General features: G+C 37.9%; 3 protein-coding genes across 3 annotated transcripts in view; 1 reads left to right on the top strand and 2 right to left on the bottom strand.

The window, feature by feature from the left end:
- The window catches only part of LOC137397956 (uncharacterized), a 17,186-nt gene extending 7,454 nt beyond the window's left edge, over nt 1–9,732 (top strand). The window contains 7 exon segments of the mRNA XM_068084051.1: nt 310–485; nt 1,412–1,572; nt 2,975–3,132; nt 3,963–4,105; nt 4,448–4,621; nt 7,560–7,718; nt 9,258–9,732. Of these exon segments, the coding sequence (XP_067940152.1) occupies nt 310–485; nt 1,412–1,572; nt 2,975–3,132; nt 3,963–4,105; nt 4,448–4,621; nt 7,560–7,718; nt 9,258–9,452 (1,166 nt within the window). The 3' untranslated portion in view covers nt 9,453–9,732.
- An 868-nt stretch (nt 9,733–10,600) lies between these two features.
- Nucleotides 10,601–21,282, bottom strand: LOC137398595 (putative peptidyl-prolyl cis-trans isomerase dodo). The gene is made up of 5 exons (XM_068084755.1): nt 21,058–21,282; nt 20,258–20,340; nt 17,699–17,807; nt 12,469–12,623; nt 10,601–10,841 (listed from the first exon to the last, which is right to left on the bottom strand). The coding sequence occupies exons 1-5, from the start codon at nt 21,215–21,217 to the stop codon at nt 10,776–10,778; spliced, it is 573 nt and encodes a 190-aa protein (XP_067940856.1). The 5' UTR covers nt 21,218–21,282; the 3' UTR covers nt 10,601–10,775.
- Nucleotides 21,283–28,203: 6,921 nt separating this feature from the next.
- LOC137398590 (nuclear receptor subfamily 5 group A member 2-like) lies at nt 28,204–71,057 on the bottom strand. The gene is made up of 12 exons (XM_068084751.1): nt 70,978–71,057; nt 65,263–65,462; nt 46,267–46,364; nt 42,223–42,352; nt 40,402–40,523; nt 37,816–38,437; nt 36,737–36,861; nt 35,425–35,568; nt 34,497–34,619; nt 33,628–33,784; nt 29,809–29,922; nt 28,204–28,999 (listed from the first exon to the last, which is right to left on the bottom strand). The coding sequence occupies exons 2-12, from the start codon at nt 65,441–65,443 to the stop codon at nt 28,851–28,853; spliced, it is 1,965 nt and encodes a 654-aa protein (XP_067940852.1). The 5' UTR covers nt 65,444–65,462; nt 70,978–71,057; the 3' UTR covers nt 28,204–28,850.
- Nucleotides 71,058–72,089: the final 1,032 nt, after the last annotated feature.

Below are 72,089 nucleotides of genomic sequence, written 5' to 3'. Positions count from 1 at the left end.
AAAGCCTCAGCAGAAGAAACAACTGCTTAGCTTGCCACAATATGGAAAACTGTTTGTACATCACAAAAGTGTTAGCACTTGTTGGTCATGCCATTATAGAGTAAGCACCTGCCTAACATGCCATAGAAAGTTCAATCATATCTTCAGTTCTAACAATGCCATTCGTAGCAGTTGCTTCTTGTCCTATGTATGATCATCAGCCAAACCATCTTTTTGTGTTTTCATTGCTTATGCTATTTATCTTTTTGCACATTCTATCAGGTTTGATGCTCTTACTTAGAGGTCACCTCTTTCTGACTCTATTCTTAGGCACATGCTCAGAGTTTGGATCACACATCAGTTTGGCCAGTGGAGATAGTGGAATGTCACGAGCTGGGAGTTTTCCTCTCCTAACAATGTCAGATGGCTCAAAGAAAGACTTTAAGATTACCTTCAATGAAACCGATACAGAAGATATGGGAAATCTCTTTAGAGTTGTGCGAAAAGTGAGAGCATTTTCCTTTTTAGTTACAAGTGAAATTGGGCTTTAGCTAATTTTAGATTAGCTGGAAATACAACTGTTCACTTCGCCATCCTTGCATTAAACCTTTGGTAGAAAATTTATAATCAGACTTTGTTTCTGAGTAAACAAACTAGTTTTTAAAAATTATCAATTCATTTTATGTTTACTATTTTGGAAAAAATAAAAAGCGCCCTGTTTTATCTCTATGAATTCTCATCCATCAAAGATTCTTTACAAAATGACTAGATTACATCAATAACAATTAATTTTTTGCTGTTGGCGTTGTGGTTGCCATGGTTTTAGTGATGGTGTACCTGAGTGTTAGATCGATAGTTGAAATCATAAGAACTACACTCTGATTCGAAGTCACTAAGGTCGAAATTCGACCGATTTTTTTCCGATTCGTCAATACAGTGGTTTACAACTTGATCTGAAAGTTTTTTGCAAATGTTTTCATAGATGATTAGAAAGATTTTCAAGAGCATCATAAAATGTATGAGATGCTATTGCTACGGCGTTTCGAAGTCTGTTTTCCAATTTTAAAGTTTTTCGGTTTCTTCTCCAAACTTTAAGAGCAGCACAATTGAAATAAACAATACATGTAACTTTATTAGTCTAATGTGTTTTCCTCAAAGTAGTCTTTTGCTTAATTTCCTCTAATACTTAATTTTTAGAGTAGCCAAACTAACGACTGCCTGTCCTGACATATTTGTGTTAAACCATCAAGGTTGTCCTTTTGTAAGCTCACCCTTTATAGAGAGAATTGGCTTAACAAAATCTTAGACTAAGATCCTAGAAAATCGTTGATTAGGATTTCAGTGCTCTGTGTTTTATAGACTTAGAGATTGGAGTCAGTTTTTTTTTGTGAACCATTTAAAGTCACCTGATCTGCAAAAGTGTAAATTACAGGCGAGGTCAGAAGGTGCTGCCAGTGAACCTGAGTCAACAGATAGCGATAGTGATGACGATGCCACCCCTATTGCTTGCAAGAACTGTCAGCTAAAGCAGCCATTGTTCAAAGCCAGACTCATCTATAAGATGTGCCATGGCTGTTACACCTATTACTGCAGGTGAGTTGTCAGCCCTTGCCTCTAGAAGAGTTCACTGTTTACTTTTTATGAATCAGCATAGCTAAGAGTTGCTTGCCCATGCATATGACCTTTTACTTGAGTAGTCCATTATACATGTATATGGAGGTGTCTATTATTAGCAATATTGTGGATATATAAAAGTTGTGCTCTTACTGAGCAGTGGAGAGGATTTAGGAATATAGTTGACAACTTGCGTCATAGAGTATTTGTCTACACTTGAACCTTCTAAAGGCTGGTTCTAAAGGCTGTATGTTGGGGTTGTCCTCTCTGTGGTTATTCATCAACTATGTGCACTGTAAACCAATGATATATACCAACCCGGGTATGTCAAGAAATGTCGCAGCTGTCAAAATTTCCCGATAGTTCACCGAGCGACCACAACAGGCTGTGCACAACATCAGCAATGATGATTGGCTTTCCCAGATTGCCCTATCTATATTTTCCTCCGTGATAGTTTCTGCGCGACTACCAGTTCATCGTTTCAGCGACCACATAGCGCAATGAGAGCCCTGTCGACTCTTCACCGATGCAAACACGGATGGGCCGGTGATGGCGTAAACATCGTTATCACTGACAATCAACAGAATATCGAGGAATTGACACAGACATCCGGTGGTATACTGTGATCCAGCCTCTGGTGAATGCGCACTATTCGTTCGATGCTACTATTGGACAAAGCATGTTAGAGCCGGAGTTGGTTGGTTGGTGCTGGTTGAGCTGGCACATAAACTATCCAATGACTCTAAAAATGGCCGATTAGTGTTTGCAAACAGATCGCGACCGTCAAAACTATACACAGGCTTTAAAGCAATCAGTTTTATTGCTAACGCGATAACACTTTATGCTATTTGTTAAAATGTAAAACTTGAGTTAGTATTTATTTCAACTTGCAACGTAATCTCCAGCCGCGCATAGTATTTATATAATAATGCTGTTTTATAAATCAGTAGATATGAATGCAGCTTTTTTTCAGATAGTTTAGTTCTACAATGTGGGTATAATATTAAACAATACTTCATATCTTCGTTGTTAATTTTGAAAAAGTTTTAAAAGTAGACTCCAAAATATCTGGTGCGACTGGTAATAGTAGTGAAAAATAAAATAAACAGTCTTTTTTAATTAAAGCAAGAAAATATATACAATATGAGCGAACATTTTTAACAATACAAGAGTTATGCAGTTTAGCATTTATAGTTTTAGCCCACTAGTTGGCCATCACGTCATCCATATAAAGATATGTATAGATGGCATCTGTGAAGTTACTACTAGCCCCCTTTAAACCACAGAGCTTCACTCTGCAGACGGTGCCATCTAGTTTCTACAACAGTGCGTTGTTAGAGATTTTAGAATATCTCTTGTCATTCTCAGCTCTATATTTTAGCTCGGACTGCCGGAGAGAAGATTGGACAGCGCACAAGCCTCTCTGTATTGTCAGCCGACTGAGTTCTCTGGCTAGGAAGATATTCAAGTGCATTATGACAGACCAGGAGTTGCTTCACCACTGCTCACGTTTCGCCAGAACTGGGTATCTCTGTGAAGGTTTGTGGAACAGAGAAATATGAAGTTAACAACCTTGTCAGATTTTTTATATCGTTTCTTTGACCAGAAAAAAAATGTATTTTATTCAAACTCTTTTTAAATAGTAATGAATACGAGTCAACTTCTGCTTGCTATCGCTTCTAAATACGAGGTCTAATTTCCGGCATCTGTCTGTCAAGGTTTTATAAAGCCTGGCAGTTTTATAAGTAAAAACAATGAAAGTGAAACAACAACAAAAATTTATAAAATTGCAAGTTAATAAAATTAGTTAATAATATATAAGGCAAGTTAGTTTAAATTCTACCAAGGCTAAAATAAAAGGAGTTTCACTGAGTACTTACATTATGTCTCAACTTCTACTTCAAAGTCTAAATTTGGTTCTAAGTCTAAGTTCACACATGTAAGATATAAAATAACAAAACTAATTTATTATTATTATTTATTATTTGTATTTTTATTATTTGTATTGCAATGTGTTTGTGTTGCTGCTAATGGTATTCAATTTTATAATGTACTAAAAACTTGTTATAGGTTTTTTGACTTTGAAACAAATTAAATAAATTTCCATGTATTCTTATGAAAATATTTGATCTAACATAAAGCTGTTTTAACATGAAGGATGCCCTGGAGAAACTTTATTTCATATGTAGGGGTTTGATGTATTGTAACTCATTTAAATGAGAATTCATTGTTCAAAAAGGTATTATGGATAAAGGTTCAATGACATCTTGTTGACCTCTCGATGACCTCTCAATAGCTTTTATATAGCCAAAGTATTGACATTTAATCTTGTTAGTCCGAGGTCATCCCGACTGTGTTTTGCTGCACAGGTAGGGGCGCCGTAGTACTTTCCTTCTCATCTCCCCGCAAGGCTCAGCTTTTCTTAAGCAATGCTAAACAGGCTAAGGAATCAGCACTCTATCTATGTGTCAAGGACTTGCAGAAGTTTAGCTTTGACGATAAGAGAGACAAGGTATTATCATTGTTGTTATTATTTATTATTGTCATTCATTGTATTATCTGACGAGAGACAAAGTAACTCTTTTACTAAACCAAGCTATGATTGGCTATCGACACATTCACTAAACCAAGCTATGATTGGTTATCGACAAATTCGCTAAACTATTCTATAATTGTCATAGCCCATTTTTAGCTGCCTACCACTCACATAGTATCTAGCGAAAATAGGCTCTTGCGGCACTACATCTAAACAGTAAATGTTAATTTTGGAGTTGCACTCTTCTTGTTTGTTGAGAGTTATTTGAGCAAGTGTACAAACTATATAAATGTATTGTAATTTGTAATTTTCCCTTAGGATCAACTCATCTCAAACTGTAAACACTACAATCCAGACGAAAAGTTTGTCCTCCATCTTGCAATTAAAATGACAAGAAGTCTTTCCGGCCAGGCTGTGGAGCCTCGCATCAAGGGGAGAGAATTCCACAAGTGGGCCAGACTACGGCTGAGTGAGCGACACAATGTCGTGCAGGTAAAAAATAAATGTAGTGCAGGTATAAATAGGCATCATAGAAACTTCATAGAGTTCAGTAATAACAGAAGGCTCACTGAATACTTAAGTTTTTATTTAATGAAAATTTACAACTCAAGATTTAAAAAAATTGTTATGCTGTCTTTTTAGCTTGAGAAACAGAAAAATAGATTCTATAATAGCAAATATGAAGAAGGCACTTTGTTTCAACTAGTAATGAAAGTAGGCCAGTGATTGGCTCAATAGCAAAAGTAAACTCATATCTTGAGAACTTTTTCCAAGCCTCCTCTTCTTAAGGGGTGTGCCGGGAGTTGTTCCCCCGCTATTGACAATCGTGGCTTGTCTATGGATGATTTATGAAGCCTACTTGACTTGAGTTTCTGCGTTTTGCTGTCTGCCTGGACATTTCTCTTGAGGATTCGAGCAAGCGCCTCTCGCTCTGTAAGAAATTATCAATTTAGTAGGCAGCAAGGTCAATTGTGGGTCATCAAAATTTGTTTATTTTGCTCTTCCTTCAGCCATCTAAATATATGGGTATTATAATACTAGCTGTTAGTTTTTACTGCCGCCTGTGCCCACTCAAAAGAATTTTATGCAACTTAGATAAACGTTGGGCAGAAACTTTGCTTACAGCTATCACGCGTTCATTACTACCTCCCACCTGGCTGCCCTTTATACGAAGGCTATCATAAGACACTCCATTAATCACTTTAGGTTCTCAAGCTAACAATCAGGTGTTTTCAAGAGTAGCAAAATAGAAATGCCAAAAGTGAAATAGCTGACAGCTCAACCTCCAACTGGAGCGTGTTGAGACAAGGTTTAGAACAAGCCAGTATTATGAGTTTGTTGTTCACACAGAGTTCTACTGTAGTCTGTAAATGACCAACAAATATTTTGTAGCTGTGCAACAGCAGAAGAATATATGCTGAATTGAAACAGCAGTGAGCAAAGGACTCATTTTAAGCTGCATGCTGCCTAGTTAGAATAGTTTGTAGCAGAACTATACTGTTGGCAGCAGATAGACACTGTTGGTAGCAGATAGACATTGTTGACACCAGATAGACACTGTTGGCAGCAGATAGACACTGTTGGCAGCAGATAAACACTGTTGGCAGCAGATAGACACTGTTGACACCAGATAAACACTGTTGGCAGCAGATAGACACTGTTGGTAGCAGATAGACATTGTTGACACCAGATAGACACTGTTGGCAGCAGATAGACATTGTTGACACCAGATAGACACTGTTAGCAGCAAATAGTCACTGTTGACTGCAGATGGACGCTGTTGGTAGCAGATAGACACTGTTGACAGCAGATATACATTGTTGACAGCAGATGGACACTGTTGGCAGCAGATAGACACTGTTGGCAGCAGATAGACACTGCTGGCGGCGGATAGACACGATTGACAGCAGATAGACACTGTTAGCAGCAGATGGACACCACTGGCAGCAGATAAACACTGTTAGCAACAAAAAGGCATTTCTGGTAGCAGAACTTTACTGTTCTGTTATTTGTCTAGATGTATGCAGCAGCGTTATGTTTGCTCTAGGAAAATCATAAATTCATTAGGTGTTCAAATGTACCTCACTGCTGGACTGTGCATACTGTGAGCTAATCGAGAAAAACACCAAATGATAATTAGTAATTTGATGAATTTGCTTTCCTTGACAACTTTTACGCTGCATCGGTATCGTAACAACTGATTTAGTTTCCATTCAAACTCTATCTTCTGCGACTGCATGGACAACGTTTACAGTTTGAGGAGTATTTGTGACTACAACTACATAAAAAGAAAAGAAAAACTGGGGATTAAAACTCGAATTGCTTGCAACTAGCTAACAAAGAATTTAACAGATCAGACTGAATTGAAGTGTTTAGGAGACTAGATTAAAATCCATTTTTTTTCATCTTGATGTAATGTTTTAGTGAGTTTAATATACCTAATGCAATTGTTTTAATGTTATATGGAATTTACTTGCAGGGTTTATTAATATTTTGATAGCTGTAAACACAATGTAATCAGGATACAAACTATTCTTATAAAAATGTTCGATCAACATATCGATCAACATAACGACAGTTGCAACGTATGACACAAATATGAAGACCTGTTTACATGAAATGTTGATGTTTGATATGCAAACAGGCTAAAATTTTTACAAGTTGAGTAAAATATCTCTTCTCATACATCTTGATGACCTCATCACGACAAATCTACTATTCAAAAAATCTTTTCCCAGCATGCTCACAACTCAGCTTAATTGTTATAGTCACAACACGAGGTACACAATGCAGAACTTATTTTTATTTTGCTCCCAAATACTATACCAAACAGGCAAACCTTCTGCAGTTTCCGGAGCCTTAAAGCAGCATTCTACTGGCCTAAACTGATAAGTGCAAATGACGAGAAAGAGAACTACGAACGTCCATTTCTTCTCCATATCCCAGCCGTAGTCGCTGACTGCCTGACACCCAATAGTCCGAATAGTTATTGGACCCGAGTGCTTGACGCCTCGATAAGCTTAACAAAAGGGAATTGAATGGTCGCTGATCCTGTTAGCATTGCGATTACAAAAACGGATCGGGTTATTGGAGAAAAACAAAGTTGTATAGAAATCTGTTATGTTGCTAGTGCGGTGCCAGTCAAAGCTGAAAATCTGTCCTAGTACAAACACTGTATCTTGTATAATAAGTTGGCAGGCAAAACAATGATGCACAAGTCCTACTCTAGCTTCAGGAACCCACCTCATGTTTGATTGAGTCAGAATTACTAGTGGCTGATATTACTAGTAATTGATATTACTAGTAGTCGATATTACTACTAGTTGATATTACTAGTAGTTGATATTACTACTAGTTGATATTACTAGTAGTTGATATTATTAGTAGTTGACATTACTAGTAGCTGAGATAGTCTTGCGGCTGTTCACAGGGTGAGAGATATGGGGAGGAGGACACTTTGATACTGACGGCCCTCTCCAGTGCCCCGGAGCAAAATGGAACGGATCACATAGATCTTAAATCTAGAGAAGTCTTCTTTGCCACAGTGGTCACCAAGTTGCGCAAAAGAGGCATTTCTCTTCGACATCAGGTATATTTCAATTAAAAACACGTTGGGTGTCAAGCCTATAAAGGATTGCATTCGCTTTGAATACTCGACAACTTTATTTTGAAAAAAATGTTTGAAACATTTAATTCACACCATTTTAATGCCAAACAGGTTTCAAGTTATTTGATGACATAAGAGAGTGGTTTATTTGGCTTTTCAAGTGGCTGATATGCAAAAGCATTCACCGATTTACCTAAAGGGTAGCAACACAAAAGCATTTTTCGATTTACCTAAGGTGTAGCAAACCCAATAAGGCATCATTACCAAATGGAATTTTTCTGGTGTGTTGAACTCAAGTTCTGACATGCTTCTGAACGACTCAACAAAGACAACAGAAATTTGTCAGTTGATTTTATTAGAAGCTTAGCCACACTAGCGCAAGCATGCCTCTCATGTGCGTATGATGTTAGCAAGATGTTAGATGTCTGCTTAGCTTATTGCAAGCAGACACTGCGTGTGCTTTTGAAGGCACAAAAATTTGCTCCAGGCGATCGTGGGTAGATATTTCTGAACCCAGTGGTGTGAACAGCTCAATAACTTCAGATATGCCCAGTTTCAGACTGCAATGTAAGGTACAATGCCAACAACAATTGTTATGTTGTATCTTGTACAACATAACAATTACTTATTATGTTATCGTCATTGGCCTTCTTGGGAATTAAGCCCTGACCTGTTGTTTGAAGGCCATGGTTTCTAAAACATTATAAATTACCATTAAAAAAGAAACCATTATAATCAGAACGGTATTGAAATTTGACTGTCTTGTAGGTGTCATTGTATTTTAAGAAAACCTTTCTTATAAAACCAGTCGTAACGGTGTCTGAAAATGACAACTGTTCAAGTTCACAAGTGGTTCCTGTTGAACTATGAATGCAGAAAGGAACTTAGTTGATGAAAATTGGTTTTTAGACCAGTCTTTAAAACTTACTAAAACAAGATGCGTTCACTCTCAAGGCGTTGCAGCTCATATACAGAATGCATATGTGCCATCTACCACCATCACAGCTTTCCATGCCTTGTTGGTCTGTTGCAGATAATGGAACCATGATTGAACAACCAATAGCATTTGACGGCTATTAGAATTCCAAAAATGTTAATTAATTTTGTTGCAAAGCACCTCACTTTTTAAGCTCATTGCTGAATTTTTTATTTGTTTTAAATTTTTTTATTATATTGTTTACATAGTTATATAAGTTTAGGTAATTCCAACAGAACAGCTAAGGGGTGACCTAGTTTAGGCATCGGGCTACAACGAAATTAAGACTATAGACCGTTTAGGCTGCGCTGGTGATCTGATAATGTGGAAGTTCCTTGTAATTTTGCTTCTCCATGTCTGTTTTTGTCGCACGCGCAGCTGAAATGTAAATTAATAAAATATTCAACTTTACCTTAAAATTATAAATTTGGTAAAAACTTGGAAATGATTATTTTCCAACTACAATTCCAAAATCATGCTTTTTAAAGGCAATCATGCAACACCAAATAAAACCTGCTTCTTAATTGGCTATAATTATGTTGTAGTACCCGGATGTGTACAACGCCCTCTGCCATTATGTGAAAACAGGAAAGGTCTTCGCTCCCATCTCGCTCTTTGCTTTCAACCTCCACACACAGAAAAGGTTCATGTGCTGCATCATGCCCTACAGTGACCCTGATGTGACATGGGGCAACAACCCTCACCTCTTGGAGGATCTTGACCTCGTAGTGACTTTGTAAAATATATTATGTGCCTCTATCTGTAAAAATGTCTGCGGTAACTTCTATCGATAATACTCTAACGCAAATTTTCTTACAAAGATGATTTTCACCTTATTTTTCTGTACTCGTACGTTATGCGTTTTCAATTTTCAGTGCATGACATATTTATATTTTTTATTAGTAGGATGTTTTTGTTTATAAAATTTCTGGTAAAGATAATTTTTCCTCTAGTAGGGGTGTTTACCTTTCTTGCCACTATATCCATTATTGATGGTATGTTGTATTTCTTTTTACCTTACCAACATACCCAGCTACAAATACATGTACTACTATTTAAAGACCTTGGAACATAGCACACAACTACAGTCCCGATTATAAGAGGTTTGCAAAGATGACAATCGACAAATGGTCAGAAATTCACACTTCCTCCCATCCAAAACTCCTCGACTTTTTCCTGTCCCGACTTGTATTACCATCATATCTGTACACTTGCTGACAACCTGTACTAAACCGGCTTTTCTCACCCTAAAACCTCTCTGCCTTACTCTCCTCATTAATTCTCTCTTGATCTACCACTTCCAGCATCCACTTTAACGTCTGGACATCGCCAGCCTACATACCAACCTTCAAGTTGCCTGCCTGCTAACTTCCGAAAAATCAAAACACTTCTATCTACGACGGTTTTGATGCCGGGCCAGCTGTCGATGCTAGAAACCATCTGCATGCCATTGGGCTGTCTTTGGTTTTTCTTTAAATTAGTGACTTTTCACCTGTGCGAGCCACAACATGCTCACTGCGTGCCAGCATGGTCTGCAACTCGATTAGTTGAGCTATTGTGCTTACAGAGCTTCCATCACCAATTTTTAATGGCTTCTTTCTTGCTGTTTGTCTTACTTGATGAGAATATAAAAATTCAATTCAATTACTTGTTTCACACCCTCCATACAAGGGTAACTCTTCTATCAAACACTTGAGGTAATGAGATTTACGTTTAGACAGCTTGATTGCTTCTTTGGCAACATTTCACAACTTCTTTCGAGTGAACACATACACTCAATCCACCTGTACAGTGTGTCACCCATCCTCCACATGAGCAGTAGTAAAAGATGACATGGGACATTCTTTATGCTGTTCAAAGCACAAGCATGCTGGTCTCGGTGTTTCATTGTGTGTAAAATATTGCATCTATTATGATATATCGAAATGAAGACAGCAATTATGAAATGACAAGTTTGAATATACAAGCTATACATGGTCAATGGTGAAGGAACCATTTTTAAAGGATGTGTTAGAGCGTTGAGAATACAATGGTGAGCAGGATACATGGATAGCGGAGTTAAACTACGCAGTGCGTTTGATAATGTGAACACCTGAATCGGTCTCTACCACTCCACTCAGCTGGTCGATCTACAACAACCAATCAGAGGTGAGTAACACAAACAATCACAGGTGAGTAAGGCAACCAATCATACATGAGTAACGCAACCAATCATATGTGAGTACCAAACAATGATGAGCTGCACGACCAATCAGAGGTGAGCAAAAACAACCAATCATAGGTGAGTAACACAAGCAATCACAGATGAGCAACGCAAGCAATCGCAGATGAGTAACACAACCAATCATACTTGAGTAACGCAGCCAATCATATGTGAGTAACAAACAATGATGAGTTACACAACCAATCAGAGGTGAGCAACAACAACCAATCATAGGTGAGTCACAAAATCAATCACAGATGAGGAACGCAACCAATCATACGTGAGCAACGCAACCAATCATACGTGAGTAATGCAACCAATCATAGGTGAATAACAACAACCAATCATACGTGAGTAATACAAATAATCACAGATGAGTAACACAAGCAATCAGATATGAATAACATTCTGCTACGTAAAGGGCAAGCTACATGTACCACGAAGAAATCGGAGAGTAGATGCTTAACTCTTTCGCTATCGTGAGCTGATGTATCGACCTTTGCGGTAATAAAAGTAGAGATCCTAAACCGATGAATCGGCTAATCAATAGGGTTCCACTTTTCTTTTCATTACGAAGCTTGTACATTCGCTAGATGAATCAAATTTTTTCTCCAATGAAACAACCTAGTTGCCGATCACGTGCAACCAATCAAAAATGCTTTTGCTGAGCAATTCCATTTCTAATATTATTTTTCAAAACAGGAAAATCAGATATCGCTATCATCATGGCAATAAGAAATGCACTGCGTTCGTTCGATGCAAAGGAAGTGTCAGAGATTTTGCAAGGGCGGGATTCACTAAAGATTTTGTACCTGTTCTTGTAGAGAATTTAGTTCGGAATAAGATGCAATTTACAGTAAAACAATATATGCATTGATTCTAGAGATATTGCTTAAATACTAGCGGTATATCGAATTTCCAAAATTCCGATTGAATTAATTTGGTCAGAATAGCGATTATAGCGCAGTAATGAAAGAGTTAAGAATGGAGCTGATCAATAGATTAATACAAATCGTTTTATCGTCTTGCGACCTCTAAATTTGAATGAAGAGCCACCAGGTACGGTCACAAGGCTCCTGTGCTATTGTGCATAAAATGAGGAAGTTCTCAGAAACCAGAGGATATGGAGCTTTGAAACCAAATATTTTTAACGACTTGGAAGGCACGGAGAGAATACGCACAGAGTTTGGATGAAATGGATCAGAAAAACAAGTAAACACAGACTAACAGACAGACAAAATAAAAAAGAGGAATTTTTTTGTACCTGTAGATTTATTGATATTAACTGTCATTAAGTTGGAAAAATACATACAAGATAAATTGTCAACTTTTGTGATTGACAAGTTGAGAAGTAAACCAAACGGTTAATTTTGATTTTGTTTAATTTGAGAAACTTGTAGCGGGAAGTTGTTTACTCATAAAAAGTTTCCATTGAAGTCCTACTATACATAGTAGCCATCGGGCCTGTTACCCATATGTCACCATGTCAATGCCCGGAACGTACCCAACAAATCGCCTTTTTTGTCAAACAAGATTAAAAAGAATAGCCTCACCTCCAAAGCAAATGCGGCCTTCTCGAAGGCCTTCTGCATCTGTCCCTTGCCAAATGGGCCTAAATCTCCGCCTCTTTTAGCTGAAGAACAGTCGCTGAACTTGGAGGCCAGTATCTCGAAGGTGCTGGATTTGTCTTCTATCTGTTTGAGGTAGGCTAAAAATGTGTACCATTACTTACATAATAGAACAGAGATTAGTTTAACATTGTGAAGTCTGAGCTCAAAACAACTATTGGAGTTGTTTTCCCCACTGATCTTACACCAGAGCAAACTCAACTGTGTAGTTTACCTGTTTTTCTACACTTCCGGCTTATGTAGGTAAGTGCCCAGCGTTGTTCAGGTAATAAAAAGTCTTTGCACAGAAACCTTATTTTTATTTGAACAACATTTACCATTCTTACTTTTAAACTTCATATCATAAGAAAAGTGTTTTTTGGCAGCTCAACTAAATCAGCAACGAGAACATGGAGGTCTGGGTGTAAAAAGGTGACTGTTGCAGCAGAGCGCCTTTTCAAAGTTTTGATGGATGATATTGTTACCTCTCAATACTGGTACAAACGTAAAAATGAGATATCAGGCTTTCTTTGTCTGATACTTTGTCTGACTGAACGAAAAGCGGATGTAGAAACGATTGTCCACGTGAAAATCATTTTTCCAGATTTACTGAAATCGTAAATATACATGTAACAGCAGATTTGAAATTGGAACAATTGAAAATTACAAATTTAAAACTGGGTGAGGGTAAAAAATTGGCTTTTAAAAAATTAAAGGAAAACAAGCGCAAAAGGTAATATTAATAATAAAAAGTGAACATTTGGTGTGAGGAATCGCGATATACGGTATATGGTAAGAGCGATAGGTTTAACCATTTCAGTCATACAAGCCTCTGTGGAGGCTTGGAGTTGTCTGCACACAGTCCTCCTAGCCTCTGTAGAGGCTTTAGTGTAACTCTATTTGGCATAGACTAATTTCAGCCTTTGTCCAATCCAAATGAAGTCTTAGAGTAGCCAACCAATAAGAAGAGATGCTAAGCTTCCCTTATTGGCTAATATTGAACCATGTTACAATGAAAGTTTTCTGAGTAAAGGCCAATGAAAATATACGGAAGAAAACTCACAACTACGCGGCCATTTTTGATTGTTGAAAGTTGTAACATTTTTAAGTGCTGGCTTATTTATGGATTTTTCTAGTGATTTTGAGTATGATTCAGATGATTTTGTGGACAATGCTACTGGAGCTCATCCTAGAACAAGGGACATTGTTTTTGATGCTGATACTGGTGATGATGACTCACAATTAGGTGCTGATTTCGACTGGGATTCAGATTTTGATCAGCTGGACTCAAATTCTACTAGTACTGCTACTACTAGTAGACCTACTAGTACAACTGATACTGGAGCTGCTAGTACTAGTACTGCTACCAACATTCCTACTGGAGCCTCTGGTGATGACGGTAGTTCAGGAAATCTGGCAGCACCAGGTTATCTGGGATTCATCCTGTCTGACTTGGGTAATACCCCAACACCCACGTTCGACTGGCAGCCTACTGAGAAAGTAATGTGCAGCCCTAACTTTGACCCAGCTGCACCACATGGACCAACAAGAGTAATGCCTGCTGATTCAAAGCCAGCTGACTTCTTCATGCTGTTCTACGATGAGAAACTTTTACAATCAGTATGTGATTTCACGAACGAGAATGCTGCCAGACGAAAGATAAGCGAGAGTACCATCTACAGCGGTTATGGAAAATGGACTAAACTCGAGACAGACGAACTCCGAGTGTTCTATGCGCTCCGAGCATTCATAGAAATGTTCTGCAAGGATAGGCAGCGAAGTATCTGGAGACCGCAGTACGAGCTTCTCCAGATGCCTAAAGCTTCAACTGTCATGTCATTACGACGGTATGACCAGATAAAACGTTACCTGCATTACTGTAATGAAGAGACGTCAATTCAGGATCGTAGCCATCCTGAATACGACAGACTTTACAAAATCAGGTTCCTCATCAACCACATGAAAGAGCGATTCACAGCAGAGTACTCTCCCTTCCAGGATCTGTCAGTAGACGAGTGCATGATTCCTTTTCGGGGTCGCTGGAGTGGGAAATGTTACGACTCCTCAAAGCCAATTAAATGGGGAGTGAAAGTCTGGATGGCGTGTTGTGCTTCCAGCGGATATGCGCTAAACCTAGATGTCTATTCTGGGAAGGACAGAGACTTTGAGGACTTGACCACAGTGAAAAACTCTGCCGCAGTAGTACTGAAACTAGTTCAAAGTTACTGGGGTCAAGGCTACCATGTAGTTACTGATCGCTACTACACGTCACCTTATCTTCTCCACTGGCTACGTGAGCTTCAGATGTCTGGTACTGGTACATGTATGACCAACCGAAAGGAGTACCCGAAACAGCTAATAGCTACCAAAGCGGAAGCTCGGAGGTTGGAGCAAGGGGATTCTAAGTGGCTCCAGTGTGCGAAAACAGGAATTGTAGCAACCCGCTGGAATGACAAGAAACCGATCTACTTCCTGTCAAACTATGTCAGAGCTGAGCTGTCTGAGCCACCAACTGTAATCCGTAGAAATAAGAAAGGTGAGAAGCTGACAGTGAAGGCCACACCATCCGTCATCGTATACAATCAGATGATGGGTGGTGTGGACCTCAGTGATAAAATGGCAAGACTCGATCGCTCTCGAAAGTCATATAAGTGGTACGCGCGAATCGACCGCAAATGCTTTCACTGGTCCCTGTACAACGCTTATGTGCTCTATAAGCATGGCCAGGAAAAGCCGATGGAATTCAGAGACTTTGTCCTGCAGATACTGACGACATGGATAGGTGAAAAGTCATTCTCTCGACAGTCAACTAGGACAAACACACCAGCTGCCACTCCCAACAATCCGGAGATACGTCTAGACATGAGCAAACTACACTGTCCCGAGTGGCCTACTGATGGGTCAAAAGATCACCGCTGTGCAGTCTGCCAGAAAAAGTACCTGATAGAATCGCAGCAAAATCCAGAGAAGGCTTACAAAGACTTACAACACAAATCAGTCAAGAGTTCAATTCGGTGTGAAACCTGCAACGTGTACTTGTGCATCAAACGCGGTTCAGACTGCTGGAAAGCGTACCATACCAGAGTTCAGTATTGGAAGTGAAAATCTCGAACATTTCCTCTTTTTTTGCAACTTCGTCAATCCTCTGTTATGTTTTCAGTCATGTCATAATAATAAAAATAATGTCTTTGAAATCATGTACCATTGTGTTTTTGTCAAATTTTTATATTCACCAAGTTTGACATTCTATACATTCTTCAGTAATTGAGCTACAATTTTGCTACTTATACCATTAGAAAGCCCAAAGATTTCTGATTTGAATGAATATAGGTGTTCTTATAAGAAAAGTTACTCCCAGATGGTCTAAATGACAATATTGTAAAATGAGACATAAACCTTCACTCTAACAATGAGAATGGAGAATAATTAGATAATTGCTTAATGGCTTGGGGACTGAAATGGTTAAGATAAGAACGCCTTGCGGTTAGGCGCGCTCTTGTTAGTAGATCTGCTTTTTGAATGTTGCGAGTTCGAATACAGTATGACATTTATTTTTTGCTGAAACTTTGAAAAATTAAAGTTTGGTTTAGTAAAATACATACTAAAACTGTAAAGCTTTATGTGTGTTTAGGAGGCTAAACTAATTTAAATTTAATTCCAAGTCATGTTACGCATCTGTATCGAAGGTAAGAACTCCATATGGTACATACAGCACATGGTAATGTTGCATTTTATGCTGATCTAACAAACTAAATACACTAAAGTTACTGTAAGTAACTATACTTACTAAGGTTAATATACTATTTTGTTATTAATTTTTAACGAGTACAGTACTTTGTACCAGGCATTATTTGCATTAGATAATTACTATGGGTTTATATACCCCTCTATATGACATTCTCGCCTTACGATGCTGACACCAGAAAGAATTAATGTCGCATAGCAGCGGACCAATGTAATTCAATTTCTCACTTTTGACATACCGCAAAACATCTAATTGAATGCCACCTCTAATTGAACGCCACTAAAGATGCAGAGTTGAGAAATAGAGCGCCATGGTGTTCAATTAGAGGTTTTACAGTATCATTAATCGATGCATGTTGTGTTAATCATTAGGATTTTGGTATGAGAACAAAATGCCTTCAATGCCATGTATCCTTATAGAAATACTCGCTTCAACCTACAAATTTTTTTGACAAAAGAAGTCTCAGAATGGAGTTACTTATTTGAATGTTGAGGTACGACTGTAAGTGGACGTTAGATTTTTCCTATCCAAATTCATTCATTTTTGAAAGCAGTTTTTCAAGTAGAAAATGTCAAGCAGAAACAGGTTTTATCATGTAAATGCCCTGATCCGCTACATGTCCCCTTTTGTGGGGGTTTTACCATGTTTTATGATGAGTTTGATGACCTGACGACAGGGATAACTGAAAAGTGACGGACGGGACGACCATTAATCACTGTAGATGATGTTGACGAGGTGACGATAATTATGTAAGTAGGATTACTAACTGCCTTATTATTTGACCAAAAAGCAACACATCAAACGAAACTTCACTAGTTTCGGTTTACAACATCTGGCTCAGCATTCAGGTAACTGACAGGTACTACAGAGAAATAATGAATAAAAGCTATGAATGGTATGTTTGCTTGTTCATCATTGGCCATCTAGACAAGGCTAAGCGAAGACCCGAGAAGTGAGAGGACAACGACCCGAAGACGAGTGAGTTGTATTGTCACGATTTTGTTTAGCTCAAAATAAATGATTTATAGAACGTAAAAAGAAAAATTTATTTAGCTACATTAGCACGAGCTGAAAAACTACAGGAAACACAGAACTTATATTGCTAGCAAACGAAACTGTGCAACTCTATATGCGACATATGACAACTCCAAATTATGCGACGAACGAAAATCAAACAAAGTGAAATGCATTGTACATCATAGCTTCGAGAAGCAAACGGGTCGAGATACGAAACAAACATACACCTCACATAAGTCGAAGTAGAATTTCTACCAAAAGTTGGTAACTTGAAAATTTCGTACCTAGAGTCTTTCGTAAGTTGAGATTTCCTTCTATATAATTTTCAACAGACAACGTAAGTCAAAAGGAATCACTTGTTAGGCATACTATATATCTTCATAAAACTAGAGTTATACCAAAGTATTAGCTCACATTGAAGTATTTCTATGGCCTCTTCTTTAGTTCTAGTGATCTTCTCTTCTCTCCATGATGATGGACGCCGACTGCCAGCATGTTTAACAAGGAGATGTGAGCATTGGACCTGAACACAGCATGTCACATGACGATCAATAACATCTTTTGAGAAGATCATAGCTTGAGTTCTGTCCAGCATGATATCACCAAGAATCTAGCGTAATCTGCTATCTTGTTCACTAATTGCTATTTACACTATCAATTTTTATTTTAGATTAGATAATATTATATTATTAAATATCCATGTATATATATTTATCAACCAGAGTCGTAACTAATTACCTCTGAACATCTCCATTGTAAAACATTTCCCCGAGGCTATAGATTACCTAGAAATTGATTTTCGTGCTCAAGTTCCAACTATGTAATTACTAGTTGACTGCCCGGCGTTGCACGAGTAATAACTAATTTTTTGCAAACAAAACTTATTTAATTGACTTAGTTATTTACCTTATGAATTGGTCAAACTTAAACTCTTAAATAAGAGTCGTTATGATAACTTAAACCAGCGTTAAAGGTTGACTTGCAATAAAATTCACATTACAGTTATTTGATACAAAAAGATTCACCATGTCTTACTCTGTTGTAGGTGCAAAATATGTGGAAATGTGATTACAAGCTCTTAAAAGCTCAAAAACGAAAAGCCACCGTAGATTGGAACCTGTTTATTTATCTGACGTAGACATTACAGTTTGGTTATGTGATGCTCTGACGTGAATTGAAAGGCCAATAAAAAGCTCAAAATAAAACTTATCATAGCACTAGTTTATGACAAACACTTCGGGTTTTACCGAAGACCCCGCATCAAATATAGATGCTCGCTACTTTACAGTTTTGTTTCGGCTTGATCTAATCGTCAAGTCGTAATCTGATCATGTGACTCAATACTTCGTCAATAATTTTTGCAGCACTTTTCGATTATCACAGGCGACCAACAGGCTCGTCTTGATTATCAGACAATGATATGTACTCCTTCGAAGTAAGGTTAAAAAATTAAACGATTTAACTTACGTTAAGTTATAAGATATCAGTGTTAAAAGTGAAAGCATTACAATGACGATAAAACAGACACGTAAGAACAATAGACATGGTTTTATTGAATGCGTGAAGTATATTTGTGAAAATATTTCGACGAGTAAGGTTGCATGAAAGTGTAAACAGAAACCATCTCCCACAACTACGTCACATTTGAGCCGTTTGGGAAAGAGAATCCAAACTACGGCGGTCTCCTGTGGCTGCGATTAACTGTTCATTTTTTAGCTTTTAAAAGCTTGTAATCACATTCCCACATATTTTGCACCTGCAACACAACAGAGTAAGACATGGTGAATCTTTTGATATCAAATAAATAATGTGAATTTTGTTTTAAGTCAACCTTTAAGAAAAAAATATAGCATCATGCTCTTTAAGCATACTAAATAAAGCACACGGTCTTTATTCAACCAGCATTAAAGAATGGAAGGCGTAACAATTATGATGTGCTAGTCCATTGTATAGCGATTCGACTACATAGCCTATTGGTTTAAAGCACCTTACTATAGATCTGGTGGTTCTGAGATCTAATCCCATATGAAGTGCATTTTTTTGTCCCTAAAACTACATTGCTATAACTAAACACCCTTTAGACAAACAAATACTGAGACTTATATGTAGCGGGTGACTTCATGAGACCAGGGTTTCTTGCAAGAAACTGGGTCTTACAAAGCTAGGGTACCATATCGGTTTATAGTCCGAACCTCGAATGGTTTGAAGCTCGACGAGTTTGTATATCGACAACGGTTGGTCCAATCTCGACAGTGGTTTTACTATTTTACCATTTACTATTCTCATAGTAAATGAGTGATTTATATGTAAAAGATTTATTTGCGCAAAAAATATCATGTGATCCATTTGATGCAGCACTCTCAGCTCGTGTAAGCCTAGCAATACTTTGTCCAACCTGAATATAGAACGAATGCGAAAATAAGTAACAATAGTAAATATGGTTTACTGTTATGCTAGCAGTGTGTTATATTTGAAGTCTAAACTTCAGCGAGTAGCTTTGATTTTTATTTTTTGAAGTGGGGACACAACTGTGATAGGCATTTATTATTATTTGTTGAAGATTAGTGCGTGAGAGCACCAGAATAAAGGATAAAATTATTGTAAAACTGCACCAGCCTTTGTCGATATTCAGACCAACCTTTGTCTAGATTCGGACCAACCTCTGTAGAGATTAGGACTTGTCTAGGTTCGAACTTGTCGATGTTGGGACTGTTTCCCTACCATATCACTACCCTTTATTGTAGCAATTTATGCCCTATGAACTCAAACCTATGACTTGCCACCAGGCATTCCTGAATTCTAAATACTACACTGCAGTGATTTATTGATATTGTCATTATCTTTTGTTATAATACTTATTATAATCCAGCATAACGAGCCATACATATATGCTTTATAACACACATGATCAGAAAGGTCAAAACAAAATCAGCTATAAAGCAAATATGTGGAGTAGATAAGAGTTGACTCTACCTTTTCTGTGCTCGGCTGGGCGGGCTCTGTGGGTCTTTCCCATATACTTTCTTTGGTAAAAGTGTTTACATAGTAGGGCTTTCCTGAAAGTCACATGATCAACTGGAATGCTGAGGCAACACAAAACAGTTATGGAATTTCAACAACTAATCAAACCTCAATCGTTAGACTGAGTCAATAAAAAGGAGCCAACGAATTCTATCGATGCCCGAACTAATGGACAAAATACAATAAGACCAAATTTTTGAGCGACGCATCCTATTGTAAGATTTATCGATAGTCAACAGAATGCAGAAAGGTATTGTAACCAAGGAGACAAAACACAGCGAGGTAACACGAGAGAGCAATGTAGAGTAGTACAACCTACAGCAAGACAACCTACCAATTAACAGTAAACAATGTACATGAAACTAGTCAGACCTGTAACACCATAAAACCAATTTTGCACAGAGTTTTCAAATCTGTCACAAAAAACGAACAGTGAAAAATATGTCAAAAATGCAAACGAGTCTTCTTATATTTTGCGCCAAACGGAGGAAAAAATATTTAGACCAATCAATGTCATTACAAAAAACTGGAGAGTTGAACATTTAAATTTTTTCCATAATATTTTCGCAAATGAATTCATTGAAAGTTGTATAAAAGACTTATCGTGAGCTCAAAAACAAGTAGTCAAGCTTATCTTGAGCGATCTAACTTATTACGCGTTCATTAACTTTGAGGCAAAATAATTGAAAGGTTAATTATATAAAACCTTTAAATTATAAAATCTCTCACCTACCAGTAAACCTCTCACCTACCAGTGGAACGGCTCATTTTCTCTTCCCATCCTTCGGGAAGAGGAATTTCGGCGGGTGGAAGTTTGGTATCTGAGGACGCAAGTTTTGTTTCTGAAGCCGGTTTCTCTTCTTTTTTGTCTACAGATGTATTGCTTGCTTGTTTCTGCGAATGTGAACTCATTTTTCTAGTTATAGATCGCTTCTCGAGAACGGATTAGTTATTCTTACCGCGAATTAGTTACTCCGACCACTCTCAAAGCAACTTTGTTTATGACGTAGTTACCAAAAACCTACCACAACACCAAAGTCGCTTGCGAACCGTTACGTTAACGCCCGATATTCGTGAGTTGTACAGAATTCTTCTTGTTAGACGCGAGCGTGTTTCTACCGTTTATACTTTATAGGATCAATGCTGCCTTTCTCAAATGTCATTCGTTTCAGATTAGCCATCGGTAGGAGATATACGTATTTATAAGGTTTCAGCTTGTCAACATCGTTTAATAGTAGATTAGTTTACTTAACGCATTGAAATACATCAAAGTGCTGCCGATACTCCTCTGTTGACTAATCAAATCAATTAATTGCATTCGCCCCATAATGGGGCATTGACTATATCAGAGATGTCAAAGTCAAACCCAATTGTACAAGCATACCTGCCAACTCTCACGCATTGGGCGTGATACTCACGCAATTACCCTAAAGAAAAAATGAAAATGCGTGAGAAATACGTGAGATTTTTGCCCCAATTTCCACAATTTCATATATACTATCATTGATACATCAATTGCCCCCAAACCAAATCTCACGCATTGCCCCACTCTTGGGTTGGCAGGTCTGTGTACAAGGGGCCAAAATTCAAAGCACAGTCTAGATTGCGGGCCGAACAAGATAAACATTTATTGAACACATTTAAACTAAATGTTTATGGAACGTAAATATGGATAAAAACAGACAGAAATGTCACCCTGAAACAAAATTCAGGTTAAATTGACACGATAAGTATTCAGCAAGACAGTTGAAGCATTGCATTATGGTATCTGGTAGTTCTGTGTTCTGTGCAGTATTATATCATTAGTGCTCCATTTCGATGGGCCACGAATAACTATAATATAAAATAATCTTGCGGGCCAGATCTGATTACAAGGTAGGCCGGATGTGGCCCCCGGGCCTTAGTTTGACACATGTATACTAGATGATGATGATGAACTCTTTATTGATACAATAAAATATGGTATACAACAATGTAACAAAAGGCTCTTTTTGCAAGCAAAGATGAAATTATATGGTCAGATTATAGTACATATTGATCTGAATAGATTGTAATATATTATATAGCAAAAATAAATAATATTATACACAATTAAAATGTACGTGTTTATTTTTATTGTTCATGCTTGACAATGTTCAATGTTTGGCAAAATTTTTCCATAATCAAGATTGTATTGAGTGTTTGGCAAGAATTGTCTTGAGTGCTTGACAGTATCTGTAAATGTCTGCGGCCCTGGTCTCTTGACGTCAGACGAGCCTAGATGCCGTAATGTGTTAGTTGAGTTAACGCCTGGCCAGGGCTATAATAGTATCATTTGTTGTCATGTGAACATGAAACGACGGTGAATTGCAGGAAGTCAATTATGGAGCTCCAACTATTTTCTGTTGGCTGCGAGTGTGATCTAACATCTTTGTAATCCGCACATATATGGAGGTAATGGTGAGCGGAATCGTCTTCTTTTAAACAAGTGCAAGTTGGACTGTAACTCAATCCTTATCTCAATTGGAGTCTGCTTTGGCCCGTTAACAGGTCACATATAAGGTCAGAGGTCAGAGTTCCAATATCTTCTTTTTTGGTGTTCAGTTTTATTGGTTGTTTGAAGACATGATCTGGGCATAGATTAGAGAAGACCGTATGGGCATCTTCGGTCTTTGATTAGAGCTGTCCATTGTCGTTTCTATTCTTTTTCTACACAACTGTTGACTCTGATTTTTAATATATCATTTAGGGATATGTCTTTAAGTGGCACTGAATGGTGAATTAGTTTTCTGATGTCTGTTATAATTGCTGCTGTTATTGGGCATTTCTGGGTGCTAGTGAGCTCATCCAATTGTTTAAGTTAAGTTTTACCAATTCTCTCACAATCATCATTCTTTCCTTCATAATTGGAGGGATGTTACCCAGTAGGTGTAGGAAGTCGCTAGGCGGGTTGTGATGGGCTCCTGAAAGGAGCACGTTACAACCCGCCTACTCATGCATCAAGCTCCTGAAAGGAGCTTGATGCATGGGTAGAGCGAGATTTTAAGGTTGATGTCTTCGAGTGAGGCCCCATGAAGTGCTTTTGGCATTATAACTTGAGTAAATATTTTTCTGGCTGTTTTACAGTTGAGGCCAGCATAGATGAATGGTTTCAGCATGTTGAATCGCTGTGTTAGACTTCTTATGCTTGAGCAGCACTGTTTTACAAAGGAGAGTTGATGGTCAATGGTAATACCTATAACTTTTGATGTGGGGGACAACTGGATAGAGTTTAAGTTCATGGTGGGGAGAGATTAGCCTGGGCATAGCTCTCGCGGGGGATTGGGAGAGAGAGTCTGGGACACATAGCGAAAAAAGGGTAAGATAACTTCTGCAAAACGAGCGACATATGTTACATATGACGCTCAGACTGATACTAATGGAAGCGTGTCGTTAGATTCAGATCTCACGATGTATTAGATGTGGCGCGTTTAAAAGCCTATTGTCAAGGTCACGTGACTTGATCTAGCAAAAAGCTCTATATTTTTGATAGGCTGTGCGGTTACGTAACACCCTGTTTGATAATAAAACGATAAGAACCATAGGTTTACTATTCTCTTGCGTTTTCACGTTCGCAGTTTCATTTCATATACTGATAAAAAATGGAGCGATTCAAAAATTACTATCAAAGCTAGGCATAGTCACACTGAGACCAGAACAGTTTCAAGCTTTACAACATATTATCGCAGGTTTTGACCAGTTTATAGTTCTTCCTACTGGCTTCGGAAAGAGTATTTGCTTTCAGATGGCACCGTTTTGCAGTGGTAGGTCCATGTTGTTCATAATAACTGCGCTAGTAATCATAATACTCGCAAGTAAAATAAAACAGATTACTTTTTACTAAATAAATTTTCTTTACTAGCAGCGTGCGCTTCATTTTTGTTGTTTTATTGATATTTGTTTGCTATGTTTGTATTGTTATTGTGATTTTTTTTATTCAATTGATTTAATTTTTTATTATAATTAAATAAAAACAATGAATTGAACATATGAAATAATATAACTCTCGTGATTGATTTATTATGCAACCAACATTTCATACTTACTAACTAGTGTTTGTTTGCTGCCAATTCAGATTAAAAATAATACATAATACTCACGTAGATCATAAATAAGACCGTCACATAATACTCCTTCGGAAATAACGATTGTGATATTAGCGACTTCAGTAGTCGACTTTTAGGGTTGTCTTTCCCGCGTGTTGCTATGTGTCCCAGGCTCTCTCTCCCAATCCCCCATGAGAGCCATGCCCAGGCTAGGGAGAGATGGTCCCATTAAACACCACAATTTCTGTTTTCTGGTAGTTGACTTGCAGTTTCCATTTTGCCATCCATGTTTTTATAATTTGGCAGTTGTTTTGCAGCATTTCTTGTAGTTCTGAGTCACCCATAGCAAACATTAGGACAGTGCAGTCATCTGCACACGAGGGAGATGTTACTTTAGCTTCAGATAGCATGTCTCTCGCATATATAATGAATGATAGGGGAGATAAGATACTCCCTTGTGGTAGGCCTATATTGCAAGACTGTGCTGAGTTGATGTAGTTGTTTACTTTGATGTTTATTTGGCGGCCTGTAAGGAAAGAGTGGGCTAAACCAAGGAAATTGCTGTGAATTCTAAACTCTTGTAATCTGTTGAGCATCTCCTGATGTGAAACTGTGTCAAATGCTTTCTGGCGGTCTAAGGAGTTGCACATGTTAATATCTTTTTCACGCTATGTGTAGCTTTGGCGAATAGGTTGAGGAGGTGAGACTCTGTACCCCTACCCTGCCTGAATCCGTATTAAGTGCATATTTGGAATGAGAGACCAATGTTCAATTAACAAGCGTAATCTCCATTCCCAAATTCTTTCAATCATCTCACCAACGTAAGAGCTGATAGTAATAGAACGATATGTACCAGATCGGAGATGTCAAAGTCAAACCCAATTGTACAAAGGGCCGAAATTCAAAGCACAGTATAGATTGCGGGCTGAACAAGATAAACATTTATTGAACACATTTAAACTAAATGTTTATGGTAAATGTTATATAAAATAAATTTTCTGTCCAAAAACTTTTTTATTACTCAGGCAATGCGGGTAGTACAGCTCATAGTTGATGGCAGTCGATTAGCTTCTCATCACACCAATGTAATACAACCCCAGTATGACTATGTATCTTATCTATGCGTAACTGATTGCATTAACTCACTTACTTAACACTATCTATTCAGTGCCTTTGCGAGTCACATAGGTATGGCATTGCTTTAAATAATAAGCATATATTAGAGTAATAAACTATAGTCATCATTTCTTTGATATGAGCATTAATTACTATCTTAACTGGAAATTCATGATTCTTGTTTAACCATTCTCATGGCTGATGTTACTAATCTACCATAGGACACTTATATTTCGCTAGTATTTAGTTTCGTGAGTAGCATACGGAGTAAAGTTTCGCTGCAACTTAATTTCGCAGCTCTGATGAGTGCGAAAATATAGTGATGTGAAAATAAATGCAGTGGAACAAACATCATTAGATTCCTCAGGTCCAGTTCACTGGTACGAAATATTTTTCAATTTGGGACTACAGTACTTTTTGGACTATAAAACGCACCTCTATATAAGCTGCATCTGCTTTATTTTCCAATAAACGATAATAAAACAATACATAAGCCGCACCTTTGAATAGGCCGCAGAACTAAGGACTATGCTTTTTAACATGGCAGCAACTTTCCTGTTTAAAACGGAACAGTGGAGAACGGCACTGTTTCGTATTTTCTTTCACCGCTAGCAGCGCACTAATTGGAGATTCCCGTTAGTACGCCCTAGCGGTTAAAGAAAAAGCCACAGATTAGCCGCACCCTTATATAAGCCGCATGGCTCAAATCATCAGAAAAAAGCAGCAGCTAATAGTCCGAAAAGTACGGTAGTTTTTATTTGTGAACCACAGGTAGAAATGTGTAGGCGATATCAATAATGCAATTTGATCGCTTGCTGCCATTTGTTTCATGGACTATCAATGATGTCAAGGTCCCTGCCGCAGTGACCTATGTGGTACCGATATTAGAATTCAAGTATTTATAGCACGCGGTGGCCATGGCTCCAGGTTGTTATTGCTTTTGGTTGGTAATAAAATTCATCACCACAATAATTATTATTCAATTTTATGACTTTCCCTATTAGACTGTCATCCTCGTCAGTTACAAATTCAATGACTAAACTAATATCATCATCTTCCTAATTTGTCTAGGCTTTTCCAAAAAAACTTATTATCTTAATTTGTTTTGCCATGCTGCTCAGTCGGTGTATTAGCTATAATGAGTTTAGCAAAAATTGCCCAATGAGCCAACCACACACGAAACCTGCCTGCATTTCTAATATGACGATTTTATTGGGAATGTCAATGAACGAAGCCATTTAATTTCGCGTTTTCGCTCGTTCGTTATGATAGTTTAGTTTCGCTCATGAAATTTTCGCGAGAGTATGTTGCCGCGAAAATGCGAAAGTTAGATGCCACGAATACATAAGTGTCCTAGGGTAGTCAATCACTACGATTGACTAGCACAAAAAGAGGCGCGGCCTAAACGCTCCTTGTTGGCACCAGAAACGCTCGTGTTGTTATCACTCTAGGGGGAGATAACTCTATGGACACTTCACAGCTACGACAACTCACCTCCACAACTCTACACCACTACACATGCACTCCAGTGAAAAGGTATCGCCAACCGTTAAGCTTCAAACCTCCAGAAAACTTTCGCTAATGATAACAAAAAAAATTAAGTGCTCCATCAACTGCACCATGTTGCATAAATGAAAGTACTTACATGAGTTCAAGCGAAGAAGTAGGAGAACAACCTGTCTCTCGTTCCACTTCCTTATATACCACCAATACTACCTAATCCACTAGCTTCATCCACTAGCTTTATTCACTGACTGTAATTGCTACGACCACCTGCAACTGGTTTGAGCTCAGACGCCAATATAGCCAGAGCCCCACAAATCCCATAATACAACACATACTGACCTATGGGACGCACAAGACTTGCGCAAGCTTCGTAACTAAGAAAAAGCAATTTATAACTTTGTTTACATTTTATAAGTAGTGCCACCTTCCTGAGCCAACGCCACACTACTCAAGGAAATGCCCATTTGCAATGAAAGAACTAGCAGTTGTTTTACTAGAGCAAACCCAAAATGTTGTAATGAGAATTAGATATAGACCAAAAAGCCGAGTTAGTTTTCCTGAGCTAGAAAAAATTAATTCTTTTAAATGCTTGGGAGATTAACTAGCTGAGCTTCATGTTTCAGTAAAAATCCGTTTGGTGATATAGACATAGCAGTTGGGGTTTGGGTTAGAGATAGTAGTTTGCCAAAGGAAGCTAAGCCTCCTGCCTTCTCCACCATTTTGGCCACCTTATATTAAAACTGACCAGCTTAAATATTCTTCCTGGCCGCTTACTGTACGGCAACTGCATACCGAGATCCAGTAGATAATTACAATAAAATGAGTTTGGTTGTAATTTTTACCTTCTCGGAGCAACTTTTGCAGAAAACTTTGAACTGATGTGAGCAACACAGTAAGTCTCAATACAAATGATCTCATATGCTCATTACAGAGTCTCAATACCAATATGTCATTTGATCACATAAATCTCGCGGATCATTGTAGCTGTTAATAGACCAATGTAAATGGATTACTTATCTACATTTTCACTCACTAGTGATGCTTCCTTCTAACCTTCTCTAATGGAATTATGGTGAACGATTGGAAGACTTTTTAATAGCTATTTTACATTTGCAAGACTTACTTTGGAAGTGCCTACATAGTACAATGTATATAATGGCATTCGAACATGCTTATATTCTTGCTCTAGGAAGTAGTGCACATGAAAGTATCTCAAATCTTTAGAAGATATATATTAAATATATTTTGCTTATGGTAGATATCTAAAAGAAACAACCAAATTGTATTTATATCAAAAATACGAAGTTACGCTGTGAAATTGACAGTCTGTAGGAAAGTGCAAGCCTAGGAACAAGGCAACAATACTAGTGGCACTTTGGATTAACAACCATAGTTGAAAAAAATTATTCCTCTGATCCGGGAATCAATGCCTGCATGAAAACCAGCCCTAATAATAAAATTGCGTAATTACTGTAGCCTAAAAACCAAAGGCATACATGGCACAGAAATAAAGACTGCATGACAGCAGGTTAGTAAGAGATGAAAACATGTCAGAACTAAGCGAATTCAACTATGTTGTAAAAGAACCTTTTGTAACAGTAATATAGAAAGATATAACAATTGTAACAAAAATAAAGAACTATATTGGGTGTTTTCTTAGAATGCGGAAAAGTAGCAAATATGAATTGTGAAATCAACGGCTATGTAAGTTATCTAGATTTTATCAAACAGATTTATTTTAGCCACTGACAACTTTTGCTTTAATGGCTATTGATGTGACAAGACATCCCTTCCTATCACAATAATAGCGCATGAATCAAGAGCCAGGTTTGATTTTCCTGTTGTCTCAGTAGTATGAGTCACACTACTCCCTCAAGCAGCTCATAAAGGAGGGAAGTACAACCGATGCTACCACAGTTTCTTAAACTTGCAAGAAGCTTGAGTGTAGCGAGAGTAATGAGTTTAACTTCTGGTAGAAATAACAGTAATTCCCCAAATCGCTGGTTGTCTACAAAGGTGAATCACAAATCACAAAAAACATGAAATTCAGAGCTAGTGACACAGAAGGATCACAACCAAAAAGGGAAGTTTAGCAATAATAGGCAGTAAAGGGAATAAGTGGAGAAGCAAAAGATGAGAGAAGAGAGAAAATGAAAGAGCTTTGGGAAGATGAAATCGTGAACAAAAATAAAAAAAAAGGATATGTGCAAGAAGGAAGGCAAAAAGAAAGAAGAGCCTGGGCTTGAAGCAGAAAAAATAGAAAGATAAAAGAGAGATGACGAGAGAAAGTAAAAGAGGGAAACAATGAGGGGATTAAAAGTGCAGGAGATGCAGAAAGAAAAAATTGGAATGAGAGATAAAGAGAAATATTAAGCAGAAAGAAAAAGGGGATGAAGGAAGAAAAACAGAGAGAGAAAAGCAAAAGAAGGAAAAAAAGGGAGTGGAAAAAGAAAAGAGGGAGTGGAAAAAGAAAAGAGGGAGTGGAAAAAGAATAGAGGGGGATAGAAAAGAATAAAGGGAGATGGAAAAAAGAGCGAGGGCAAGAAAGGGGAAGTAAATGAGAGGGAGAGGAAAAAGAGGGAAGGGAAATGAGGTGGGGAAGAGTGAAGTAGAAAAAGTGAGAGAAAAGAGGAGGGATATAGGGAAAGGGAAAAGGTAGAAAGAGGGGGAAAAGTAGAAAGAGGAAAAATGGGGAGTAAAAAATTGAGATGAAGTAGAAAAAAGGAAAGGTGTGGGAACAAAGAAGTCAAGGGGGAGGGCAAGTCATAGAAAATGGGAAGGGGAGAGACAGGAAAACTAGATTTGCTAGTAATTTACCAGGCTGATATCTGTCTGAATGAGCAGTCAATATGTAGGTCTGTAAGGAAACTATTATCTCCTCTTGTGCTCTCTTCAGAAAGACTTGGCTTTCATCTGGCAGTTCTGCCGACTCTATACGTGCAGTGAGACAACAATATAAGAAGTTGATAGAGTGTGGATATAGTGATATAGTGTGCCCAATAGATTTCTACTAATTATGGTAAGTGATCCACACTACCTCTGTCTGCAGATACAGAACTCCAACTAGTCATCAGGAATACTATGATCCCTTAGACATGGACGGAACACAAATATGGGTATTCACATGGCATTCAAATTCCAATTGCAGACCAATCCACAATTGTGATAGCACTTTGGTTGTTTTTGCACTTTGAGTACAGGGAAACCTCGGTTCCAGAAAGTTGTTTGAGATCCGAAACAGTTATGCCTATTAGAATTAATGTATGTAAATTTTAATCCGTTCCAAGTCGAGATAACAACTTTGGTAAAGTATTTTTTTAACATTTTATGCCATAAACTGTACTGTATACTATATACTATAAATAAAAACGAGTAGATATAGATCGTGTTTATTTTTAACCCTTTCGTGGGCAGAGCGACGTTTTTGTCGCTTTGCGATACGGCTGCTACTGGGCAGTGCGACGTTTTTTGTCGTTTCGGTAACATATTTTATTATTGCAGTTTCTGGTTAGCTAAAAGCCATTTTTTGTTTACTTTTTTTTACCAATAGCAAGCTACAATATAGTAGTTTCGGTTAGCCTCAAAAATTGACTTTAAGGTTGAAAAAAACCGATCGTTTTAGCAGTGATGAATAAATAAACTTTCGAAACAAATTAGAAAATTGTTCTAAATAATTTATCAACTTTTATTTTTCTTGGTTCGGTTTTAGCTTTTATTTACCGAATTTTTCGAGAGTTTGATTTTAGTTTACCATCATGGCGACTTCTAAAAGAACCTCCCGAGATTATTCTAATAAAGCAAGTACTAGTACCGAAATTACTAAGAGATTCAGAGCTGACAGTGACTTTTTAGATTTAGTAGCAAGAGATGACAGTGAATCAGGTTTGGATTGTGATTGGAATGACTTTACATCTGGAAGTGACAGTGATGAAAAAGCTGGTAGCAGTAATGATGAGGATGTGAGTAGGAGTGATGCCAGTGCCTGGAAGAATATAACCAACATAAACAGAGATAAATCTCCTACAATTCAGTAGTTTATAGCAGTGACAGGCCCAGTATTTACTCCAGTAGATGCTCAACCAGTAGAGTATTTTGAAAAGTTATTTTAGCCTGTCAATCCAGGAAGTACATCTTTGTGGGAGCTCTTTTTTACACGAATAAGTACATGGTGCAAAGACTGTGATGTGGGCCTTTGTAAAGGAGAATGCTTTCGAAAATATCATTCGTAAATAGACAATTATTATGAAACGCATATTTTTATGTTATACATTTTTATTTGTTTATAATATATATATATATATATATATATGCCTAGGGACATATACATGTATACATATGCACCTTTAAACATAGATTGATTTTTTGGAAAATTAATTCGCCCATGGGAGTCTGATTTAGTTTTGAAAATTCGCCTGCGAAAGGGTTAATAAAAGATTTTCTATCGATGATAATGGAAAAAAGTAGACATTTTGTATGTTTTGCTCTTGAAACATCGAAAATATCCTAGGTTAAGATAAATACCAAAAATCGATAATGAAACATCAAAAACTGACACAGATCAGTTAGTATACATCAAAAATCGTGTGAGAAAAAAAACATAAGCAGCAATGGCGCGTTTACTTCGCAACTTTGAAAAGGAATCCTCCAAAACAATTTAGGGTAACTCAACTGGAGGAGTTGTCTCCCTAGCAAATCTCTTCGGTAGAAGGACGTCATCCCAAAAAGTTCCTTCTTTTTTGTTAAGAATTTAGGGAGCATAACTCGCCTCTATCTTTGTTAAAGGTTGACTTGCAACAAAATTCACATTACAGTTATTTGATATCAAAAGATTCACCATGTCTTACTCTGTTGTGTTGTAGGTGCAAAATATGTGGGAATGTGATTACAAGCTCTTAAAAGCTCAAAAACGAACAGTTAATCGCAGCCAAACGTGACTGCCGTAGTTTGGATTTTCTTTCCAAAACAGCCCAAATGTGACGCAGTTGTGGTAGATGGTTTCCGTTTACACTTTCGTGCAACCTTATTTGTCGAAATATTTTGACAAATATACTTCACGTATTCAATAAAACTATGTCTATTGTTCTTACGCATCTATTTTATCGTCATTGCAATGCTGTCACTTTTAGCAGTGATATCTTATACTGTAACTTACCGTAAGAATTCATTGAATTTTTTAACCTTGCCTCAAAGGAGTACTTATAATTTCATTGTCTGATAATCATGACGAGCCTGTTGGTCACCTGCGATAATTGAAAAGTGCTGCAAAAATTATTTTCGAAGCATTGGGTCACATGATCAGATTACGACTTGACGATTAATTCAAGCCGAAACAAAATTGTAAAGTAGCGAGCATCTATATTTGATACTGGGTCTCCGGTAAAACCTGAAGTGTTTGTCATAAACTAGTGCTACGATAAGTTTATATTGAGCTTTTTATTGGCCTTTCAATTCACGTGAGAACATCACGGGACAAGACAATAACCAAACTATCATGAATACGTCAGAGAAATAAAGAGATTCCAATCTACGGTGGCTTTTCGTTTTTGTGCTTTTAAAAGCTTGTAATCACATTTCCACATATTTGGCACCTACAACACAACAGAGTAAGACATGGTGAATCTTTTGATACCAAATAAACTGTAATGTGAATTTTTGTTGCAAGTCAACCTTTAACGAATGATTCAATGCTGTTTCTGGAGCTGTTCTGAACGTTTAATTCCAGTGCGCATGCTCCGGTTTGGTCGAGAACCGAATTTATGTTCGAGATGAACAAATCTCAAATTTTTCGGTCGAAAACCGAATTGCTCGAGAACCGAGGTTCCACTGTACATGATTTGTGCCGATATAAATACAAACATGATTGCATGGAATTACCGAGTCCTGAGTGGGTAACCTTCAACTCTTAAGGCATCATTCAAAGTTACTTCATTAGATCTTTAGACACATTTAATGATTGCAGCCTATAATGACCAACTGCTTGTCAAGAACTCCACATGTTTGGTGAATATGAAAATGTTTTTGTAGGGTTTCTTGAAGGACATCCTCAAATTGATAAAATCATTACTGTATCAAAAGCGTTTCATTAAGGATAACTGCAACTTTTTGTATCCACGTATGCGTCAATGACTGCCCATCGTGCATCCCAATTCAGCAATAGGCTTTTCATACATATCCCCGGAAAGTCAGCATGGAAAATCTGCGCGTAGCCCAAATATATTTGAGGACATTCCCTGACATTTGGCCAACAACACCTATAAAGACCACTTACAGCGTCCGTGTTACGTTGAAACAATAAAGTTCCAATAGTTAATGACACAAGTGAAGACTTGAAATGGCAACTTTTCACTTACTTCTTTGATAAAAGTAAGTAACGATGTAAGTAATCGTGCTAAAAATTTTCAACTCTAGCCAACAAAGTGGGGAGTTAGAATTATTTTTCTCCTGTATAAAATCTCTAGTTAACAGATCAGTCAAAACTTGGAAAGGAACTTTTCTGTTTTGCCATCGTGTAAACTGGAATATATCTTTCTCGCATAACTGCAGCTCTAGGAAGTTTACAGTTTCAGTTAAGGAGGCTTGATAAGCATATCTCTAACTTTCAAGCTCAGAAGTTCACAGAGGTCAATTGAGACTGACCTGGACACAGTAGCAGGAGATAAAGAAGGGCTGTGAGCTCGTGGACATCCATGTGGACGGAGAGCATCTTCTGGGAGAGAGACTCAATCATGGCGCAGATGGGCTGGAGACCAAGGCTGTACAACCTGTGCTGTAGACAGTCCTTGTTGCTGGACGCCTGCAGATATGAGGTGAAGAACTGCCAGACCACAATGGTAGAACAACTGATCGCAAGTTGGAGGATCTTTTGACCTCACAGGGTGCCACAGCTGAGGTCAGCAGCAGCGAACAAGTGTGATGAGTGACAGTGCAGATTCACTTCAGGGAAAATAAACATTCTACATACTCCATGTCTAAACAAGGACCGATATAAACAAATTAATTAAAAAAACTTTCAATTCAAACATCGACATACAGTTAATCCTTTTTGAGATTCGCATGTCAAAACAATCATATGTTGAAACTAATATTCCTATAAGAATACAGGTTATTTGGTTTAATTCGTTCCGCAACCCAAAAACTCGATGTTGAAGATTTCCGTTAATTACACAGATCATTGAAGCAAATGCATCACACGACAATATGCAAAAATCTAAATTATATGTAAATATTTACAATAATAAATGCGGTGTTGTAAATGGGAAAAAAGATTGCCTCATACGGGAATTGAACTCACATGTTATTAAACCTGGCGATATCTCACGGCGTACTAACTTGGCTTCTAGTAATGTAACAATCAATACAAAAAGGTTTTTATTGTGTTATGGTGAAAACAAGTCGAAGTTTGACTGAAAATCATACCGAACCAAATCATGTACCAGACATGACTTGGTTCGGTGAACCAAGTGGACAAAAGTACCTGTGTCCACTTGACACCGTTTGCTACTTACACTATAGGAAAAGTGAGGGTCCTCTGAGCCAAAGCTGGGTTTGCCAGCCAACACACTGCCTGCTGTAGCCAGACAAACCAATCCAACCCAGTTGTTGCGCAAGAGAATCATCTGATTGCTAACCTGTTGGCATAGAATAAATTACACAATGTCAGCTATACTATGACTAGCACCACCAGCATGTGATGTCAACTGACATGCCAGTCATGAGAACCCTAAATACCAGGCAACTAACTGCATGTGATACCAAAGGACATAGCGATAAGGATGTCAAACGGCATTTCACGCTTGGCGCTCATTAGCCTGACGAAGCGAGATTCATACGCTGAATGTCGCTCGAACAAACTAATAAACACCAGCTAAATGTATTTACCAGTTGTATACGGTATCTACAACTTGGTATCGTCTCTCTTTGAATTGGATATATTTCATGATTCATCTTTGCTTCTTGATATTTCTGTTATTCCTTTTATATTATTTATTTATTAAACCTCATTCATCACATGTGGAGTGATATTTCCACTAAATGATGGTTGGATCTTCAAGAACTTCTGCAGCCCATATTGCTTTAGTTCACGCATTCTGTTACTGATTCCAAGTAAAACATTAGTCTCCTGGATCTTTAGAAATCATATAATTCCACACAATTATACTATAAAAATTAAAGGTGCTTCATTTGAATTTCTATCATTAATAAATGGTAAATCGGAGTTGTGCCACCCTTCCACGTGTCCAATCTGGAATCTAGATCAATAACCTTGAAAAAATTGCAAACACATGCATAAATAATATAAATCCTAGCAACTACATTGCTGGTTAACTGTTTCACCTCGTTTCATGCTAAAATCTTTGACCCAAATGCATGTTAGTAATTGACTGATTGATCGACGACATGATTGACTCGAATGAATGATAAGTCTAAACTCACCCCAAGCTCCTTGAAGTAGACTGCATCCTTTGTTATAAGTACTAGCCTTACAAGAATATCATCAACCAATGGCAGCAAATCTGAGATAAGGTCAGAAGTCATAGTCGACGACTCATCTACTAGCTTTGCTAGAAGGCTTAGCATCTGAAATTAAAAGACGGACAAATAAAGAAAACAACTCCCGAATATTAAAGAGCCAGACATGATTAGATAGACAGGTAGATGATGTCTATGAGCGAATTATCGACTCAAACCTAGGCCTAATGTAATACGCTCAGATTTAAGGTAATTGCTAAGTGATTTGAGTGAAGATGCAATGATGATTTTTAATCACCGAATTTTTCTCAATTATAAAAAAAGAGACTAACAACATTAGAGTAAAAATGTTTAGACTAGGCGTAACAAAATACATCAAATCTAGACTAAGGCTTTACTACACCTAAGTCTGACGATTTGTGAAAATATATAGTGGAGTTCCATGGTTCATATAACATCTACATCTACTTGTTACATGTGTTTGTTTTAGGAGTTGTCAACACTTATTTTGAACTAAATTTTTTTTCATGTAATGCTTTCGACTAAGACATTATTACACCTAGGTTCGACGATTCGTAACAAAATATTCAAGCAAATTGCAGTTGGGTAGCTTTTAGTTGAGAGCAAGTACATAGTACGTAGATAGAGTTTAATAGAACAAAGGTACAGTCACCATGGAATTAGGTTTATTAAGCAATGTCAATAAGACGCAAAGTCACTTTCATGCATCGTCACAAACATGAGAGGACAATTTCAGAATATTTATTACATCGCTCATAGATTATGTTCAGCAACCTATGCTTCCCATCTTTAAATGGAGAAACAACTCCCACTAATACGGTTAATTGATGTAAATGTACAGGTCAACAAAAATAAGATTAACAGCGATAAACAGCTCCAAAGAATTAATATAATTAGTCATGCTAACACTGTTTTCCATTAATCGGACAAGTTTCCACAATAAAGGTGAGGCAACTCCAGGGAGTAAGACAACTTGTGATTAAGGCTTACTAAAACTGACATTTTGACCCTAGTTGACAGGATAAAATAATTGAAGGCTGTCCAACAAAACTTGTCTGTAAGAGGCCATAGTTGACATGCCACGAAGTCAATATTTATGAGAACGGGTTTTCATTTTTCCGTAAATTGAAACCACTTAATTATTTTCAATATTTATTAAAAAACAATAAGTAACAGAAAAACTGGAAACATGATTTTGCTGAGACAATCTACAAGCCTTACTAAGATGAGGTCAACAAAACAATAAATTACATACCATCGTATCGCTGGAGAGATCAATTTTGTTTGCATAAAGGCGTGATATGACCTCTGGAATAGACGGCCTATCCTCCACCAGAACTGAACTAGAGGTTGAGGAAGTGTCAAAGCTGTCGGAGTACTCTAAACAACACAGTGCTATATGATAGACACATGAAAAGACAATCTAGAAAAATCTTAGTGGAATTCTACAAACATCTGGCAGAAAACCAAGTGACACCCAAAAGACACCTGAGTGACACTGAGCATACAATCGAGTGACACTGGGCAACAACTCCAGTGACACTGAGCATACACTCAAGTGACACTGAGCATACACTCTAGTGACACTGGGCAACAACTCCAGTGACACTGAGCATACACTTAAGTGACACTGAACAGACACTCGAGTGACACTGAGCATACACTCTAGTGACACTGAACAGACATTCGAGTGACACTGAGCATACACTCGAGTGAGACTGAGCATACACTCAAGTGACACTGAACAGACACTCCAGTGACACTAAGCATACACTCGAGTGACACTGAACATACACTCGAGTGACACCGAGCATACACTCCAGTGACACTGAACAGACATTCGAGTGACAGTGAACATACACTCAAGTGACACTGAACAGACGCTTGAGTGACACTGAGCATACACTCGAGTGACACTGAGCATACACTCAAGTGACACTGAACAGACACTCGAGTGACACTAAGCATACACTCGAGTGACACTGAACGTACACTCGAGTGACACCGAGCATACACTCCAGTGACACTGAACAGACATTCGAGTGACACTGAACATACACTCAAGTGACACTGATCAGACACTTGAGTGACACTAAGCATGCACTCGAGTGACACTGAACATACACTCGAGTGACACTGAGCATACACTCCAATGACACTGAATAGACACTCGAGTGACACTAAACATACACTCGAGTGACACTGAGCATACACTCGAGTGACACTGAGCATACACTCGAATGGCAGTTCCGCAATACTTGACCAATCTGGAAGCAGCATGAAAGCAATAGAAACAGTAGATCTATTTGCATAACAGTCATTTAGCAAACTGACCTTGTACAGAGAGTCCTGGTGACAAACAAATATGAGCTCTCCTAGGTAGTATGACATCTACATCTGACATGACGCTATGACACCTTTCTATTGAAGGAACACGCGAGTCGACACTAATACCATTTGAAAATGTGTCAATAGCGGAATTGAAAGTCTCTTTAGAAGGTACGATACCTGCCATTGATGACAAGGCATCCGACATACTTGAAAGGTCATCTTCTAAAGTCACCATGCAACTTGTCATGGTGGCAGGTTTATGAGCAGCGTGTGTGAGGTAAGACGAGTTTGATGATGGGGCGTTACAAAACGTAGTTTGTAATTGTAATTGCCTAGACCAGGAGCCAAAACTAGAGCATGCCGGCGTCGGTGGACTACCCGAGTTAGCCTGCTCTACAGAGAAAGCGGCAAATGTGGAGGAACAATGAGGATAGTCTTTCGTGATCGGACATATAGACGGGGTGGCAGGAAACTGGCAAGTTGCCGAAAGTGGGGGCGGAGTCAAACATTCTCGTTTGCATTGAATTGAAGCTGGAGGGGAGTCTGATGCATCCACTAATTCGGTTTTAGGAACTCTGGTTATGACATTGGGTGATGGGGATCTCAGTTCCAACTCTCCGGAAACCTTCATAAAAATACAGTGAAACAATCACGTGAAGACCAAACTCTGACTTCAAGATGAACTTACAGGTATTTTTCTATAATTTGCGACTGTTTTTGATGTTTGAGGTGATCCGATTGCCAAGATGGCTCAAGATTACGATCGACAAAACTTGATTACGGTTAAAACGCTGACCAAAAAACACTTGCCGAAAACTAGTTGTGCGGCTGCCTAACCCACTCGTTACTAATATCGACTATTGAATTAAAGTTATGGGATTACGTGTCTTTATTCTGTCAGACTGGTGGTTGAAGTACAACTATAGATGTCATAATCACACTTTCACTTGAATCTGAGCATTTTTACTGCGATCAGGTTTTGTTGATGTCAATCTTGAAATATCCTGGCATTCAGATCACCCCAATCATCAGAAACGGTCGCAGACTATCGAAAAATACCGATACGTTCTGATAAACTCAATTAAATTTTTCGTGTTAGTTCATCTATAAAGTGAATTTTATTAAAAGTCGCTAATCGACAAGTTTCAGCCAATAGCTACAGCCTGGTTTCAATATAATTATGTCTTAATACATGGCACAAGGTGTGCTGCAACAAAAGCCAAACATGAGTACATTACGGCGTACGTTACGACGTACGCTAAGTTTGAAACAGTCCAGCTTTTAAACATCCCACTTCTGCAACCACTGGTAGTAGTATGTAATACATGCAATCATATTTGAGTTTCTTATACCACCAAAACATCTATTCCATAATTTTTCGGGATAATTTTTCGGGAGTTGCGTGCACATATACATTTACCATAAATCTCCAAAACAATCGCTTCGCTTGTGTTTGGTCGTGGGAAAACATGTAGAGTAGCGAATATGTGAGACTAGTGTGAAATAAATAGGTCTTGTTAAAAACCCACATATTCCAATACAGAGCAAAACTACCCCTAAATACAATCTAAAATGTCATAAACCATGTCTGGACTATCATAATTCCAATTTTCTGACATTTCGGAATGGAAAAACCTCTTGCTAGATCATAGAGATGAGCATTTATTTGAAGTACCCTGTGTCACATGTCACAAGGATATTGTGTCAATAGAACGAAAGAATTTGGTCCGAACTAAGCAAGTGCTAACAGGAAGGCGCTGTTAAAAGCTACGTTGAACTTACATATTTATCAAGAGCATGGGTGGCAAATTACCGTGAAAACATAATTTTACTTTTACAGGATCATAGCAACCGGATTAACTAATATAATTGTGCCTGGTAATAGCATAATTTAAGTCAGCTATGACCACCTCACTGACGACCAGTTCACTGACGACCGCCTCACTGACGACCACCTCGCTGTCGACCACTTCACTGACGACCACCTAACTGACAACTACCTCACTGACGACCATCTCATTGATGACCACCTCACTGACGACCACCTCACTGACAACCACCTCACTGATGAAACATTAACTCATGACTAAAGGCCTGATTGTATACTTAGATGAAATGCAATCAATGAATTGAAATTCATAGTGGTTATATGACCATTTCAAATTGACCTTGACATAAGTGTTGCCTACCTTTGGCAGACGAGCCTACACTCCGCAGATGACCCTACCTTCTGCAGATGAGCCTGTTTCATGTACAGAAATCTACCTTCTGCAAACGAGCTTGCCCTCTGCAGATGAGCCTACCTTCTGGAGAATCTCCGCGATTTCTCATTCTGCCTCCCTAATATTTCCTTTTACCTCTTCAAATCCTACTACCAAAGATCCTCCTCTGTCTAACCTATTGCCCGTCGCTTCATTTCCTCCTGCTTATACTTCGCTTTATTTGTCTACACTCCTACTCTTGTCGACCCTATTATCCACGGATCTATTCTTGTCAAACCTATTGTTTCCAACTATATTCTTGTCAGTCCTATTGTCTATGAACTAAACCCCAATCCTATCATGACTAATTCACTCTCTACACTCCTACCTCTCCAAGAGCTGCCATCATCTCCTGACGCTGCTGAGAGATTTGACGTTTCAGGGCTCGGTCTTGCTTGTAGAGGGCTCCAAACTTATTCCTGCCTCCTCGGACTCGGTTTGATCGTACAGCTACAAACACACGACCATATCTACTGAAGACTGGTTCATACTGCATGACCGAATGTAGGGGTTGCCTTCTCATCGATTATGTACATCGTAAACTGATGGAAACGCCGAGGTGATATGGATATCCCAGAAAACATGACAGCAGCCAAACTTTCCCAATATATGGTCAAGCACCCACGACAGACTGTGCAATGTGCACCCCTTGGGCCAAGGTGATCGGCTGCCGCGAATTGCTTAATCTATATTTTCCTTTATGATAGTTACTAGGGGACTAGCAGTTCATCGTTTTTTGCGACCGAACTGTATGATGAGAACACTGTCGCGGATTATGCCCAACCAAATGCAACCGATCCCACCAAGTGCCCTAACTGATCACACCAAGTGCCCTAACCGACCACACTAAGTGCTCTAACCAACCACACCAGGTGCCCTAACCGACTACACCAATCGATAACTTTTCTGAACCAAAGAATATAATCTTTGCTACAATAAAAGTCCCATCAAAAGCCATAGCTAAAAGTTGGTAAAAAGATTGTTTCTAACGGGATTTGAACTAGCAACATTCCGCTTACTAGATGGACTCGCTCACACCTGTTCCAATCCACTGTCTTCAGTTATTGCAACAAAATTGTGCAAATATTTATTCTTTGCTTTATCGGCACATCTAACGATTTCTCACGCCACTCTGGACTGCCGTCATGCTAGTTCTTAAAATAAAACACTTATCCTAAATATCACCCGAAAAGCATAAGCACATTCTTCATAGTAGGTGAGGAAAACTTGAAAGTCCTTTATGATCTCTGATAGTTGGGGAGTCTCAAGTTGGACAAGCTTGAGGGGAGTTAACAGTACTAGCCTGATAATGAATAGCCTAGCCAGGCGAATGACTAAAAAGGTAGAGCTGGCAGCTCGACCTGCCAGTCTGTATAAGTTAACATTTATGCATTCATGCATAGTAGTGACAAGAGAGCACAACTTCTGCCCTTCAACAAGGTTTTTATCATGTTATAACTTGATCAACAGTAAGCCAATGCATTACAATCTTCACCGTAAAAAAGAGCCACGTCTGTCTGTCCGTCCATCAGAAGACAGCGATAAAAGTTGGAATAAAATGTGTCTTACCGGATTCGAACTCATTTAAACAAAAATGTGACTAGGAAGGCTGTCGAAGCTTGATGAAAATTGTGATTGACACAAATGTTGAGGCATTGTATTAAATACTCCCTCCATGAGGAAGTATTCCTCATAGGGAAAAGTCAGCTATGAGATACCAAAACGCTTCCAAAGATTAATCGTAATATCATAAAGCGATAGATATGAAGAATAGAAACATACAAAAACAAATCGTTAATTAAAATTCATAAAGCTAAAACATAAAAACTGAAAATTCCGGAATTGTGTCGCCGCCCTTGAGATGACGCCAATATAGCTGCTATAATTACAGCGGCGTCCATCAATGTCTAGTGTGACAAGTCATAAATTGAATTAAAAATATCATAAACTAACTGCAAAATATCACAATTTTGCATTCAAAGATGAACCTTTGAAATGATTGACCCAACTTTGGTGCTGGGGAATGGCTGGCTGAGCCTAAACAGATCACATGTGAGGAGAGACTAAAGTATGTCCTCACACAATTTGAATCAAAATAGTCCGACGAGACTCAATCCATATAAACCTCAAAACAACTCAAACTACTCACCTTCGATTTTCATACCGACAGCCATGCATTTGTTAAACCGACAGGCCGGGCAGCGCTTTCTGTTCGCTTTGTCCATCTCGCAGACTCTGCTGTTGGAGCAACAATAGTGCTTCTTGTTCTGTACCGTCCGCTTAAATGCATAATTTAGAGGTCACATCAACAGCTGAAGGTCAGAGGTAACATTGCTGACTAGAGCAGTCTACCAACTGAATCACTCTGGCACAGCAGACTAGACAAAGATTACCAGTCTTGCATTCTATAAGTAATAGCGCCCTCCCAATACCAGACTGGCACATAATTCATCATAAGTACAGATATCCTTCATCTATATAGATATATTTCTCAAAGTTTGTGTGTGGGTATGTGGGCATGTGTGTAGTTCCAGCTATAGCTACCCTATTAAAATCTTGGAATAAAGAACCCGTATCGTAGAAGATTTGATCTCGGACCCTTCGGTTTGTCACTCCGCCGCCTTTCTAATTCAGCCACACGAGCTTGAAGTATTTTTCTTCAAGCGATATATGTCGCTATATGGGAGCAAATAAGGGCGGATGGCGGAACATTGTGAAAAAAGTAGCTCTTATTAGTAAACTTACTGAAATTGTCTATTGGCAATGTGCCAGGCTAATAGCAAGTGACAGGGAGCTTTCATTACCTCTCATTGTTTATAAGCTGATTTTTAATACCCGGGAAACACCAGGCAGCACGGCTAGTCCATTCATATACCAAACACTGCAAGCGACATAATTCCGTCATATCTGATGTCACAGAACCCCCTAGCCTGTCTTGACAAACTGTCGTTTTTGCGGAGTTGTCCCCCTGTCGAGCAGGCCAGTAGCACAACAGCTTGTCACAAGACGTACTGCACCTGATGCATTAGCTGCACTTACAGGGAGTTGTTCTCTTCCGTCTAAGGGGCTTGGTTGCGATGTTATGTCGGTCACTCCATTGGTAATCATAACGAATTTCGCGCAAAAATTTATGTAGAAAAAAATAAGATTGCAGCGTTTAACCGGCGACCAGTCTCTGCGGTAAACTTTAGTAGAACTTGAGAACTTAGGCAACAACAGCGACTAAACATGTCGTTATTTGTGCGCTCAGTCAGTTGTATTTCTATTTTTGTATCAGTCAGTTTTATTTGTTCTTATGGATTTTATTTTTAGTTTATTTTATTCTTAAGTTCTACTAAAGTTTATCACAGAAACTGGTCTTTGGTTAAACGTTGTAATCTTATTTTTTCTACATAAATTTTTGCGCAAAATCCGTTATGATTACCAATGGAGCGACCGCCATAACAGCGCAGCCAAGCCGCATAGACGGAAGAGAACAACTCCCTTCAGTGCAGCTGATGCATCAGGTGCAGTACGTTTTGTGACAAGCTGTTGCGTTGCTTGCCCGCTCGACGGGAGGGGGACAATCCGCAAAAACAACAGTTTGTCAAAACAGGCTAAGAACCCCCAAACATGCTCAGTGACAAAATATGCAGATAAATGTGGAGTTCAACTTCTTTGGTACAAAATTTGGGAAGCCTTGAATTCTATTTCATAGTGCGGTGTCATGTCACTATTACATTTTACAAAAAAATTAGTGAATAAATATGTTATTATTATTATTTCCTGTGTTTAAATAATCTTACGTAAATGAAAAATATGTAAATTCTTACTATAGTCTGATTTTCAAGTATAAAAACTTCTTATGAGTTTTCAGTTTTATTTGTTCTTATGAGTGTTTATGCTTCATCATATATTTATGGAACCTTTAAAAATGGTTTAAATGGAACCTTTAAAAAGCCTCTATGCTTGTTCTATGCCTCTTCTAGCCTTTTTTAAACTTTTATTAGATATATCTAAATGTGCTCATAATTATATAACACCATGATATTTGGTAAAACACTAGTAAAAAAGTCTGGCAACCCACAGCAAATGTCATCAAATAGAAGAAAAGTGTTTCACAGCTGTTCGGGCTAAAACCATAGAAATTCGAGCGCTTTTAAAAACTCATAAAACATTTACAGTAGCATCATTTCCAACGACCACACATTTATCATCATTTCTTGACCCAAAATAAACTGGAAATCATAGTTAGTATCATATAATGTTTCCTCTGCATCACAATCATCTATGACAGACCAACAAACGAGTCATATCGAATACAATATATTGTATACAATATATTGTACACAATATATACAATACATACAATATATCGTATATATTGTATACAATATATTGTATATATTGTATACAATATAATAATTGTATACAATATACTGCATTACTTGGTTACATTTGGTACAAGGAATAATCTACTAGATTACATGGCCTACAGCTGGTGAGCTGGAATCTTTGGAATTTGATGTAGTGGGTAGAAACACATGAAATTTCTGTGTGATGTATTGGTATGGTTAGACAACTTCAACTTGTTGCAATGGTTATAATGAATTGTACTTGAAGTATTCTCGTAGTTTTGTAGGTACTCTGGTAATACAGTGACCCCTCACTTTTCACCCTTAAACCATAACTGTCACGTACAACTTTTATCGTATTTACTAGGTAAATCAGACACGCTGATTCCGATTTTGTACTCAAAATAAAGATTGGTCCACGAACCTTCAAAGTCATTAAGGCTTTTTTAAAGCATTTCAATATCCTTCTCGAAAACAACACAATCGGCATCACAAGCTCCGTCCATAAATATGTGATGAAACCTAGCTTTTTCAGGAACGGACGTTACAGATGTTTAGTCCGATTTAGAATAATAGAGATGGGTGTCTTAAAACCCATCATTATCTAAATCTAGCCCGTAAAATAATCTCAGTCTTTTATGAAAGGTATATAAACTATTTAAAATTGCTCGTAGCTTGTTACATGATGTTTAAATGGGCTGAACGCCGAGAAAAATGAGCTCAAAAAGTGCGGTTTTATCACAAGCTAGCGTTGTTATGGCGCTTTTTAAAATATGCAATGTTAAATAGCTTATCTACCTTTCAGAAAAGACTGATATTATTTTTAAGGCTGAATTTAGATATTAATGGATTTTAAAACACCCATCTCTATTATTCTAAATCGGTCTAAACATCCCTACTTAACTTCTGTTCCTAAAAAGCTAGGTTGCATCACATATTTATGGGCGGAGCTTAGCGAACAATACAAAATATCTAAGAAAAACAGTTTATCGTTAACTGCAAGCACTTTCCTACTTTTCGTAGATTCAATAAATGGTTTTGAGAGTAAAGGGCATTTAAAACACCTGACGATGGTTTATGGTTTATTAACCGTAACCATTTTCCTTTTATTCTCAAGTTCATAAGAGATTAAGATAGAGGGTGTTTGGGAGGTATGATGAAGGAAATCAAAGGTATACTGCTCTTTTATACTCCACAAGACGTAACAAGATGAACAACGCGCTACGACAACTGCTACCCTAGTGATACTCGCAACGGGATTTCACCAAACCAGGGTATGAGAGAGATTCATGTATTTTATTTTTATTCATTTCTGTTAATTTTTAAATATTATACCCATAAGTACTAAAGCCGCAAAAAGTAAACAGCGAAGTAGCGAGAAAACACTGTGTAGCTCTTACTCGTGAGTCATTCATAGAATGGTTACCGAATGGTTATCGAATAATGAATCAGAATTCCTGTCTTCAAGATAAGGCCTTCCATTCCTGAGCGCTTATAATATTTAATAATTTAATGAGACATATATGCTAATGCTATTTCAGCTAAAGTAATCACAAACCTGACCGACCCTCTGAATGACTATGTTAAACATACGTAGGTATTAATTTGGGTAATAATTTTTGTTATGTAATTTCAGTTTTGCCCAGAATTAAAAAAAACTACCAATGACCTAGTAGCGAAGGATTACTATGCTACCCATCGGTCACATAAACTATGTTTCTGGTGCAATAACTCTAGGATATCACCACACAATTCACTTGGCTACTAGATGATCAGAAATCTCTACTAGTGGCCATGCGCGCACCCACGCAAGTTAAAAACTAATGTTATGCTATTCGACCTTGCTACTGGCTACTTACCTTGAAGAAACCCTTACAACTCTCGCATGTCTGGAGTCCGTAATGATAACCGGAGACTTTGTCACCGCACACTGGACACACTTCCATCACCATGTCGCCTGAAACAGAAACAACTTCTATTTCAACTGTCACATGCTGATAAATCATATCCGGCCACGAAATTTTTTACAGATAGAAGCCTAGTTCATATTGGTCGCATTTCATGCTCAAAACCAAAAAGAACATGATGGAACTTGGTGTAAAAATGTCTGATCCAAACGACAAAATTCAACTCTGTTGAACCTTGTCATCTTTGGCCGATGTAAACTGTTATGACATGCAAGTGTCTAATATGAATCAGGCAAACGATGAGAATGGAATTCGTAACGCCTTGTTAGAAACCTTGTTCACTTATGTTTCCATGACACAGGTAATCAGCAAGTTTGCATCATCCGCGACAAGGAAAATGCGAAAGGCAAGCGAGTTCTCTTCCTGGCATCTTACCGAATGTTTCATGGTTTCATGATTGTGAAAGATGGACATGGCTCTTGTGAATGATGTGCAAGCAAATGCCGGGCAACCTATTCTATTTTAAATATTTTCAAACCTTCGGTTTATCTTATTTTGATTTGAGTAGTTCTGGACATGCTGCTTTGACACCTGATGTTGAAATTATTGTCTTTTTTTATCGAAGTGCCTTCAGCAATCTGCATCATACAAATGACCATTAAAACACTCATCAAGCGCACAACTCCAAATTACCATCATCTGGATCACGGAAACGCAGTGGTTGACAGCAGTGAGCATGCGTATGCCTCTACGATGCATCATGAGAAAGATAACCTGAGGCCGATAAATCTTTGATCACGAGTTTATCATAAAATACATGTTTAGAAGATGCTTAATGTACTAAGGTCAGCTGGTCGTCTGCTAGTGTATTGATTGTCTTTACAAGTGGCATAGAGTTGATAACTCCAACGTTATAGGTAAGCCAAGCCTCGATGACTACCCTCAGCAAATGACAGATCTATATATCTAGATGAAAGACAGATCTATATCATCAATCGATTGCATTCATTAATCAGGATGACAAAGATGACCCTCACCACAGCAATGCTGACCTTGACGATCTAACAGGAGCATTAAAGCCAAGCATGACTATAGGATGTTTAGATATACATGCGCTCATGTACAAAACAGATCAAGGAATGTTATAATTGACACCTGTGAACCTAAAATTTTGTTTAAAAGTTGGATGTACGGCTTATACACGCAGTCTGAAAATTATATCTGTAAACTTGACACTACGTTCAGGGTTCACTTTAGAATGCCAAAATGCTATAATTTATTCAGCAATTAGAGGCTAGGGAATATCCAGTACTTGTCCTGACTGTAATAAGGTCACTAGTGGTCACTGTCATGTGACATCTCCAGCATTTGACTCGATTAATCGGGTTGCTTTTCTTTGATGTTGAAAACTGTACCAGCACTGCGGTTGATAGTTTCCAGCACTACGTTCACAACTTTACATTTAAACTTTACATTCACTGTACTCTGTCTTTTTCGACAAGCGTTATGAAAATCTGTTCGTTGATTTGGTACTTGTTCAGTAATTCGCTGAAGGTGTAACACAAAAGACTTAAACACATATATGCCTCGAGAGATACCCAAGCCATATTTAACAGCTGTCCGGAACAGTAAGAACACTAACATCCCAAAAAACTGCAATGAGAAGTTAGACCAGAAACTTACGTTGATGAATTCTTTACTTGCAGCATCAAAACACTGCTAAGAGCTCACACAGATGAGTCTGCTTGAAAGAACAAAATCTATGTATCCTAAATCATAGGACGGCCATATGCGCGCGGGTGAGGATTAGATGTACGACATTAGAAAGTTTCACTCTAAGCTCTCTTACAGAAAGCCTAAAGGTTCTACTAGTTCAATCAGAGGAATTAGTTTTACGAAGCTAATTATCAATGACTTTCATGACAATCTAGAATTGGCAATGTGCAAACATTTATTTCAACCTGACGATATCTGGAATGTTGATGAAGCAGATTTTCTGCAGTCTACCTACTAAGGTTGTTAGCGGATGGCAAAACTTGCCTAGTAAAATCAGTAGAAAGTGCTAAGCTTATAGCAATGGTTGACAGTGTAAGCGCTGCGGGAAGTGTGATTTGGCTCATGCTTGTATTTACCAGGCCTGTATTCCCTGGTTGCAAGTTGGGGCGGCAAATGTTAGGCGACTAGTTATGAACATCTAGGGGTTTGGAGGGGGCGGTGTAAGCCCCCCTCCAACAGGTTTCTTTCATGTATTGCTTCAACCAGGCCTCTCATGTAAAGTTTTAAAATTTTTTTTATCGGAAAGTATAATTATTTTTTATTATTTGGGGTTTGTTTTAGGTGATGTGACTGCCAGGACGTTTTCAGATTAAAATAGGCTAAACTTGACCGCAGTTAAAACGCTCAGAAAAAAGACATTTCTTTCTTTTGAGCGTTTCAACAAAGATCAATTTTGCCGATTTTATTTTAGGTTCATCCGAAGGTTTCCACGCTTCCGATGAGCCATTGCCAAGCTAATGTTTGGTAAAACTTGACCTTTGGCAAACCTTATAAAAGTCGTTAATAAGAATATTTTGCCAATGATGATAATAGGATGCCTAGAAAATACTAAAAGTTGATGTTTATCTCTATGGCTCGGAATAAAGTGATATTCTACAGCGATCAAAACCGTTCCCAAAGCCGTTGGGCAAATAACTTTTCGAGTTAATGATGTTGAGGACGAGTTATCTAAAGCAATTTATCATTGCGTGGGAACGGCCCACACAAATCCGCTCGAGTTAATCAAGTGTTCGAGATAAAATTTTACATTTTATCCGAGGGCGCGTTATCCGAGTTTGATTGTACTTAGCCGCCGGAAAATCCTAAAAAGTTGGGGCGGCTCAGCCGGCCAGTCGCCCCAGGGAATACGGGCCTGGTATTTACCATGGTGAATTATAAGCCAAACATTTTAATTGGAGGGACACCTGGCACTAGGGGTACAAATCCTCCATTGATCATATCCGACCACCGAGAAGTATCTTTTACTGCTGAAGGCCACCCACAACACTCATCGTACCATTGCTGACATTGATTTGACAATTCAAACTGGAGTTGTCATTCTGATACTTCCCTACAATGCAGCGACGCATTACACTATCACTATGTTTCCATGGCGCGCAGTACTGCGAAGCAGCCCCCTCCGAAGTCGAGGGGATTGTACGTTTCCATGCTGCGCAGTGGTTTTCAGCAAATACCGCAAATTAGCCAGAGAAGAGAAATTGTATAAATCGAATCGCCTGATGGAGAAAAAGAATCGATCACGGATACCGAACGTCATAAACAGTCTTTTTTTATGATTCTGTCGTCATACTTTTATTTACAATACACATTCACAAGGTTTTACAAACCTTAACACACTCTTTACATAGTAATATATTTTTAATAAGTATTTTTTAAGTAATATATTATTTAAACGTTAATTTAGGACTTGCCACTTATTTTTCGAAGTGTTGGCATCGATAACAAAGTCCAGGAAAGTAATCACCTCATCATCCTCGGGAATGCAGACCATAATTAAATTTATGTGGAAGAAGATCGGAAGAATAGTGAAAAAACAAGATTAGCAGGACAACCTTTGTACTAGTTTATGGCCATCGAAAAATCCGTCTCCACGGCATGAGAGCTATGCGCAGCCACTGCGCAGTCGCTGTTTCCTTGCTGCGAATTTGCACTGGCTTCGCACTGATCAGTGCGCAGTGATTTCAGTGCGAAGACGCCGTTTCCATGATTCGGAGATAGCGCAACTCCGAAGCACTGCGCATCATGGAAACATAGTGTATACAGCCTTTGGACATCTCAGACGTTCCGACCGATTGGTGCTAGGCTTAGCGCGACAAGACTGTAGCTATTTATAGAGTCATTAATTAAGGCCAGTTGCCACTATGTCGCCGTTTGTCAGCATTTCTCTTTCAGCGTTCATCGTCAATTATGTGAACCGTGAATTGATGGCAACGACAAGCATCAGCTTGGGAAAGTTTGCAGCTGTCAGACTTTACCAATGCTTCGCCGAGCATCGACGACCGCCTTTCAAATGTGAACTATTTCAGCGATCCTAATTCACGGTCGTGGACAGCTTAGTTTATTCATATCCGTTCGTGATAGTCGCTGCGGGACTAGTTTTTGATTCTCGCATGCATAAACAAAGAGGTTTCTTCGCGAAAAGTTAAAAAGATAAATGTCACGGAGTATTTGATGATGCAAACGCGGATGAGCTTGGGATAGTGTGAACATGGTTATCATCGACGATTACAGAAGTATAGCAGCACCAACAATGAAATGCGGCGATATAGTGTGAACCAGCCTTTAGGTTAATACTTGACCTATGGGGTCAAGGTCTGCATTAAATGCGCATGGTGCAGATGTTCATTGAAACGTTCGATTGCAAAGTAACTCAACTTGCACAGCCCAAATGCGGATCAAGCGAGTCATGGAAACAGTGATGGTTGAGCATCCATAAATCGCGGTACTCTTCTCCGTAACATATTTTCACCCAAATCACGGCATATATCGCCCAATGTACCCATCAAGCGCGTTTGGCTTAATTGGTAAAGACTTGCACTGGCAAATGAGAGGTTCCTAGATCAAATCTTGTGCGATACGGATTCTTTATTCCAAGGTCTCCATAGCAATTACTGAACATACCGAACTACAGACACACCAACTTTGAGATTTATAATGATTACATCTTGCTTCCACTGACTCCTTCAATCGATATGCCTTCGGTGAAGATGGTTTTCTCATTGCCACTAGATAGTTTCAAAGCCAAAAAAGAGGTGATTCCACCCACGACAGTAAATAATGCTCCTGACTGTTTATACAGCGACTTTTCAACTGCATTTCTTGAGCAAGTATCAGTCAAACCATAATAATTTATTCAATTGAATGTTCCCCAGTGGATTTGAACTGGACAAATACGTATCCGTGTAGTTGTCACAAACATACTATAGTTGAAAAAATTCTCCCTCACCATATCTTGTTACTACGGTATATCAAATTATACCATCTTTACAGCTCTGCCCTGTGCGCATGTTTCAGCTGTGAGCAAAAAGTAGCCTACTAGCCTTGAAAACCCTGTCCATTGTATTGAATGGATTGCTATATAGAATGCCTGAACTATTATGTGAACTAAACCAGCCATGCATGCTGGTATTTTATTTAAACATACTGGTACAATAGTACTTTGAATGGAAGTCAAACGGACGCTATGTGAACAACACCATGTGTCTCCGGTACGAAAGAGTAAGCCTGGTTTTCATATGACAGCGCAAGGTCGTAACAGAGGGCTGTATTTCGAAGAAATCGGTCTCCCGTACGAAAAAGTAAGGACAATACCCACCCTGTCCAATGCAAGCATGGTGCCTATGCACGCTATGGAAACACTGAGTCGCAGCCCAAGAAATGCATTGTGCATGATCACTGGGCCGCGCGCGATCATTGCGCTATCATATGGAAACCAGGCTTAATGTGCAAACATAGGAACCAATATTATAAAACAGCTTCACCAGTGTCAACCACATTACTTGTTATTAAAGAATAACCTGAATGAACTCGCCGACTCACCAAGAAAACGCAATACATCTGACAATACCAAGCACCTGCAAACGCCTGCGCATTTCCGCCTACTGGTGCTCTCACTAAGAATGTGAGATTATTCCTGAGGAAGCATGAGGAGCATATAAATGAGCAGCAGTGTCATGGCAACTATTGACAACTGACCAATAACACAATGTTGCACCTTATAGGCAGGATATCTTGTACCTTCTGAGGGACGGTGGAGGACAACTCTCAACAATCAGAAGGAAAACTAAGCCAAACAAAACGAGTAAAAAAAGCTATGAACTCTCTAATTCAGAAGTCTTCAACTGTATCCTCGCTGAAGTAACCCGAGTAAAACTATGAACTCTCTAATTCAGAAGTCTTCAACTGTATCCTCGCTGAAGTAACCCGAGTAAAACTATGAACTCTCTAATTCAGAAGTCTTCAACTGTATCCTCGCTGAAGTAACCCGAGTAAAACTATGAACTCTCTAATTCAGAAGTCTTCAACTGTATCCTCGCTGAAGTAACCCGAGTAAAACTATGAACTCTCTAATTCAGAAGTCTTCAACTGTATCCTCGCTGAAGTAACCCGAGTAAAACTATGAACTCTCTAATTCAGAAGTCTTCAACTGTATCCTCGCTGAAGTAACCCGAGTAAAACTATGAACTCACTAATTCAGAAGTCTTCAACTGTATCCTCGCTGAAGTAACCCGAGTGAAACTATGAACTCTCTAATTCAGAAGTCTTCAACTGTATCCTCGCTGAAGTAACCCGAGTGAAACTATGAACTCTCTAATTCAGAAGTCTTCAACTGTATCCTCGCTGAAGTAACCCGAGTGAAACTATGAACTCTCTAATTCAGAAGTCTTCAACTGTATCCTCGCTGAAGTAACCCGAGTGAAACTATGAACTCCCTAATTCAGAAGTCTTCAACTGTATCCTCGCTGAAGTAACCCGAGTAAAACTATGAACTCTCTAATTCAGAAGTCTTCAACTGTATTCTCGCTGAAGTAACCCGAGTAAAACTATGAACTCTCTAATTCAGAAGTCTTCAACTGTATTCTCGCTGAAGTAACCCGAGTAAAACTATGAACTCTCTAATTCAGAAGTCTTCAACTGTATTCTCGCTGAAGTAACCCGAGTGAAACTATGAACTCTCTAATTCAGAAGTCTTCAACTGTATCCTCGCTGAAGTAACCCGAGTTGCAGGGAAGATGCTACGGTTTGAGGCAGCGCAGGCGACTGACAAAGTTACCCACGTAAAGTTTGCTTTCAAATGTTTCAAAGATAGAAATTATATCCACAACTGATGCTACTGTCTCAGCTAAGTGTTGCATAATATTCATGACAAAAATAGCTTGGGGTTAACTTGCAGATACAAGCCATTGCTAGATAGCTAGCATCTACATAGCTAGTATCTACATAGCTGCATATGCTACATAGCTATTATCTACTAAGACCGGGTCTCTTCTTTTTTAACCCTTTCGCTGCCAACCTTGTACGAAAATAGCTATCGGCCTAGTGCCAGCCATTTAACCCAAAATTGCCGATATTGCTTCATGATATGTATAAAATATTTTTTCAATTTCAAACTCCATGTAGAACATTTTTGTAACATATTTTATTTTGCCAACATTTTAACTAACACTGCTATGCAAAATATTCAATGTATCTATACTTTGTGCGATAATAAAGCTATGTGAAGCGATCGCTACGAAGCTAAGACGATCCTCCACAATGTTCCTTACTCTTACAAAACTATTACTTTCACCACTATCAGAGTCACTGCTGCTACTTTAATTATTTGTATAATCACGAAAATCTAAATCTGAATTAGCTATAATGTCACCAACATAAGTAATTACCTGTTTTCTGACTGGCGCGCGGTAGTTAATGAACTCACAAAAAATTTGTTTGTTTTTAAGTTAGTAGTTTTCAAACAAAAATATAAAATTGCTTCGTTATTTCAGGCTAATTTTATAAAGATATCTTCAGACAATGTTGTCATTTTCTTGAAAGTCCTTTAAAACCGTGGGTTATGTTGTCAACGAATAATAAAATGAAGTTACGAGCAATTGCTGGAAAAGTCGCAATTATGCGTCTGCGGCACTCGACCCCAGAAAACGCATAAATGCGTCTTTGGCAGCGAAAGGATTAAATGTCCGAGAGTCCAATTCATGTACAAAACCGGTGGGCTTAATTAAAAAGCTTCAAACGTATGTTGAGAATTATTTTTGGTACGAAGTCAAACATTTTCTGCATCGTGTTTAGAAAAAAAACTTGTCGGCAATGGTGCATTGAAGATTGACTGGCCACAACCTCAACATTCAATGCTATGGGTTGAAGAACAGGTGCGAAAAGCCAGGTACAGCCTCAATGAATGACATTCAAAATATGCGTAAATGGTACTCAATCGTTGAGACTGTACACATAGACTTAAATCGTTCTTGACCTACCTATGCAAGAGTGATAGAAATGAGAGACGAAAGGCTATTGTAGCCAACAGAGGCAGTCATATCTAATCTTAATGGTGCTCAGCAGAGGTAACAAAAATCAGTATGAGATATGCACTCCTCAGCCACTGCGTGTAACATAACTCGCACCTTAGTATTTTGATAATATTTTTGACATGAGCTTAATTTATGATCTTTGTAATTAGAACTGGATATCTCAGGGTGACTACTGGGTGACAGGGAACCACAGGTGGTAGCTCTTCCTGCATATCTAAATTTCAAGGCTCATCAGAGCATCTGTGCCTGTGGAGTGCTATTTTAGGCATTGAAGGTAGCCAATGACTACTAGCTGTACCAGAGTCCACCTAGCAAAAACCGATTCCTTCCTCCTGCTAGCAATAGACTATTGTAATCCATTCAACTTCGTGGGGTTACGTTCCAGACACACACCAGAAATAGAGTATTTTCCGTAAAATAAAAACTAGATTTTCTGCAAGCACGAGTCATAATTTTAACACTTAGGAACCCTTAAAGACGAACTTAGACAAAATTTCAGTAGAATTTACCAAAAAGTGTCGATATTTCTCTATCATTTGTGATTGTTTCTGATGCTTGGGGTGATCTGATTGTCTAGGTGTTTCAGGAATAAATCGATGAAACTCTTTCGCGGTCAAAATGCTAAGATGAAAATTACTTGTGAAATGACGTCACTAGGTATTATCGTAGATGGTCGATATCGGCTTTCGCGCTAAAGTTGCAGCATTACGCATCTTTGCAACTATAGATGTTATAATAGCACTTGATCAAAGCATTGGAACAGTGATCAACCTTTGTCAATTTTAATCGTGAAACATCGTGGCAGTCACAAATGCTCAAACAGAATAAAAAATAAAAAAATAATACAAAATAAAAAATAATACAAAATAAAATCAAATAAAACACTTTTTGATAAAATCTACGAAAATTTTGTGTAAGTTCATCCTTAAACTGCTTTCAAAGTACTTACTTTACGCATACTTACCCTATATAATATAAGCCTCATCTGCTTTATTTAAAAAAACTGGTAATAGAACAATACATAGGCTGCACCTTTTGTGTAGGCCGCAGAACTCATGACGGTGCTTTTTTAACACGGCAGCAACTTGGATAGTTAAAACAGAACAGTGCGGTTTGGCACTGTTCCGTATTACCAGAAGATTTTAAACCCAGTGCCTAGCATAACAGTATCGTTAGGCATTGTTTCATGCACTAACCGGAGATTCCATTTAATGCGCCCTAGCGGTGAAAGAAGAAACGACAGAATAAGCCGTATGGCTCAAAACACAGGAAAAAAGTAGCGGCTAATAGCTGGAAAAGTACGATAATCTTAAATACATTAAGAGTGTCTGTCTAAATCTAACCTAAGAACGTTAAAAAAGCTTGTCTCACATAGGAACCATACTCGGCTACGCCATTTTGCAGCCAAGCACGATATCGACTGCGCCTTTCGACTAACTTACTGAATTAACTCTTTCGCTACAGTAAGCCAATGTATCGGCTTTCGCGGTAATAGACATATAGACCGTAAGCCGATATATCAGCTTATCAATAGAGTTTTACCTTTCGTTTCATTACAAAGCCTACACATTAGCTAGACCAATCAAATGTTTCTGCCAATCACGCGCCACCAATTGAAAATCTTTTTGCTAAGCAATTCCATTTCTAATCATTTTTCAAATAGGGCAAACTAGATCCTTATCGTCATGGCAATGATAAACTCACCGCATTCTTTCAATGCAAAGGAAGCATCTGAAACTTTGCGAGAGTGAGAGTCACTAAACAATTTTATACTTATCTTGTAGACTGTAGAGATTTTTGTTCTGAATAGGATGCATTTTACAGTAGTATTGATATCTGCAATGATTATCGAAATATTGCGTAAATACTACTGGTATATTAATTTTTCGAAAATTTGTTTGAATTAATTCGGTCAGAATAATAATTCGGTCAGAATTTCAAGCGGTAGTGAAAGAGTTAAAAAATAATTGTATACCTATATAGCTATTACATCTGATGATCCCGCCAGGTACTGAAGGTACCTGAACGTACTAGTTATTATAAATGTAAGTACATGTACATGTTTATGTACGCGCAACAGACTTGTATAGTGTATTGAATATACAATTCTGAAGCCCTTTAGAAATGAATGATAACTGAACAGTGAAGCATGACTCAGGATTAACGGAGTTAAGTCCTGCTGACATTCCTGAGCCAATCAGAATGAGGACATCAAAATAATGGAAAGCCCTTATGGGCGATTGATTCCCTGTAGATGAAGGAGAGATGGTCAAATTCCATTCATTATTTATTTTTAGAGATATTCCTGGTAGAATCTATTTTTATCACTGATATAAACCAGCTCAGCGCCCAGGGATATTAATATCAACGAACTGTGCTCTATCATTCATGCCTTAAGCCTGGTTTCCATATGACAGCGCAAGGCGCGCAACAAGGCGCACGACGTCGTGCGTAGGCCAGTTGTGATATGGAAACGTCAACGTACGACGGTCGCGCGACGTGCGTACGCTGATCGCAAGTATCCAACAGAATGGATCCTTGCGATGGGTGCGTGCGATTATGTATCCCACAATACACCGCTAGACCTTTTCAACCTATCCCACAATTCCAGCGAAAGGCTTTGTTCCGAAGAAATCGGTCTCCCGTACGAAAGAGTAAGCCTGATTTTTATATGACAGCGTAATTTCGCAACGGAGGTCAGTTTTTCCGAAGAAATATGTCTCTCCTACGAAAAAGTAAGGAAAATATCCACCCTGTCCAATGCAAGCATGGAGCTTACGCGCGATATGGAAACACTGCCTCGCGGCCCAAGAAATGCATTGCGCACGATCACTGGGCCGCGCGCGATCATTGCGTTGTCATATGGAAACCAGGCTTTAGCAACGAGGCTGACGGTGTTTTGCTCTAAGTATACAAATGTAGGCTACTGAAAACCGCGATACAGCGAAGCCATAATAACATTGAAGTCATAAAGTAGGAAGGTTTACTGTATTGCCAGATCTTTGTGGAAGAATTCATATAGTGTTCAGAACCACTGATTGTATTTTGCTAAAAAGTTGTTGGACAAACTTATTCATAGGGAACCGATAGTCTGGCAAGATCTGTCCAAAGCACCCACATTTGATTAGCAATCGCTTGATACAAACACAAGATTTACAACAGCGGTCAATCTTGTTCATACACATGGGGGTCAAAGTTACAAACCAACATACAAAAGTGAATTTGCGCTCACTGCTGATTTACTTTATAATCATTGACTTTATCATGCAATTACCCAGATAATGAAGTGCCATTATCCAGATAAGAAACTGGAAGTATCCAGAAAGTATTATCTAGATAATGCTAATAATACAATTCGGATACATAATTTAAAGGTGAGAGAATGAAGCATGACATCAGCTCAATTGTAACATCAAAAATAATAAATTATTAACGACTGAAAACAATAGGCAAACAAACATGGCTCATATATAATTAAAAATCGGCAGCGTGGTCTAAGGATCTTTTACGACCCTAAACAGACTCAGTCAGGTGCTGCTATAACTATAAACTGCGAGTTTTTTGCATAGAACCACCGGAGTTGGCACACAAAAGAAATTAAATGATTTAAATCGTTGATTTGAATCATGATTTTTTAGGCAAAATCACAATAGTTATTTTTTTCCATAATTTGCAAAAAAACTAGTATTTTTTTACAATCTTGTATCGGTGTGAATACAATAGGTTTGTAAGCACTCCTCCGCTATGAATTAGCAAGTTGAATGGAGATAATTGACTGCATGTGTAGTACAATGCTACGGAAGGACCGTTGAAGTTAGGACCCATGAGTTTATTGAGTAAACCTCTAAGTAGGATTAATTGTGAGGTAGCAACTGTAACTGGTACAGTATTCCTTCTCTACTCTGTTTAATAAATGACATTATGACAGCAAACTCTTCACTGCTATCACTCACGTGTGAGTATTGAAGAGTATTCTCCCAGTTTGGTTTTGTAGATTCAAACAAAAGAAACCTGTATTGAAAAAACTGGCAAACTGGTATTTACATTCCGAATGAGGAACCAAATCGATGATCACAAAATAAAAAACCGCTTACATAGTTCAGTGCAGTTTTATGCCTTTGGCTTTCATTCGTATTGCTAGTAGCTCTCCTTCACTAACTTACATGTAGTCTGCACATTATAACTCTATATGACGGTTGAATGCAAGAAATATAAGATTTTTTTAAATACTAAAAAGTAAGCTACCTGGCATTCTGATGTGCAATGCATACACAGGCAATTCACATAAGCACAATAGACCAAAAACAAAATTTCTAAAAAAAACAACGTAAAAATAATAAAGTAAATAAAAAAGATTGTAATTTTCTACCCGTGGGAGCAACCATGGCCATGTCTTTGGCACGGCCATTCAACTAAAATATCTGTGCAGATGGTAGCCAGTAAGACAACAAGCACTAAGCATTACTAACTGGTCTTCCAACTATTTCTTGTAACTTACTGGTAGTTGAAATTGTTTTGAAAAGTTATACCAATAATAAACATTAAGTAGAAATAAACTTTAATAAAGATAATGTAATCTTGCAAATACCTCAAGAGGTCTGAGGACAGATGAGGAAGATTAGAGAGAGGTAACCTCGAGAAGTTGAACTGACGGTGATAGAGAACGTCATAAGAACTGAGCTGACAGAAGACAACTGACGGAGCACTGATAGCAAGCGTCTAAGTATAGAGGAGTAAATGAGATGATAACACACTCCATTTGTTTCTAATGTTGGTGCACTTTGTCAGCAACCATTCCAAATTCTGCCTGCGTCATATATGAACCAATCGTCTCGTGCCAGAAACAATAACCGAGTACCCAGTTTTAAACCAATTGTTCATCAGAAAAAATCGAGTATTCTATTTCATGAGTGTTTTTATTTTCCTTTCAGAAATGAACTCCGTTTTCATTTTGCGATTTGAACTTCCTGTTAATTTAGAAAAATGACAATTTTTGAGAGACCTTGTGAAATATTTGAAGATTTTGACAAACTCTGATTTCTGTCAGAGCTGCTGAAGTGTACAGCAGCCTCTCATACCTACCGATGGCTGAGCGATGATGTTGTCTCTCTACAATAGTCACTAGTAGCTCACAGACTGGGCTGGCTTGGCACTGCTACTGAAGACCAAAGACCAAGCCTTATCTGACAGCAGAGCAAGACAATCTTCTCGTTATCAGCAACTATCTCACCTTGCATATGCACGCAAAAGACTGAATCCGGGATAGCGAAAATACATAGGTAAAAAATAATTATCGGATGGTACCATAAAAAAGAACGGTTTACCTTATAAATCTTGCAATTTCACCTATGCATTACAGTTCATATAATATACCTTATCACTCCACCTATCGTGCTGGTCAAGTTCACTTCAGTCAAACGATGTACATAATTTAACCAAGACCAAAATTTTCATAAGCATCATTCGCTTTTCCATACATGCTTCATTTGTACGACATCTGATAACCTTTTCAGATGCTATAGTAATTTTCGATCATAATTACTATCCCAATAGTAATTACGATCAGTCGTATGATAGTACCCTCTACAAAACTTGACCATCAACAAAAAGGAACCTTTACATCCAACCTGCTGACTGTTTTACACTTCCAAAATGGTAAGCTGTAGTCACTTGGACTTTCCGTCAGCTAAGTTTTCGAACCCGGCGCTAGATCTCGATGACAACCACACTCAGTAAAAAAGATCGCGATAAGAACCGCTGCTTGTTTGTTCACTTACAACAGAGTCGCTGATAAGCCCTCCCCTAGACTGCTACAAATAGTACTAAGGTCGTTTTGTGGTGGCTGCCCTTAATGGATGATTGAAGTTTTTCCACATCAGCTGCGAGACCCTGGCAGCAAAACCGTTCATAAAAGTGCTGACTTTCACCTACACAATATACTTTGAAAATGCTTTATCTGTCTATGGTTTAATGTCTATGGTTAAATGCCTATGGTTCAATACAAAGCAGCCAACTCTTGTGCTGACCAACAACAGCTACGGGCAGCAACCGGGTAAATTTTATTTGCTGCTATAAGAATGATGCTTTAAGAATGCAACTACACTGAAAAGTAAGGCTTCCAGATTATGGGTACTCCGAGCGTACTGCGAGGTACTCACATCCTTAACCTGGAAGCCCTAGGGCAAATGAGAGCAATCTTATACCCCTATGTTTTGAATAAAACAAAGGCTTAAAACACAATGAAAATCTGACCTATTCAGAATATATGAAAACAATATGTTATTGGAAGGTCACCCAAAGAAGAGTTTATTGTTATCACAAAACAGCAACATATAAAAAACAACTCACTCTATGGTTTCTGACCTTTTACTGTCTCTTCTCCGCTATTATCTTGTTAAATTGTCTCTCTTTTTTCGGTAAGTGAAATGCACAGGTCATTTTCAGGATTGATGACATTACTATATTTATTCGTGATCTATAGAAGAGATGAACATTGATTCCTGCGTCTTCATGAACACCACTTACATGTGCTCGTACCCCCTTGAAGTGGTACGAGCTGTTGTTTGGCATGGTGCAGGATTCAATGTTCATCTCTTCTATAGATCCAAAATAAGTATCGTAACGTCATCAATCCTGAAAATGACTTGCACATTTTACTCACCTCCAAAGATAATAGCTGAGGCGCGTTACGAAAGCAGTCAAAAATCATCGAGTGAGTTGTTTTATGTATTGCTGCTGTGTGATAACATTAGACAATTTTAAGAATGACCTTGTAATAACATATTGTTGTCATATATTCCGAGTATGTATGTTTTTCATTGTGTATTGAGCCTTTGTTTCATACGAAACAAGAATGTGCTAAATATAATTTAACCTTGTCAGTCAGAGAGGGTGAAAACGAATAGATAAGTGGGCAGTAAAGCGAGGAAACAAGTTACTACTTTCGATTATCATACATCATGCATGAAGCCCTCCCACCTTTTTATACATAGCAGCTAATCGAGTTAAGGCTATTTAAACAGAGTGTTTTGTTCCCTTAGAAACATCTGACAATACTCTATTGAAGATGGAGGTATTGATGACAGCCACAAGATATTTCCTCCAACGAATTCCAGCGAGTATTAAACCATAACTGTCACGAACAACTTTTATCGTTGTTCCTAGGTAAATCAGACACGCTAATTCCGATTTTGTACTCAAAATAAAGATTAGTCCACTAACCTTCAAAGTCATTTAGGCTTTTTTAAAGCGTTTCAATATCCGTTTCGAAAACAACACAATCGGCATTACAAGCTCCGTCCATAAATATGTGACGAAACCTAGCTTTTTCAGGAACGGAAGTTAGGAATGTTTAGTCAGATTTAGAATAATAGAGACGGGTGTCTTAAAACCCATTATTATCTAAATCCAGCCTGTAAAATAATTTCAGAATTTTATGAAACGTAGATAAACTATTTAAAATTGCTCTTAGCTTGTTACATGACGTTTAAATGGGCAGGACGCCGAGGAAAATGAGCTCAAAAAGCGCGGTTTTATCACAAGCTCGCGTTGTTATCGCGCTTTTTTAAATATGCAATGTTAAATAGCTTATCTACCTTTCAGAAAAGACTGATATTATTTTTAAGGCTGAATTTAGATATTAATAGATTTTAAAACACCCATATCTATTATTCTAAATCGGTCTAAACATCCCTACATAACTTCTGTTCCTAAAAAGCTAGGTTACGTCACGTATTTATGGGCGGAGCTTGTTATGCCGATCGTGTTGTTTACAAGACCGATATTAAAACGCTATAAAAAGCCTTGATTACTCTGAAAGTTAGTGAACTAATCTTTATTTTGAGTACAAAATTGGAATCAGCGTGTCTGATTCACCTAGAGAGTACGATAAAAGTTGTTCGTGACAGTTACTGTATGGTTTAACCCTAGAGGACAAAGCTTCTTATTACAAATAGAATTAAAGAATGGTAGAGCTTGCAAGGCAGTTAATTAGATGCAACCGTGACCTTTTAGAGGTACAGTTAGAAGTGTCAGGCATGGTGACAAAGTGTCTATTTTAGTAGCAGACCTGCTAGGCATATCATACTTAATTCCCAAGTTGAGAGGGAATTCCTATTGCAACACTCTATAGCCTAGAGCCCTAGATGATAAGAAGTTGCACGGTCCCTTATCTATGCAAAGCTCAAACACTCCCAGCTGTGGCTGTGCACGCAGGACTCCTGGCTAACTATCTTCAGCACACGCCTAGTAACAGCCAAGAGCCATTGGGTGAGAGGGAAATGTGCTGGTCTGTAATGGATGTACGCATAACTATTACTATAGCTGATGAGAGCAAACCCAATCACCTAAAAGTAACTGATTAATTTGGGCACATCTCTTAGCATGTATTGGCTTATTAATAGGGTTTCACTTTTCTTTTCATTACGAAGCCTACACAATTAGCTAGACCATTCAAATTTGGTCTCCAATGAAACAACCTTGTTGCCAATCACACGCCACCAATCGAAAATCCTTTAGTTAATGGTTGACTTGCAACAAAATTCACATTACAGTTATTTGATATCAAAAGATTCACCATGTCTTACTCTGTTGTGTTGTAGGCGCAAAATATGTGGGAATGTGATTACAAGCTCTTTAAAAGCTCAAAAACGAACAGTTAATCGCAGCCACACGAGACCGCCGTAGTTTGGATTCTCTTTCCAAAACGGCTCAAATGTGACGTAGCTGTGTTAGATGGTTTCTGTTTACACTTTCATGCAACCTTATTCGTCCAAATATTTCACAAATATACTTCACGCATTCACTAAAACCATGTCTATTGTTCTTACGCGTCTGTTTTATCATCATTTTAATGCTGTCACTTTTAGCAGTGATATCTTATAGCTTACCGTAAAAATTCGTTTAATTTTTTAGCCTTAGCTTGAAGGAGTACTTATCATTTTCTGATAAACATGACGAGCCTGTTGGTCATTTGTGATAATCGAAAAGTGCTGCAGAAATTATTTGCGAAGTATTGGGTCACATGATCAGATTACGACTTGCCGATTAGATCAAAGCGAAACAAAACAGTAAAGTAGCGAGCATCTATATTTGGTACGGGGTCTTCGGTAAAACCCGAAGTGTTTGTCATAAACTAGTGCTACGATAAGCTTTATATTGAGCTTTCTATTGCCCTTTCACGTGAGAACATCACGTGACAAGACGATAACCAAATTTCATGACTACATCAGAGAAATAAAGAGATTCCAATCTACGGCGGCTTTTCATTTTTGAGCTTTTAAGAGCTTGTAATCACATTTCCACACATGTGGCACCTACAACACAACAGAGTAAGACATGGTGACTCTTTTGATACCAAATAACTGTCATGTGAATTTTGTTGCAAGTCAACCTTCAAGCAATTCCATTGCTAATCAATTTTTAAAACGAAAAAGCAAAATCGCTATCGTCATAAACTCAGTGCATCCTATCTGCACAGAAATTTGCGAGAGTGGGATTCGCTAAAGAACTTTATACTTATCTTGTAGAGACTTGCTGAGAATTTTTTTCTGAATAAGTCGCATTTTACAGTAACACGATATCTGCATTGATTCTCAAAACTTTGCATGAGTACTAGCAGTATATCAATTTTTCGAAAATCCGTTTGAATTAATTCGGTCAGAATAATAATTCGGTCAGAATTTAATGCCTTAATGCCTCTAGACTAGAGGTTCCTCTCTCAATGTTCAGTCTCATAGCCACTTGAGCTAAGTCATAATTTGCAACAGTACAATGGAGCACTGGGATGAAGCAAATAAAGATATGACAGACGCTTCTACAACGTAAATAATCTGTTCCAGGAATGTTATGTTATGCGATGTTATACATGTAAATAGCCGAATCCATTTTAAGATTTTCTTTAAACTCACCTCACAAAAAAATTAACTCAACTTTTTAATGACTGAACAGTAGCTATAGTAATGTTGGCTTGTATTAACAAATGTTTTCCTTTTTTCTTAGTCTATTGCCGAAAATTACAGGAATTTTACAATAAGTTAAGGAGAGAGCACACCTTCAATGTCAATTTACATCGATTTTTTCAAATTTTTCCTAGACAGCAGGAGAAAAATTAATAAAACTATTGTAAATGATGAAAATAACTAAACAGCAAAAAATATTTTTACTAGAAGAAAAGCGGTTTCTGCAGTCGGTCCATTGACAGAGTTAGAGGTTAGGATTAAAACTTCTTTCAACGAGACTCCAGTTTATGACATACAGCTTGGTAGAACGACACTCTAACAGCCGTATGAATCGATCGGCCTTATGTATAAATTTCTAGATAATTGTGCAGCTACTCATCGTCTGCACTATATCGGCACACCTGATGACCTCTCATGGCACACTAAACTATATAATAATACTCGTGTATATATAAACGAGCTACACTAATACGTCGCTTTTTCCCAAGTGTGACAAGAGAGACGACAACATTGTTAGGGCCAGCTAAGAGTTTCTTGCTATTCGAATCAAATTTGAGAACTCTTACTTGATGGTAAAATGGAACTTCTTATGTAATACAAAGCAAAAGTTTCACATAAACTTTTTATATTATGTGGAACAAAAGTTAAGAGGTTTACGTTATAGGAGCGTCTACTGTACTTGTATATTAGGGCAAAGGAAAGAAATATCTCTGTATTTTTTTCAGGCATTGCCTCATTCGGTACATTAAGGTGCGGACATCTTTGCCCAAAAATAGAATTACAGGAGGAATACTTTCAGTTCACCAGTCAGGCCAATACAAATACTCAATTAGTTTATGAGTTATGTACAATGTTGTGTGACGTTCTGCATCGACCATTCAAGTCAAGTTCACAATCGCACCTACCTTTCACAGCGCCCGTTATAGAAGACTTTCGTCGATATTTCCTGGTTGGCTTCTTGCCTTCAGTCCGAGTGGATGCATCCCCTTCTGCCTGAATATTTTCCGAGTTCAGAATAGATGCTGTCATGCCTAACGTCTGACTCTCATCATTGATATGCAGAGAGGTCGTTGGGCTGTCAGCCATCGACTTGCAAAGCACGCATCTTGTAAACGAAGAACAAGATATTAAGGTGGCTGTAGACCTAGTATAGTTCTACATACTATCACTGGACCATCCAGCTTCTGCACAAAAATAAAATATATATTTTGGTCTAAATTAAATTATTTACTAGTAATGGTAATTAAAAAACTAGTATGAGCATCATTGTGATAGCAGTTGCCGGGGGGGGGGGGGCAGTAGGCAAAATGGAGCAGTTTTCCTGCTTCATTTTGTGAAGTGCAAAAGTACAATGGGCTTGTGACGCTTGTCATCACTACTCTTGACCATCGAAATTGTCAAATGAACTTGAGAAAAAGAGAGAAATCCTTACAATTGATGATAAAGTGACTTTATTGGATGAGTTTATTGGTTTCTACTTTACAGATTGTCACTTCCCGGGGCATTGCTCCCTATTAATCATGAATGATGAGGGATTACTGCAGCAAATAGCTTCGAATCATGAGTGCTTTTGCTAACAGTATATTAATCCTTGAAAAAAATTGATTGTTCCCTCCGTGGAAAATAACTGTCAGCTTTGGTAATCCATTTACCATTAAATTGGCTGTGGGAAAAATCTTAATGGAAAAATCTTAACTAATTACATTTTCTGACCTGACCAATTTCTGACCAACTGTGTTCTGACCTGACCAGTTTCTGACCAATTGTGTTCTGACCTGACCAGTTTCTGACCAATTGTGTTCTGACCTGACCAGTTGGGTGAAGCCTCACTATAAGCGTGAACCTATTCCATCATGCATGCATGTGAAAATAGTACGATTAACATGTGTACTGAAAAACTAAGAAACTAAACGAATACCTCTGATTCGTCAAATAAGTGTTTTACGCCGCTAAAGGGTTTAGTATGTTATGAGGGCGTGAACACATTTTTAATTCTTTCGCTACCAAATATAATTCTTTACCGAAACATGATTACGTATTGTGTAAAACCTAATATAGTCACGGCCATGCATAAAGTGTCATAACCTTTGAACCACACGGTCTATAATAACTAATAAGTATTTTGACACCAAACTTATACTAAAAAAATCCATAAATGTGTTGCAGAACGAGCTCGGACATTTTCCATACATTTCCATTGAGACTGTGAGCATGTCCAACCCAAGCCATACATGACGACTCCGGGTCATGCCATAGGCTACAGTTTTTGGTCATACGCAAACACCTTGCCGAATTGTACTACATGAATCATGGTAGCGAATAAGTTGAACTTGGTAGTGTTTTTATCTTTTTTGCTCATGTCTGGGCCTTTATTTTGCTAGGAATAGCTGTCAATCCTTGTATGACCTGTTCTCCAATAGCCAATTTGAAACCAAAAGGCATGCATTAAAAAGGCTGTGATAATCCAATAGAAGACCTAGTAGATTGTACGTAAAACGTGTCTTCATCACAGAAAATACAGAAAGCACATTAAGGTGCAAGGAGCACTATTCCTTTAAATATAGAAACAAAAACTAACAGTGCTATATGCCATCAGTTGAAGCATTTTATTTTTTCAGGTAGTACAGACACTCCCTGAACACTGCTCCAGTTAGTTCTAACTAGCGACAGGCAGTCTGTAGCATAGTGATTGCCAGGTGCCCATAAAACGCATATTTCAACCATATACATTGTTATTTGGCAATACTAAAAGGCGGTCGATTGGGCCAAGTGTTGGGGTGTCCATCTACCAATTAGAATTTAATGATTTCAAATACTGTATGATGCAACCTTCTTTCTCAACCTCTGTGCTTCGAACAAGTACAGCTCTCACTATAATAAATAGTAAATGAAAAACTAGATGTTTAATTACTTTACAAAAATCGTAAGAATATCAGCAACTAAGAATATATTTTTTGGGTTTTATTATATTTGCGAAAAACCAAACATTATTTCAAATGAGGGTCCTTTTTTCATTCATTAATTTTAACAAATTTTGTTAACTCATAAAAATACTCACCATAATTTAATTATAGTGGATATACATGAAATCAAACAAAACCCAACCAAAGACAGCCTTACTTGACTATCTGACAGAAATGACATCAATGACCCTCTCAGGCATACATTATTTATTAATAAAAGTTAGGCAATGTGGTCCGTTAATCACTTAACATATGAACATAGCATGAACCTTCAGAGAAACTTTGGTAAATCACATATACGGTATATAGCAATAGAGTTTTTTTCAACTAATCCAAAAAAGATTATTGATGATGTTTATGCTCTCAGGAATTAGTCTTTTTTTAAGAAAAAGTCTTACTAATTTACCAATTTTTTAATAAAAAGCGTTTTATCGCTTTTAAGCTTTTTTGTGCAAGAAATAAGTTTACCTAGTTTCTATAGCACTATGAAGGGGCCTTTTAGAAAACATGTTTGGCAATTTGAGGCTAAAATGCTTTTAGAAAGCCTACAAGTTATAGTTTATTCACGAGGGCAAAAATTTGTTTTAAAACAAATTGGTCCAAGAGCTTTCACAAGCACGTCACATTCTGAGCCAATACTATTCGAGCCAATACTATTGAAGGACTTTGAAAATTGTGTGATCTGAAATACGGCCGATTGTGTTTTGCAAGCTAAGCTGATTGTTGTAAGCTAAGACTTTACATTATTAATGATCATGTCATGAAGCTGAACAGGTTTTGATGGCGATCATTAGACTTCGACAACCTTGACCGCAATATTAAAATGTTACCTAGCAAAATAAGACGTGTTTTTAACCCGAAAACAACTGCCATAAAACAGCCAGTGCACAAAAGATAAAGATGGCAAAGCAAACATCATAAAACATAAATCATCGTCCAATCATAAGAGATGTAACCATTCATTCTAACAACACTCGCTAAACCGTGTGTGTCGCTAGATACCTATGACGTATCATTGCAAGGATGACTGCATAGCAATGTCCTACAAAAGATTCAAATCCAAAAGTTCACTAGAATGCTTCAGGGTTCATTACAATGGATCATTGCTTTTAATGACCAATAAACAATGCTTCACTTGCAGAAAGAGGTGCCCAGTTTTTGGCCTGATAGAGGGTTATCACGCAAACTTGGAGTAAACAAAGTAGAATTCACAACAAAAAAGACTTTTTCAGCGTTTTTAGTTTGTTCGAGCTATTGTACATCATCAACTCTGGAAATTTTTATATACTCCATGCAAATTTGAATCATTGAAACGTTATAGTGCAAATTCGTCAACAAAGAGTGACTTCAAAACCATTAGAAGAATGGAAACGCGGTGAATGACAGCTATACATACAGATTTTATGGAGCCTTAACATTCGTAAAGCAACACCCCGATGAGAAGACATGGTATACAAACCTTGTCCTTCTACGCCCTGAGCCTCTTCACATACCATTGTTATACGCTTAACGATGCAAGCATTATGAAATCACAAGATTAATAACAAGCACTTGCAAAGACAATTTTAAACAGATAAAACCATGCTTAGTTTTACAGTTTCATTATGAATAAGCTATAGTAATGAAACCTTATTTGTCACTGTATGGGTGTTAGTTTGACTAAATACTATGCATTTTCACATCTTTGATATAATTTCATCACTTTTAGTCTAAAAACCTTTTTTTCTTCTAAAAACTTATATGCTCCGTGCCTACTTCCAGGTCACTGAAAATGGCTCTCAAAAAAAAGGTCTCAAGCTCCATCTGATTGCTGAGAACCAGCATCTTTAACATACAGCTGCAGGTTATCTGGTTGTAAATGAAAGAAATTCCAGACATCACCCGGCTTTTTGAAAAAGATAATAAATAACACCATCAAATTATATTCCATTTTCATGAACAAGAAATACTAACCTATCTAACTTCGTTTGTTTTGAAACAACCAAGTCAAGTTTGCTATGGTTTTATTGTTTATTTCAGTTTAGGATATAAATTAGATCAGTTTTTGGACCTAATTAATTTTTCTGCATACTATGTTTTTTCTCATTGTCATTAGTGATAAATTTCAATTACGGAAACCTATGTCAATAAAACTGTCGGAACAAAGAAATGTGAGGCATACTCTGAAATTACCTCCATGGTACTTATATGATTTTAAGCTTGCGTGAAAATCTTCGAGACTTGAAATGAAAAACTGCCGACTGAGATAGTGCGAAATTATACTTGACATATCTGAACAAGATACAGCTTAATATTCAGTTACATCAATGTGAAAGCCATTTAGCACAATAGCGATATCCTGGTTAATTTATGAACAGGATGTTACTCAATTGTACCATAAACAAACCGATGGCCGGTTATAATTACTTGTGAGAATTTAAATATTGCGTGAAATGAACTGATGATCTGACCATTGGGATGCAGCGGTCCAGCAAATGATCGTCAGTTTTTGCATTGAGAATGCACAAACAGCTAACCAACTGTGTGGTTTGTGTAAGGTTTCTATTTTAATATGATGCAATTTCAGTGACGACCAAATAAACCGAAATTTGCTCTTGGCACCCGACTTGCCGACCCCTATCTCATTCTTTGTTGTTTGCATCTTTCTGATCGTTACCAAGTCATTTCCAGTCAAATAATTACTTGGTTGGTGCCACGTTATAATAATATAAATGAGTAAAAGTACCATCGCAAAGGTTATTAAATGTTTTGGTCTTTACTTTAATATTGCAATTCAAAATGTCTTAAAATTGTTGAGCACCCCAAATCAAGCCTTCTCTAAAGGTAATTGAGCAATAAAAATGGACATGATCATATTATCTTAATCTAAGTTTGTAAAGCAATTAGATAAATGCTAATTTCGATCAACAACTATCCTTACCCATTCTGAAAAACAAGTCAATAGTCATTAAATAAAGTATTCGTAGTTAGTCAACTATTAGTCTTAGCGCTACTCTTTCTGTATCATTCATACCTTTTTACGAGCACACACCTATAAGCCGAACAGTACTAAACCTTGAATAAACAGGAAACTCAAAAACATCTATACACAGACTTTTGATGGACTTTTGATACACAGACTACACAGATTTTTGAGGCACCTGTGCTGCAGATGACGATAATTTCATGCGGTCAAACTTGTGGGAATAACAATGGATCTATCCATGAAATGGCTAAAAAAAGCTCTGCAGTATTTATAATACTTACTCGACACTTACTCGATAGATATAGCACACTTGTAATTAGCCCCAGGGGCCTTGAGAAAGTGCCTCAGAAGTAAAAATTTTGTTGATACTCTGGTTCACCTAGACTCCAGCATTAGGCTTAGTTATGATTGTAGTTATAGGTATTTATGAGTTATAATGTTCTTGCAATGTCAATACATTTTAAAAACTGTGAAGTTAAGCAGTACTAATGTAAATCAAACGCTATAATCGACTAATTGAGGCGTAACTACTGCATTAATTAAATCTAATCCGATACTCCTATAAGTTCGTTATGAGTTTATATTATTATACATGTATATTGATGCTAAAACTAATATATCTACAGAAAATTCACCAAACAAAGAGCAGCATGAGTTGGCAACAAGCGGTTAAATAATGCAAATTATCACACCTTGTTATAAAAATATGAATTATTTCCAAGTCCTGGTAGCATGAATGTGTTTTATAGTTTTGACCAAACCACCCAGTAGAAAATCTCGCCCTTAACATTTGCTTCGAGAAAGTTATTCCGCAGCGAACGATTGCTCCGTCGGCGATTTTGTTAGGAACAGAAAAATGAGGTGACAACTCCGCCAAAAATAGTTCTAATGAACTTAAACTGCAGGCTCAAATTTTCCTAAAATAGACTACTTATATAGTGCATGTGTATATGTATAACATGCCATATGAGTGCAGGTTAAAAAAATTAACGTAAAACAACCCATAAACACAACCAGATTAATTTTTGATGTTTTATAATGCATTGTACACACAAATAAGTAGATCTCTCGAACTCGGAATAGAAGTGCCGCTCACTCTACGAAAAAAAGTTACAGAGGGGTGCGCAGCTATGTGAAGGATAAACGGTATTGCGGGTAAAAGCTGAATTCTCCGCTGCTTCTAAGTTCTAACGTTTGTTTGTTTGTTTGTGAATATTATTTATTGAGGTTTTCATGAGAAAATAATGTTCTGTTGACTGTTACTGAATTCATTCCTAGTCATTGGAAAGGTAAAACAGCTTGATAAAAACACGACGACCACTGCAGTTACTTTTAGTGCGTGCGAATACTTTTACTGTTCTACTAGATATTTTAGATTGAACTTTCTTTAATAAATACGTCTAATGTACTGACTGAAGGCAAATTATATAAATTGCGCAATAAAAACCGTAGGGGAGAGCGGGGTAGGTTGGACCCCTTTTTAGGTTTCTTGCTATTGCTGCTGTGTTTTTTATCACATTTTCATGGAATTTTGTGTGACACTACATTCACTTGTTGACACCACTGTGGTCCTTTGTTAAATTTCTGGGAATTTTTTTGAAAGAGTTATTCTTGCTCTTGCACAACAAGTTCAAAAGTCCAACCTGCCCCGCATGCGGGGTAGGTTGGACCCCATAGTGGGGCAGGTTGGACTATCCATTATTAAGCTCAGGTTATGCGCAAAATAAGATGTGATATGAAAGTTTTATTTAACACAGCCAAGGTGAATAAGATAAAGTTGAATTATCGTAGAAGACAGAATTAT

The sequence above is a fragment of the Watersipora subatra genome, chromosome 6 (genome assembly GCF_963576615.1).
Source record: "Watersipora subatra chromosome 6, tzWatSuba1.1, whole genome shotgun sequence".
Lineage (NCBI taxonomy): Eukaryota > Metazoa > Bryozoa > Gymnolaemata > Cheilostomatida > Watersiporidae > Watersipora > Watersipora subatra.
Note: the sequence above shows the minus strand (reverse complement) of the source record. Positions and strands in the feature narration are given on the sequence as shown.

Coding starts and splice junctions, on each gene's coding strand:
- LOC137398595 (XM_068084755.1), bottom strand. CDS start 21,217: ATGAGTTCACATTCGCAGAAACAAGCAAGCAATACATCTGTAGACAAA. Junction 17,808..20,257: donor CCCAGCCGAGCACAGAAAAG/GTAGAGTCAACT, acceptor TGCTGTGTTCAG/GTCCAATGCTCACATCTCCT. Junction 12,624..17,698: donor GGCCATAGAAATACTTCAAT/GTGAGCTAATAC, acceptor ACACATTTTTAG/CCTACCTCAAACAGATAGAA.
- LOC137398590 (XM_068084751.1), bottom strand. CDS start 65,443: ATGGCTGACAGCCCAACGACCTCTCTGCATATCAATGATGAGAGTCAG. Junction 40,524..42,222: donor TGTCGGTATGAAAATCGAAG/GTGAGTAGTTTG, acceptor GTGTGTTTGTAG/CTGTACGATCAAACCGAGTC. Junction 36,862..37,815: donor ACCAGGACTCTCTGTACAAG/GTCAGTTTGCTA, acceptor TGTGTTGTTTAG/AGTACTCCGACAGCTTTGAC.